The following is a 70,664-nucleotide window of genomic DNA, read 5'->3' on the forward strand; positions in this document are numbered from 1 at the left end:
AATTGCAAACAATTCCCAAAGCATGGCCATGGCTTCCATCGTGCAGCTCGCCATCCAGCACTTATGACCTTTGGTCCTTTTTTTGTGTGCTGGTGAGCAAACAGAAGGACACGAGAGGCAAAACAGGAAACAAGTCAGCTAGAAGCACTACCAGCCGCATGTTTGCATTGAGACATTAAATCACGACGGCATACAAGATGCGGCTCTGACAAGTAATAATAGAGATAATACACATCACATGCAGAGAGGAAGCAAGCTGAAGGCTTTCCTTTGAATTACTGGATTTTGGCGGTTCAGAGAAAACGCCTCCTGAATCTCAAATGCCTGTGAATCCAGCCCCTGCTGTACCAAAACTCCTACCCAAAGCAGGGAGAGTTAACGTGCAGAGCTGCAGCCCCACCAGTGACTTGGAGAAGCCTCTCCACACGTCCTCCTCCTGTTTCACTGACCATTTATATCCCTTCCCTAAATCTACCTAAACACTGCTAGCTTTACAGCTATAAAAAGAGGAAGATAAGCTCTTCATCTGGTAAATACGATTTAATATGATTTTAGGAAATTTCCTCTAGAGCGGAGCTGCAGCCACCTCTCTGGAAAAGCAAGGAACAGAGAAAGGAGGCAAGAGCCCAGACGAAGAGAGCGACCTAGAAATGAATCAGCAAAGACAAAGAGAAGCCAGGTTTTTATGTAGGATCTGAATTCTTCTTGAATCCAGAGCTTCCTAGGAATTTTATTCTGATAACACAGGCTCACCACGGGGAGGGCACACAGTCCCAGCCTGCATACCCTGCAAACGCCAACGGCAGCACCCCGCATTTCAGCCCACGCCAGCAGGAGCAGGGACGCAGCGCTCGTGTTCCTGGCGTTAAACCAGCCTCAGTTAGGGATCAGGCCGAGATCTCCACGGGGGGACAAGCCACCCTCTGCAGGCTCAGGTGCCAGGCACTGCTGGGGACAGGCGGTGCAGGAGGCAGGAGGCAGGACAGCTCTGCTTGTCCCCAGTGCTGCGGGTATCAGGTGCCCGTCCTCTCCTCGCCGGGCCTGGGGACACCCATGTCTGATTTCAGGGCGCTTTGTCCAAACTTTTCCAGCCTTGGACTCGTTAAATATTTTGTTTATCGTGCTGCTGAAGTTACTATTGTTCCTAAATTGTTTTTCTTATTAAATTGCAGAGGTTTCGAGTTGGAATAAAGCCTCCTTTCCAAGTGTGTCCGCGAGCGATTGGCTGGCTGCAGGGGAGAGAGCGAGGGCGAGGGGGAGGGAAAGCAGAAGAGAATTACAAGGTTTCGGATTCCTGTAAACAGAGAAACATTTTTTCCAGTCATCAGCCCCGAGCCTAGTGGAAATAGGGCTTCAGTTTCCTCCAGCTAACGCCGGGGATCCGGTGGCGATGCCGTCGCCGTGCTCCCCCCTTTTCCCTCTAGCAGTTGCTCAGCCTGCAGCTCGGGCAGCCCTGGTGCTGGCAGGCAGCGCTGTGGTTTCCTTCCCCTCTCCTCCAAGCTGCCCTACTTGCAGCCCGGCAGCAGGTGCCTGCGCCAGGGGAGGGCCCCTCAAACACGCCTGCTTCCCTCTGCTCCTGGCTCCCAACAGCACCGGGCCTTGGAGCAGCTCAGAAGCGGGTTTGAGGATCGCAGCTGAACTGACTTAAATTAAAGGGCAGCATAAACTCCCCCGAAGCCTCCCGTTCACCTCCTCCATGACCCCGGCGTCTCCTCACCCAGCACACAAGTGCTGCTTCTTGGCTTTGCTGTGCTGTGCACGAGGGTCTCGGTCAGGAAGCAGCCTCAGTTCTGTACCAGTACAGCAACCAGTGAACGTGTGCTCTTGCTCCATAGATGGTATATTTAGTAACCACCGCAGTGCAAACACGCTAAGTCCTAGCCGGGCCACCATCACCAAAGATTTACACGTCTTTTTCAATCAGTTAATGTCAATATTTTCCTGGCGTGGTCATGCAAACACTGCCCCTTTCAGAACATCCTCTAACCTGCCAGTGGCGATATCCGCAGTGGTTTCCCACCGAGCACTGAACCAACACCGCTCAGTTTTGCCTGCGAAAGTCGATCAACAGCCTGTGCACAGGCGAGAGTTTTCCAAATACATCACTGAACGCTGCACCAGGAGGAGCTGGGTAGGAAAGAAGGCCAGAAAAGACAAGGAGAGCAAAAGCAATGTGCAGACACTGGCTTGGACATGCAGTACTAAACCTGATTTATACCCTTTGCATAGTGCTAATGCCCGATGTTAGTGTCCACGCATGTACCATTCAGAAATACTGCACATGCACACAGGGCAAGGAGTTATAGCACCGCATTCGCTGACAGTGCCAGCTGACACATTTAGCAGCACCGGGGGAGGCCGGGCTTATACTTGGCTGGGCTACAGCCCTGCTGTGTCACCTTGGTGAGATCACCTCACCCGGCTCCCTCAGCCACGAAGCTGCTCTGAGGCTCGGTCCAGACCCCTAAAGTCACCCCACTGCCATCAGAGGACCTCTGGAAGTGGCCTTGGATCTGCGTACATTAAATACACGTTCAGGTGCAGTGCAAGGGGCTGGCTAGGAAGCAGTTGGTAGGTCTTCAGCCTTCAAGTCACCTCTTGGGAACTTGTGTGCGTTTGGGGAGCTTTGCGGACTGCGGGACAAGATGTCCCTGGTGCCACACGGCCCTAGATGCGCCCGGGGCAAGCAGCGCTCTCGCCGAAAGTATCCCTGATGCACCTGTCAAAGCTCACAATTAGCTTATGACTGTTTGATGGCTGATGCTAAATGAGTTTGGCTCCTGTCCAGTTTCCACTGGGCGAGCGTCTGCACCTCAGGAACACTCTGACATTTGGCAGTTACCGTCATCTGGGCTGGCACTCCGACCCACGGCCACGTACGGGCCGTGGCAGAAGAAAAGGCTCGCTTTTCCGTCCCAAACCTGCGTCGAGGTAGGACGGTGTGGAGGAGCCTTTTGTTGTTAATTGCATTTAGCTCCCCTCCTGGAGCCAGATGGAAGGGTTTGCTTAATGCAGCATCTCTCGCCAACGCCAAACTCCCTTCATGCTCCGTCTGACAATCCCCGAACCAGTCTCCTCCGAACACAAGGTGTTTGTTCCCAAAGCCTAAACAGCAAGCTCTCCCGAAACGCTTAGATTAGCACGATGCAATTCAGTAATTTCCTTTGTTGCAATCCCTCTCCCCCTGTCAGCACATTCGCTCGGCGTTGTTTTAAGCCTCGTCCTTGCGCGAGGTTACCGGCTCCGCGCCGAGCCGAACAAAACAAGCCTGACGCAGCCTTGTGCTGCTCCCGAGAGCCATGGCAACGCGGGTTTCAGATGGCCGCCTGCCTCCCAGCCTCCCCATCACGCTGCTGCTCCCTCGCTGACCTGCCTTGGGCCGATGGTGGTGCCCCGATGCCTGCAAGCCCCTGGGGATAGTGCTTGGGGGCTCAGCGCTGCCCACGGGGCGCAGGGTGCAGGCAGGGTGCCGTGTGCTTTGTGCTGTGCCAGCCGCAGGGAGAGGGAGAGAGAAAAAGCGAGCGTGGATGTGCGTGTGTATGGTGGTGGGGTTGCTTGGGAGGAGGAACAGGCAGGGAAATGCATCTCTTCGGGGAAGTGAGATGTGAGGTTCCTGGCAGCACGTCTGGCCTGGCTGAGGTGAAGCAGTGGGGAGGAAGCCCAGCTCACTGTGCACAGGAGGTTTGTGTCAGGGGTCTGCACGGCCAAGGTTTCACCCCAGAGCCTTTCCTCTCTGCAATGCTGCTGGTCTCAGCCCAGCAAGAAGGCTGCAGGTATCCTACGCCGCTCTGACAGCCCGCATCCCACTGGGCCTCAAGTATTTGCCAGAGAAGGAGGACACGAGTATCACTGCTTCATCTCTAGAAATACTCACACTAAGTGGATCAGGAGCAGCCCTGATCCAATTATTCCTCACATACCTTGAATGTTTCCACAGCCCACAGTGAAGGCAGGAGCCACAGGGCTTCTTTCCTCAGCTCCAGCTGATCCAGAACTGGGAAAAAACACTCAGATCTGATATCCCTGCAGGCCTGGGAGCTTAATCTTGTTTCCTATCATTTTATAAGACCAAAACCCTGCCGCAAGGCACCTCAGCGAGCCCCCAGGGCTGCAGCAGGGCTGTGGAGAATCCCCAGTCACCTGAAGGATGAGGATTTCACCTGTGACGCTTGGCAGAGCCCACGGGCACGCCCAGCACCCCCAGAGCAAAGCCCGGCTCTCCCCCCTCGGACCCTGCCTCCTGTGCAATTCCCGAATCCAAACCCTTCCACGGGAACGTGTCAGCACCCAGCCAGCGGGAGGGAAATGCCAAATTTTTAGCAGATTGGAGTTTATTTTTAAGCAGTGTCAAAATAAAAGAAAACAAAGCAAGCTTTCCAACACGCACACACACGGGGAGGAATGAAATCAGCTTGTGGAAACAATGAGCCCCACACAACAGCGAGACCCGGGCACCATCCCAGCCAGCCCGGCAACCTCCCCATCAAATTCCTCATGGAGGAGTCCAGAGGAGAGGCCAGGGAGAGGCCTCCAGCTGCTGAGTGCCCGCATTGGGAGCTTGGGAAAAGGGGAAGGGAGATGTGGGAAGCACGGTCCTTCGCTGGGCACGTAGAAAGGCGAGAAGAAGGGGAGCAAGCTCGCAGCCACAGGGGCTTGCAGCATGCCTCCCTCTTGCACCAAGCACGGCGGGATGGGCGTCTGGCCCTATTCCTGCCAGCGAGAGCAGGGGCATGGCAGGAGGGCACAGCAGCAATAGGAGCCGATCCCCAGCGTGTCTCTGGCCAGGCACCCTGGCAATGGTGCCAGGATTTCCCCCAGTGTCTTCCAGTTCCACCCTCCTTGTGTCTCTGTAGGTGTTTCCAACTCAACTTCCATCAGGATAAGCAAACTGGATTTTAAAGCAACATTCCCAATCTTTATAAAATATAAATCTCCCTTATCGTGAGTCCAAGCCATTATTCCCTGTATTTCCCTTTAAAGAGCAATCCATATGCACCCAGCTGTCAGAGATAAATAAATTATCCAGTCCGCTCCTTTATGTTTTCATCTCTTTGGTCACCCATTTTCCCTAGGAAACTCAAGACCTGTACAGGTGGAAAAGTGGTCACAAGCAGTGCTGCCAAAGAAGGCAAAGCTGTCCACAAATTCTGTGGTGCTTTTCCAAATGAGGAGGGTTTTTCCTCCAACAAACGACTCCGATATTTGCCAAGGGGAACTCTGTTTATGGACCTGCTACAGTTAGTGCTGACTGCAGTAACACAAAGCCAGGTGTGCTGAACACCTGGAGGGGTGGGAGATGAGGAGCTCCTAAAGCAGACTGCCCCTGCACACAGCCAGCGCTGCGGCGAGGCTTCTCCTGCAGCTCTCATTCGAGCTCTTTGCTGGGGCTGGCGAGGAGGAGCTAAGCACCAGCCAGGCCAAGCCCAGAGGCAAATGCCTGCAGCAGAGCAGGAGAAAGAAACGTGTTTGGAAGTGGCAGGGCAGGGGGTGCAGGCTGTGCCACACCTGGCTGCCTCCTCATCCTCCTACCCGTGGGGAAGCCCTCGGGGAGAGCTCAGAGCACACAGCACCGCTGGCAGGTTTCAGCCCCCAGCTCGGCCGTGAATCCACTGCACAGCTCAGCCCTTGTGTGAAACAGCACCCTGCACAGCACCCTGCACAGCACCCTTCCCCTCAGGTCACTCCGTGGGTAGCAGAGGGCTGAATGACAGGGGGACATCTCCGTGGGCCCGCGGATACCTGCGGCAGCAAAGCCAGCCGAGCGGCCAGGACATGAATTACCTCCTCATTAAGCTCCTGCCTTGTGCTGCGGAGGCACATAAAGAGGCACCAACGTCACATCCCAGCCGCGTACAAAGCTGCCTCCGTGCTGCATAAATCATGCATGGCCACATCATCTGTTTGGGATGCACAAAGCCGTAATCACTAATTACGCCGAGCAGTGTACCATTACCTGCGGGATGCGGCTGGGAGAGGCCGCAGTTAGCAACGCACACATGGAGAATGCTTCCAGATCTGGATATTACAGCCCTGCTTTTTGCCTCCTTGTAGTACGTGGTAGCTTATACATCTGGAAGAGGGTGCTGGGACTTTCCGTGAAATTAACACCAACTACTTCTGCTTTATCGCTCTGGAAAGAAACCACAGCACCAAAAGAGCCTCTGCAAGAGCCCAGATGAGTAAGTCCCAGCTGTCTTATTACACACAGGATTTCATAGCCTATTTCCAACTTGGAAAGTGACCTAGGAAGCTAAAATTGTACCCTATCTACTGATATTATTTGACATCTACTACCCAGGCACAGGATTGCTGCGAGATGACCAAAGCTTGCAGTTAATGGACTCCTAAGGCATTTTAAAATAAAGTTCAAGTAGAGGTCCATGTAAGCACACAGGACAGAAGCCACGTTCACCCTCCTGTGCAGCAGCACAAATACCAAGTAATGGGTGCAATGACAATACTAGCAATGTAAACAGCAGTAGCTGGGGTCCAGTTTGAAGCCTATAAACCTATTTAAAAGCTGTGATACGTGGTAGCAAGGTCCCCTGTGGACCTGTGTTCTCCCATATCTACTTGGAGGCACACACATGCTCTATCTTTAAATAGCACAGAAAAAAACATCTCCGGTTGGACTGCTTCCCCTTGCAGCACAAATTGCTTTAGTGCATGTCCCTGGCATCATTCACACTCTGCTGACACGGGTTTTCAGGCTGTGGGTAGTGCTTGTGCTGCACTATAGCAGCGTGATGCACCAGGAGCCCTCGGCTCCCTCCTGGACTCGCATTCACCTGGAAAGTTCATTCCAAAGGCGAGTGACGTCGCAGAGAGATCGCTGCCCGATTCGAACCCAAAAGCTCAGAACAATCGGGAAAAAGGAAAGTCAGCTTTATACAGATAACTCAGTCTGCTGTCCAGCTCCCCAAAGCACCTTAAGACATCTCGTCTGTGCCGTACCTAAAGTGTGGAGCCCAACCCTGGTGGGCACCCTGGCACCCACAGCACACCCCTTGGGCCTTACAGGTGGCCAGGGCTGAGGTCCCAGGCTGAAACATCTCCCAGGCACTGTGTTCACGTGGCAGTCAGCCCCAGGAACTGCACTGATAAATGCAAACCACTCAGTCACCAACTGCCCCCCACCACAAACCTAAGAAATGACCCAAACTCCCTGCTTCTCTCCAGAGCTCTGCTGATCCTTTTCGGATTGCTTAGCTCGGCTTCGCAGCTACCCACGGTTATTTTCTCCTCGCCCACCTATTCCAAGCGCAATGCAAGAATGCAAAGGTCATCCTCTCCCAAAGCCATGGGCAGAGCTATACATCTCTGATGTCCATTTGCTGCTCCATGCTCATTCTCATTGCAGTGGCACATAAATCTCGGGAGAGTTACGGGGGAAATCAGGTGCTCGCTGTCTTCAGACATTTCCCAGAGTGCCCACCAAAGGGCCAGCACGTCTCTGGTACCGATATATCGCCTGTGAACTTTGAAAGCAGCATAAAAAATGAGTCTAGAGCATATTACCAGGAATAGAAGGGCAGGATGCATTTTATATGGATGTAGCTGAACAGCCTTCAGAGCTAATGGCTTGAAGTGGTTAGGGAAGCTGACAGAGTACAATAGATGTGGCTTTTTTCTTCCTGCTCTGTGGAGACAACATTGATTGACTGGGCTTGGAGTTCGCACAGAGCTGGAACTGGCACAGCAAATTGCCTGTTGTGCGGGGAGCCTGAATGCCCAACGAGCTCTGTGGTACGGATGCAATTTTAGCATGCTTAAAAATAGAAAATGAGCTCGAGAGCTGTGTGATATGAGCAGTGACCCCTCGGAAATAAAGTGCAGGCTTCCCCATGGCCCCTGTGTGCCCAGAGGGGGAACTCGCAGAGGTGCAACCACAAAGCAGGGGCATTTCACCACCTCTGTGCTCTCAGAGCATCTCAGGGGCCCAGAAAAAAAAAAAAAAGAAAAAAAAAGAAAAAAAAAAAAGGAGTGGGCTTTGAGATGTGCAAGCCCACAGCAGTTCCCTGGGGTTAGCTGTGGTCAGCTGAGCACCAAAAAGAGGGCTGAGGCAAGCCCCCAGGTGTGACCCCAGCTCTGTGCAAGGCCAACACTTGCTCAGTGACTTGGGGCAGGTCAGCACAATCCTCCACCTCGGCCATCCTGTAAGTGAACTGGAGACACTGACAACATTTCACAGAAGTGCAAGAGATCAACGCAAAGCTTGTGTGAGTCACGGAGTCGTGGCACAGATCTTGCTAGCGTCCTGTCTGCTCCAAACTCCGCTCTGCCATCTTGTCTGTATTTTACATCCCATGAGCGTGAGCAAACGCAGCAAAATGCAAGGGAAGAAGAAGGTGTTTTTTTTTTCCCTCCTCCCACTCCCCAGATTTTAAAGAAATGCTGTTGAGAAAGAAGTGGCTGTTGTGGGAGACCAACAGAGCACTCAGAGCCTCCTTGCACCAGCCCTGGGCTGGGGCAGGTTCGCAGCCACATGCGTGCACAGGCCTGGCCTGACTCAACGTGTGTTGACCAGGAGTCCGAATCACAAACCCCGAGCTCAGCCCGTCCTTTGTACACGGTGCAGTCACTGCAACGCCACCACGCAGAGCTCCTGACTGTGCTACAACGCTCCCTGCAGTGGCCGGAGGCCGGAGCGCAGCCATCCTTGGGCGTGCTGATTTATTAACCTCGCCCTGCAGCTCCCTATGAGGTTGGGGGCGGCGGGACGGACTCGTTTGATGACCTGCCTTCAGGGCCGAGCAAATGAGATTCATTAGGATATGCAAAAAGCCGAGAGCAAAGGAAGCCTATCTTTCTGTCTGAGCATCTGAGCTCTGCTGATCTGATAAGAGCTCGTTGCTCCAACATGTCTGCAGAGGAAGATCTGAAGCTTCCTTCTTCCCATGCGTTCCCAGATAGGCACTGCCACTAGTAACAAATGGGCAGGAATAAATAACAGCCCCCTCATTTCCCCCAGCAAGCGAGCCTGGATGGCTTAAGTCAAGCATGAGTGAGAACCAAGGCTGCTGTGACAAGATGTCCTGATGCACTGTAAAGAATATGTAGCGTCTTTCCTCCAAACCTTTCACTAAAAGCTTGTCGTTACCCAGACAGAGGAGACATCATTTGCATAGAGACGCAGCTTGAATGAAGGGACCCAAAAGGGAGTCACCGAGTCACTGAATTGTCGTGTAAATTAATACAGACGCATATTTTGCTTAAGTTCAGTGCTCTCCTAGCAGCACAACAGGTGAGGTAAAAATACTACACCTGGACGGAGGATTGATCAGGCTGGAGGTAAGCCAGCCCATGCTCTCCTACGGTACTGAAATACAGCCCTGCAGCGGCACCGGGCGATGGAGAAGGAAGATTTGCGTCGGAGCGTGGGCTGATTTTCAGCCCCATGTGCCAGGCCACTTGATCTTGTGCTGAAAATGCCGGGCTCACCCCGTGGAAATAGGGTGGCAAGGGCTGGGGGAAGAGGGAGAGTAGGGCAGGCGGCAGGGAAACCTCCTGCCTTCTGCTTGCTGTGCTGAGCCCAGCCCCAGCGTGAGCAGAGGCGCTGAAATACGGATCGTGGCTGCTCGGCGTTTTGGGCGCTGCGTTTGGCTTTTTTACCGGAGGCGTTCAGAAGGGAACAAAAGCTGGTGCTGACCACACGTTTCAAAAAGCAGCACGCTCCCTCCAACCAGGGCGGGGGAGAGAACAGGAGCTGGAAAGTCTCAGTTTAGCAGCCAGGACTTGGGCTGCTCTTGTCGGGCACTGCGCCCCAGCCCAGAGAGCGGGCTCCCTGCCTCATTTGCTCCCACCTAGCAAAGGATTTTCGGTAGCAACCATCACCATGGCATCATAGTGCCGCTGCTCTTCAGCAATTTTGCCAGTCCCCGTGGGCTTGCTGAAATGCTCGTGACATTTTAGGTGTGGCGAAGGGGCAGGTGGGTGGGAGGGATGCTTCTTAAAGCACCAGTTGCTGGATCGAGGGAGGGCAAATGCAGCACTCCACCTTTTTCTTCAAACAAGTGCACAGCCCTCCTGGCTGCAGGGCAAAGCTTGAAGCTCGGGAAGCCCGGAGTGTCGTTGTCTGGGAGGAGGGAGGAGGTTCTCCCTCTGGTCTCCTGATTTGGGGGAAAGGAGAAGGGCTGAGACACGAGACTCAACCTGGCCTGGGCTGTAGTGAGGCGGTTTCATTTCCTGCCCCCACTGTTGCAATGTCAGCAAACAGCAAGAGAGAGAGCAGTTTTAATACAATTGCCATGTTGATTTTTTTTTGCTACAAAACAGCCCGAGGCTGGCTCCCTCAACACCCACTCCTCCCGGGCCTCTTCTGTTCTTTGCATCTTCCCTGCTGCCCTGCACCCAGCGATGACAAACCGCGAAGCGTTTCCCAAGGGTGAGAAATCCTCACGAGCATCATCTGTCGTTAGCCCTGTCTGACAAAACCGTGTCAGAGCTTTGGGGACTTTCTCGCTATTTTTAATTGAGTCGATCTTTCCCTGGCATTTCCCCCTCCTGGCTCCCGTATCCCTGCTCTGACAGCAGAGCTGGGAGGGGAAGCAGTACCCGCTGGATGCAGAGGAGCTGCGGTTCCCACCTGAGCTGCGAGGATTTGCCGGACAAAAGATGCACGCGGGGCATCGCTGCTGCTGGAGCACAGGGCTCCCGCGCTATCTTCATTCTTCCCATGCAATCAGCGTTTGTGATTTGGTCCCTTTCTTATCGTGGCCTTGCAGTATCACATCTTGGCTTGGTATTTAGTCTTCCAGAGGCTTGAAAGGGCGGCTTCTCCTTGAATTTATCAGCTCCAATGGGGGACACTGCTTGGTGCCGTGCCAGCGAGCTCCTGCAAGACGGCTTTTATGCCTCGACCAAGTCAGTGAGCATCTAATTAAAGAGGTGGTAACTCAAAAGGCTCCTCTTGGATGAAATCTGAGGGAGAAGAGGTGCCACCTGCCCGGCAGGGGAAGGGGGCTGGATTTGCTTTCCACCCGGAGCCCGGTGAGAGCCGGGGCTGTTGGGCAGAAGGGGAGGCAGCCGCGCTGCCAGCAGCAGCCTGGGAGCACAGAGCCACGGAGCACAAAATTAACACACTGGCTCATCAGGAAATGTTAATGCGGGCAAGACGGGGAATTGCTTCATATGGGCAAGCAATCTGTGCAGAATGGATAAGCGTGATCAAAACCTGGTGCAAAGCTGGGCGCTTTTCTCCAAAACCTGCCCTCTACCCTCGCTCAGTTTGAGGTTCAGAGCAGAGAACACAAAGCCCTGGGTAAGGTGTTAAATGCTTGTGGCAAAGAGGCAGCACAACATTTTGCTGAAATGCAACACAATGAAGGCACCAAACAGGGCTTTTCTAGCCACAGCTAAGCGACCACCGTGCGGATCTCTGACCCGGGAGGGGAACATCGCAGTCTGGAGAAAATGGTTTTAGTTTGAACCTCCACGTTGACAGACAGCTGAAGAACTGAACTGGGCACAGACGCTATCTCACTCCCCTTAATTTTTTGTTAAATCCCCCAGCAACACCTCCCAAAGCAGGAGCACTTGGGTGCCTGGGCTTTGCCTGACCCTCCCTGCTTTGTCTGATTGTACCAGGCCATTCCCTCCTCTGAAAAAAAGCTGAACTCCTTCAGCCGTGCCACTGTCCTGAAGACCCCAATGTGTTGGCAGAGGGACTCTGGGCTGCCTCTAACAGGGACGCTGCCACAGGGCCACCACGGCCAGGGCTGAAGCAGCAGCTCCTGCCCAAGGCAGGGCTGATGCCCTCTCTCCGTTGCAGGGGTGAAGACGACAGCTGCCTTTTTAGTGAAATGATGATCGTCAGGGCTGAGTAGTTTCCTAAAAACCCTGGGACATTCCTCATTTTCATGAGCTGCACATCCGCCCCAAAATATTAAACATTTTTAAACAATTCAGTGCTTAAAGCAATACAGACTCATTACACGACCTTCCTTCTCCTAGAACAGCCCTCCTAAACCCAAGCATCGACTGCTAATGAACTCATTTCCACTACAAACACCCGCTCCCCTTTCCTCTGCTGCCCTCTCCCAAAAATGTAACGAGGTGCTTGTTCTCCCTGACCTCTCTCCTCCTCCGTCACTCCCCGCCACCCCGTACAGTCCTCCCAGCAGAGAGCCGGGACCTGCTTCACGCGGGCACCACCTCAGCGCTGAGCAGGGGCCATTCCCCCTCTGCAGCGATACTCTCACCCCCTTTCAGTGGGACATCCCCCTGCTGACCAGGGACCCGCTGGGGGACCCTGGTGGGGTGGGAGGTGAAGCCTTGAGATGCAGCTGGCTGTGCGGAACGGGGGCTCGGGGGGGACATTGCTTCACTCTTCAGTTCAATATTGGTTCCAAAGCCAGCCCCAGCATGTTACAGGAGCCAGAAGAGTAAGCTCACAGTGGTAAATCATGGCAGTTGTACAGCAAAACAAGTGGCACCAGCAGACCTGGCCATCGCGACTTATCCTGGCCCTGCCAAAGTCTCCTAGAAATGCATCCAGGGGCTCCAGGCAGAGAGCTTAGCACTGATTTACAATTCACTTAATGATAGAAGATAGAGAGGGCAGCCAGGGAAGCCAACCCCACCTACAACACAAGCAGATGCTGGCTTTAGTCCCCTGGCACTCGCAGTCCCACCTGGGAGCAGCAGGAGCTGTAGCACTACCGGTGCCTTACAGCCAGAGAGACTCCGATCCTGACAGCCCAGCTGAGAAACTGCTTTAACCCTGCTCGAAGACCGCCTGGATAGGGCCACAGGCAACATAATGCATGCAGCACTCTTCAGGAAGGAGGCCAAAAGAACATTAAAAAGAAATTGAAAGGCCTGGGGGACGAGGGGAAGAAGAGGACAAGCTCAAAGAAACCAAGGAAAAAACCTGGGGCACAGCAGTGTGTGAGTGCACTTGTCCGAGAAGACATTAAAAAAAAAAAAATTGTTTGGAAGAAAATGAGGAAACTGTCTCTGAAAGGATTCTTTGAGATGGTGGCATTGGCAGGGGATGGTGGATGGCAGGCTACAGAGCGAGCACTGTTAAAAGGAGGGAGTTCAGCTGGAGGATATGTCTGCACATCTACCACAGTGCCACTTCCCAACTCCAGGCTACACAAACCACCACCAGAAGAGGTTGAACTGATACATTGCCAGTGCAAAAGGTGCCCTAAAAATATTAAGAGCACATCACAGTACTTATTTGTTATTAAACTAATGCTTCCTTTTCACCCAGAGAGGCTTCAGAATTACACAGCTGGTTAAAACATATCTATAGTGGAGGTAGTAATTTAGAAAGCTCTCTGGGGGAAAACAAGGTTTTAGGCTATTTTTTTGCTTTTTTTTTTTCTAATGGCAATGGTCTGGATTTTAAGGTGGAGTGAGCTTTTTTCTGTTGTGGCTGCTGCAGGGAGAGCTCCATCACCCACAGAAAGCCAGATGATGAGCTGTCCCCAAACCCATCAGGCTCAAGAAAAGGTCCAAAGCGCAACCAAGGCTTGCATTACAGCTCACGGGGCAGCCAAGGGAAACAAAAACCGAGCAGGTTGGGTATAACCATGGCAGCACAACTCCACGGGCTGCTGCCCTGCTCCAAACAGCTCTGCCAGGGGCAGGGCAGCCTCAGAGCATGGCAAGGAACCGCACGCACCCAGCGGCACGGCTGGGGTAGGGCTGGTTTTGTCAGCTTGCTGGTGTGTCGTTCAGGTGGATGGGTGGTTTCGTGGTGTGACAGAGCTGATAACCCTTTGCTGTGCATAGAGGGTATAACATTTTCTGGAGATGGTAAAGGGGGACGCCAGTTGGCCATATGGTCCCTGCCGGCCCCTGCACCGCGCCGGGGCTCGTGCTCTCATGTGCCACGCCATTAGCGAGCAGCAGCAGACAGCGATTTTACGGCCAGATCCTGCTCCGAGAAGCTACGATGACTAAACTGGCTAATCAAATCAGCATAAATTTGCAAACACCGTTTCAGCAGCTGTGACCGTAAATACCGGCAGCAGAACGTGAATAATCCCGAGCACCCGAAGGGGTGAGTAATGGGTTCCCAATGGGCGCTGGAGCCATCCGCCCGCTGCCTGGCAACTCGGAGGAGGGGGCGAGGGGGGGCTGATGGTGATGAGCCTGAAGCAGCAGATGCAGTTATCACGACAAAGCAGCCAGAACACGCGCACCAGGAAAAAAAAAGAAAAGAAAATCATTTACTGAGACAAATAATTGCGGTGGATGACCCGTTCCGGCCCTGCTGTCTCGCAAGCACAGGCACACGAGCGTGCCCCACGTGTGCCCGCCGAGGGATGCGTGAGGGCTTCAGCATTCCCAGAGTGGCTCATTTGGCATTTTCCAGGGACCCGCAATAGCCTCCCCGCACACACGTACCGTTTTGTCAACAAGCCATAAAAATAATCAGCCGAGGTGAAATTCACCGAGAACGCAGACACTGAGGCTAAATTTGGTTTTAATTTGTGCCAGCTTCTGCTAATGGGAGCCAGGGTGCAGGGCTCCCAGCGCTAACAAAGAGGGGTAAAAAAAGAAAGCTGCCGAAATGAACAGTTTGTGGCAGCCTCAACCTCCCCTCTGGTGAGGACTGGTCGTGCACGCGGTCCCAAAGCAGATGGAGCAGGCTGGAGTGGGCATGGCCAGAGCGCAAGGTCTACCCCCAACCCCTCTGCCAGGGGTCCCAGGGGAGAAGAAGGCTGGAAACGCAGCCAGCTTCTCCTCTATCAAAGCTCTTCAGGGAGGGAAGCAGCTTTTGTGGCTCAGAGAAATGGATATACCCCCCTGCACCAGCCAGTGTGAACCTGGCTTGGCCGTATATGCTTGAAAAAAGAAAATATGGGAAAAAGGACGGCTCTGATGTCTCAGCCCCAGAAGCTTTTGGAAAGCTGTTAAAAATGCTTGGGTATTATGGAAGATATCCTCCTGGTCTGGTGACAATATCCCACCGCACTTTAGGACAAGATCCTTTAATCAGAGCCTGGAGGACCAGAGAAACATTTTGTTGCACCTTGCACTGCATTGCATAAAGGTAACCCATTTTGGAGGGAGACATCACAATCCAATGAAGAAAAAGCCTGTGTGGGTATACCGATGTGGCAGTCACTGCAGCTTGTGCCGATATTACACCCTCACTAGTGTTTTAGACTGGTAGTTGATGAGCTGCAGTTCTGCAGAACCCCAAGTGAACAAGGCACGGGTAAATAACCTGCAGCCCTGATGGACAATGGAAGCTACAGCCTTACATTTGCTCTCCCCGACCTTGTGTAGCATGTTAAATAACCCCCTTTATCCTAAAGGGGAGTTTCTTCCAGAGCTGTTTATCCACTGAAGGTATCTGTTAGCCACCCACTGACCTGAAACGCTTTTACAAGACCATTACGTGCTGCTGGCATCGGACGTGAATGAGCAAACTGAGGGCAAAGAGCTGCACCTCCCCGTGCACAGAAGGGATGGAGAGAGTCAGAACTGGAGAAGAGCTGGACCCAAGCTGCAAAACCTGCATCAATATTTCTCCAGAGCATGGGCATCATGCGGTACAAAGAGGTGAGCTGAACACGTTACCCCAGAGGAGCCCAATCTGAAAATACCCAGCACGATCCAAACAAGACCCGTCTCTAGTACCCAGTTTCTCCTTAAAAAGCACACCCCCGCTGGAACTCCAGTTACTAAAGCCAGGAAGGAGAATTACTGGCAGAGCCGCTCCAGGCTCTGGCCCATGGCTAAAAGCCCTTTTCCAAGGCCCAGAGAATTCCAGCTCACTCCGTGCTGCATGCTTCACTGCAGCATCAGCCTGCACTGGGGCTGGGGCCAGGGCCGGGAGGTGCCAGTCACTGTGGCCGATTGTTCTTACGCTATTCCTGGTTCAATCTGGAACAAAACGCCCTGGAAATTTTGGAAGAGCATCTGTTCCCATCGAGCATCCAGCCCAAGCCTCCCAGGCCCACAAGCTCTGGGTAATTCAGTGAAGAAGCGAGGAAACGTCTCAATCTGTAAAGGCAGAACTTCGGGCAAGGTTTGCTGCTCTTTGCTACGCACACGCAAACCCTGTCCTCTGTGACCCTCTGCACACAACAAGCTCATTTCGGGGGCTTTCAGAGAAAGTATAAAAAAGATGCCTTTCCCATACACATTTTTTTCCTGAGAGACATCAAAATAAAGGACGTGTTCACCAATACTGAGAACACTTAAGCCAATTTTATTTTATTTCTTATCGTGGGGGTGGGGAGGGGTGCTTTTTACTTCTGCTGCAGCAGCGCACCCAGACCATCTTTCAGCCAGCAGCTGCCACAGGCCCACCTGACAGGATCCTACCCAGACCCCAGCCACGGGTTCAGGAGATAACAAAACCTCTCTTTGGCTCTCCGTGCCTTCAGGCAGGGCACGACTCGGAGCGAGGCCACCCCCAGCAAGCAGCAGGGCGGTGAGGACAAGCCCTGCGGCAGCGCCACGTGGTAGCTCCCCCTTTCCCTGAGGTTTCACCAGCAGGCACCCGGGAGCATCCCGGGCATCACCTGCCCCACTTCTCCCAGCGTTTCAGCAGCCCCAGACTGCACGGTTCTGGATCTCGCCACGTTGCTGCAGGGCCACCACGGAGCATAAAATAGTCATTTGTGGTGAGGGCTAAGAGCTGAAACAGGTACAACAAAGCACGCATGAGAACATCTATTGTTATTTTTACTATAGCGTGGAAGCACTGAAAAAAAAAAAAAAAGTAGACGGTATCTCAATTATAATTACACTCAGCATATTTGCCACTAGAAAGCCAATATACGTGCTGGTCTGATCGAGGCAGCCCAGTGAATGAGTAGGGGAAAGGTGGGGCTGTGCACCCTGCCGGCAGAGACACCCCCTGGGGCTGGGCTGAGGAGCAGTTTGCAGCCAGCATCCAACGACGAACCGAAATGAGGTTTATGGTTTACCATGAAATGCCGTAACGCCTCCCGGCTGCGAGGAGCAGGGCTGGGAGGAGACAGGCACGAAGGACTTCAGCCAGGTCACGGCGGGACCAAGGGCAGGGCTTTGGGGGTCGCAGCTCCTCGGCTCGCACGTTAACCTCCCATGAGGCCCAAGCGCAGCTGGCGAAGGACGGCTGCCTCTGCTCCCCCTGCCCATTGCTATTCCCGGAGAGCACATAACCAGGGGGTTATGTTCATTCGGGATAAATCCCATTGCCAGAAAGAGGATAGGAAGTGTTCTCGCACATCCCAATTAGAGAGAAGTGCATGTAGCGAAAAAGGATTTCCTGTAGCCCGCTAAATCATCAGTGTTTTCTTGCACCGCTGTTTCAAGCACAGCTTTATTATCCCTCGTGCTAACTTCTGGAGGTACTTTTATTTTTTTCAGAAGAGATGAAAAGAGTTTGAAGATCTGTGATTTTCTTCTGTCACCCACCCTGGATTTGTTTCATTTTATTCCTGATAGGGGAACCAGTGACATTTCAAAGCAGCACATTTGCTGTTTGCTCACTCAGAAGAAATTAAGGTCTCAGCTGTGCACTTTCTCTTAGACAACCATCCCCATGCTTGTGGCACTAAAAAAAAAGTAACTTTAACAGAAGCACAGAAATTATTTCACGGCAAGGCCATACAAGGTACAGCCTACCATTGAAAAGAAGAGGTCAGAATCAGCTCCCACCTCCGACTGTATTCATTCCCCAGCACAAGTTCCGTCCACCCAGGGCAAAGCCGCACGCATCTCAGCCCAGGAATGAGAACTATGCAGCCAGAGGTTTCCTCCAGTTATTGTCTGGGGTTTGGGCTGCAGCACATGGAGGGGAGGAACAAGAAGACACCGGAGGAGAGCGAGAGGGAAGCAGAAAGCCAGGTCCGGCCTTGGGAACCCCAGCCTGGCCTCGGGTTCAAGATGAAGAGCACGGGTCCACCAGCTCGTCCCATCCGGGTAACAGGGGCCCTGTCATCAGCCAGTGCGACCTGCCAGGCACCGATGGAACAATCCTGTGTGGCACCACGTGCGTGTGTGGTGTCCATTTGCACAGACACCTGTCCATTTTGCACACTCACTAGACAACAGAACAGGCATGGCAATATCGAAACAGGGACTGACTGCATCAAAAAGAGCAAACCCCAAAAGATTACTTTTTTTTTTTTCCTGGAAAGATGCCCCCAAGAAGACCCCAAATTTTCTGCACACCATTTTGTTTGTAAAGACGCTGCTGGAGCGCGCTGTGTGCTGTTACAAGCTGTTACAGCTTGCCTTTCCTCCCTGTCCAGATTCTAGGATTTATCAGCCCACTATATGGCCACTCACCCCCCCACGACTCCTCCCCAGCCCTTGTGGGACTGCTGGAGCTGTGGAGCAATCGGTGGAGATCGTGGACATCGTCCTCCTTAAGCTGTGCCAGAAACCAGAGGTATGGGATGGCACTACGCTGACCAATTCACTTCCCAATGTTGCCACTGAGCAAAGAGAGCGATACTTCCCCGGGGGGGAAGGTGCCCCCTGTGCTCCTCAGTCCAGCTGCTGGCTCTCTCTGGGCAGATGAAAGAGGCTGAGGGATGAGTGGTTTTGTAACAGAGATGATTCCAGTTCAAACTGCCAGGAAAAGGGGCATTTCCACTTCGCCCCCACTCCTGTCTTTACCTTCGTCCTTCTGTTGGCATGAGCATCAGCCAAGGCAAGGAACTAATGCATTGGAAAGCTACCTGTTTGCCTTTTTCCCCTTCTGCTGGGCTAGTTTTCAGAGAGATCAGCTTCCTAACCTGGCGGATCCCTGGAGAGCTGCTCTTGGCACAAGGGAGAGCACATGACCCAGCAGCACGGCCTCAGGTCAGCTTAATCCACGCATAAACCTGCACACAGAGAACACCCCCTGCTCACCCTGTGACCATTCGTGCAAAGATCCTCTCTCTGCAGAAGGAAAGAGGATTTTTTCCACGGTACTGTTCTGTTCTCAGAGGGAACAGGCATGTTTGTGGGTAGCCACCTCTCATCTCTCCCCGCTCTGCTCAGCCACGTCCGCTGGCACAGCTTTGCTGCCCCTTCTCAGCCCTGCGATAAGCCTGGGGCTCCCACTCCTTCCTCTCAGACCAGTATACCCCTCTTTAAACAGCACCATGCCACCCATCCAGGCACTTTCTGTCCTCGTGGACACCCGTATATCCACCAGCAGCCACAGACATGTGTAGAATATGCACCTGCATGCCCAGGGCAGGTGCACACGAGCAGACCCAAAATTTCACCGAAATATTCTGGCTCCCCCAGGCTGAAGAGATGGGCTACATCGCTCCGAGCCACCACTCCTAAGCACACAGTGTTTCTATGGCTACACCTTCCCCAGCTTTCTCACTCGTGCGTTCAGCAACACGCCTGCTTTGTCTTGTCCTGTCTGTCTGTCTGCATCTCCCGCACGTGTGCGCGCACACGACCGAGACACCTCCACCCCAAACAACGCCCCCTCTCCTCCTCCCGCTCACAGCCTAAAAACCCAGACCCAGCAGAAGAGGGGCCCGCCAGAACTGATTTCACAGCTCAGGGACCCCACAGGCAGCCTCCCGAGCCTCCAACCCTATTTACAGCAAAGGTGGACGTGGTGGTTTACTGCAGGTCTTTAGCGGTATTTATGGCGGCACGTAAGCAAACGGCAGGCAGACCCCTTCGTCCCCCTGGCTCCTCCAAGGGGCTGGAGATCAGGCGTGCTGAGTGATAATAAGGAAGAAAATATCTCCCCGGGATGCTCTAAGATGAAGCCTTGTGCACAGGGGCCGGCAGCACCTTGGCCTCGAGGTGACTTGTTCAGCGGTGCCAAATGGAGGGAGCAGGCGGGGGAAACGCAAACGGCCGGGAGCAGCTCGTGTCAGGCTGAATAAATCCCCCGCTCCCCGTTCTGCAACACAATGGCACACGAATGACTAAGCAATTCTGATAACAATTCAATAGACAAATGTCAGCTTGCTTTGATTAAACATTACTTCCGGAGCTGGTTCGGGGCAGCTGAAACACAGCAGCTTGTCTCTCTTACCGCCGTCCTCCCGGCAACCCAGCCAGGGCAGAGAGACGTTTATTTCACAACAACTGCTTTTTTTAATTTTTTTTCAAGGCAATTGGAACTCCTGTGATGTCTGAACTACGTCTCGATTTATGCAAGCACAGCTGGGGAAAAAGAAAAAAAGCAAAATAGGCCCTCTCTATTTTAAGAGCTCGGTTCCACTGTCACTTCTCCCTCATGACTTCAGAGACATCCCTTTGCACAGCAGTAACAGTCTAGTTTAGAGGGAGAGGTGGAACCAAGCCATGCCATTGCCACTTTTCCACCTATATTCTCATACATTTGCAGCACTGAAGTAACACTCCCCTAGCGCGGGGGTAGCCCAGACAAACAGCTCAATTTAGGAATGCAAAAAGCATCCAGCCACTCTTTTATACGGTGCAGGGCGAACCCGTTCCTTAATTGTGCCCAAATCCCTGCTGCAGGCTGGTCCTTTGCAGATGGTAACAGGTGTTTTTACCTCTGCAGAGAACATTTAAGCGAGCAGCTTACCTTGCCAACCCCCAAAGCAGTTTTGGATGCTGCGAGGAATACCCTTGCACACACACGTGCTTATGCCCTTCCCTCAGCCAGTTGTGAAATAAGCTGCTCAGCGCTGCATCCGTAATGGGGACTGCAGTGCAGATGGCAAAAGCACAGGCACAACTCGTGCTGTGTCTCCGCCAGTAGAGGTGTATAATGCAGGCAGAGCAGCTCAAAGAAGCGTAACACACCGGCAGCAAGGAGGGAAAGAGAGGCTGCTACTCCTGAAAAATTTTCACCTGTCCTTTCTGCCTCTAGAGAAGGCTGTCTGAGGGAGCAAATTCGTGGAACGATGTCCGGAAGATCCTGAGTGAGCTGCTGTCTGCACTGCAGTCGGTGAGAATGAGGATTTCACCCCAGGATCGCTTTGAGGCTGTGTTCCAGTGATTCTCATTGCTTTGTAGTCGAGAGAATGCAGAGGGAAAAGCAAGCAAGAATCCTACACCTCCACCCTGCTAATCTGTTGGTCGCCAGGACGGAAAAAATCATCCCTTGCAAATGTGCACAGGCACCACCAGTCCCAGGGGCCTCACTGCTGCATTCAAGCATGGCCTAGAACGGCGAGTGATGCATTATTTCTCTAATTCCACTCTCAAGAAAGCCCCTTGACTGCTTTCCCCTCTCTCCTGGGCAGGTCGAGGGAGCGTCACTGGTGAAAATGGGCACATGGAAAGAGCGTGCCGCTGTGTGCACACAGCCCACCCGTACAGCCCAGGTCCCTGCTACCTGGGTTATCGTGAGCTGAGGCTGTTCTTTAGATGCGGCGACTGGCAGATGCTGTGTCCTACAGGCAGAGGTCTCCGAGGAGACATCTACACTGAATACACACCAAAAATTCTTGGGGACGATGAAGCACGTTTGTGTTTACGTGTATATATGTACACAAACATGCACGGCGTGTAACTGCAAGACAGAGCGGTCCTGCTTGCCCCTAGCTGCAAGCTGGAATTCTCAGCTGCTCCCATCTGATCGCACAAAGCCGCTTTGCAAAATCACCAGGTCAGCCCTTATAGCTTTGTTGTTTTCAATATTCTTTGAGAGTTTCCTCTGATGCCTGATTTGCTTTATTAGAGAAACCCACTCAAAGGGATTTGTGTGCATGCTCAGCTTGATTTGTGAACTCCAACAGGAGGGGCAGCCAGTAAAATTAATGAGGTTCTGGGCAAATGATTGCACATGCAGACCCACAGACATAAAGCATTAGCTGACTGCCTAATTAACAAAGGCCACGTGCCCGATTAAGCATGCAAACGCTGCTGCTTATACACGCACATTGACAGACATTAGTGTCTCGGTGAAGATACATTTGCAAGTGTGGAACTATGATGAAGCACGCAGCCTGCTTCTACAAACAATTTGCAGTATGCAGAAAATCTATACGGGAAATAATCTCCTGCTCGTTTCTGTAACGAGCAACAATTCTTTGTGGAAGGAAAGCAGCACAGCACTTCTCCCAGCTCGTGCAAGCGCTGCTTTAAATCCGCCACCTAGAATGGTGCCAGCGAAGGACAAAGAGGCCTCGGAAGTAAAGTTTTAGCTTGCTTTCAGTCTTCTCGTCATTGCAAGTGAAGTGCTGCTTTCATGTCACCACACTGTTGTGCGAGGTGGTAAGAGGTCAGGGGCATGTGGCCCTGTTCCTAACTCGGCTCTGTTCTCGTCACAGAGCACTCACCCTCTGGGTCTCCAGCTCTGTCCTAGTTTGAGGATGCCGCCTGCTCATTAAAGCTCAAGATGTGTTTTCTTTCTTTTTTTTTTTTTAATTTACTGCCATAAAATTTAAAAAGGAAAAAAGAAAGAAAGAAAGAAGAAGAAAAAAATATACATATATATAACACCCAACAAACAAGAGCTAGAAACAGCAGTGTTTCTCTCTGCCGAGGTGGTTGCAGCACAGGATACCTGCTCTCTATCAGCTCAGTTAACCCAATTAGCCGTGCTGCCAGACCACGTCATTTTGGGACGTAGCTATGATTGCTCAGCTGGGGCGGCCAGGAAGGCAAAATCCTGGAAAGCTGGTAGCAATCCCAGGCTGCCAGAGAAGAAATTTGGGGCATCAGCTGCAGACCCACGCCCGCGGGCAGCCCCATGCCCACAGCTCAGACGGCTCAGCACCGCGCGGGCTGGCAGCTGGCTGCAGCCAGGACTCCCGGGGTGCTGCAATGGTCTGGGGGTACAGAAGAGCAATGAAGGACCCTTGGTCCGTATGAAACAGCGAGGCAGTTTGGGCTTCTCATCACCTCTGAACCCTGAATGCCCAGATCCTGCCCTCTGCTACTCCCTGTGCACCCATCCACAGCTGGACTTGCACAGAAGACACCGGAGCCCTCGCTGTGCCTTCGCAAGTGGCTGCTGGGGGCAGAGAGCTGAAGCTCAGGGCTTCCCCCTGCAGCCCCCACCTCGCTCCTACCACCCCCAAACGCTCACAGTCCATGTCTCCGAGCAGCCAGGGAGGCCAAGGGGGTTGTTAGAAAAACTAGTTATGCCTGCGGCGTGCTGCTTTGCCGCTGGAAGGTCTCCAAAGACATCTCAGGTGCTGGCAAGACCTCCCAGCACATCCATTTCAAGGCTGCACTTTCCCTTCCTTCCTGCATTATTTACCATAAAATACCGAGCTGCTTAAAGGCCGGCCACGAGCTATTTTCTGAACCAGCCTTCCCTCTCGGTGCTCTGTTTCATGTAACAATCTCTATTTTGGGAGTGGTGTTTTGCAGCAGCCGGCTCTTTTGTTTGTTTTCTCCAGCTGCTCTGTTGCAGGCACAGAAAGGTGGTTTGTTAACGTGAAAGTCGCTGACGAGGATGAGGTGAGGGATACTGCGTCCTCCCTGCCCCGCTGCCCTCTCTGGGGCCCGGACGCAGCGGCTCAGAGCGACAAGTGCAAGGCTGGGCACGTTCATTTGTCGCTGCAGAGCTGCTCCTGATTATCGGAGCTGCAGGCACGGGTTTGTTTTCCGAGTTGCTCGGGAATGGCAGCCCGTATTGATTTCTCAGAGCACGGACCCCAATAAAGGTTTGGGTTCCCAAATTATTCTTATACTATGCAGAGCATCTTGGCAGTCTGACTAATAAAGGAAAAAGGGCACGGGCTCTGTAAGCAGTTGTGTTAGAGAATGGAACAAAAAATAAAAATAAAGCACGGGGTATATTTTGAGCTGACCAAATTCGAAAATGCTATTTTTAGAAACACCCAGAAATCCTGAATCTTCATACCCCAGGCCTTACCCTGGAACCAAAGAAACATTTTACATCAGAGAGACTACACTTAGTCTGCTGCCTGAACTCCAGGTTTCTAACCACCCAACACTCGTATTAGCTTCTCGTTTCCAATGTAGCTGCCCTGCTCTTACCCTGAGAGCATCTGACGGGGAAGCGGCTGCACTTCCACACCGTGCGTTCAAAGCTGGCTGCTCGCTGGCTGCAGCGGTTTTTGGCAAGGCTCAGCGCAGTTCCCAGCTTTGAAGGATAATTGCCTGACTGCAGCAGTGGCTCCGGTCTCCAAAGGCCAAAAGGAGAAAGAGAAAGGAGGGCGGTGGGAGGACAGCTGAGGATAGCACATCTCAGATGTGGGATGCAATTATTTCTTTTTTGGAGGCCTATTTCTGGTTACTACCGGAGAACTGGAAGGCTAAAACAAATATGAAATGAAAGAAGACATTAGAAAGCACACACACCCAGGCACCATGGCAGGCAGGAGCTGGGGGACCTGTGTAATCAAAGCTGTAATGATTCCACAATTTCACATCGAAACATAATTAGTCAGGCTAAGTTCTTTGACAGCCAGAGATTTGCAAAATTAGGGTCAAGCAGGTTCATTTTTTTAATTGCTGTCATATCCCCCCTCTGAGTTGCTTCTTGTTGCTTTATAGCCTCCTCCCTGGGCAAAACTCATCCCTGGGGTAGCCCCTTCTGAAAACAAACAAACAAAAACTAAACAATAACACACAAATTCGATCCCTTGTACCTTGGAAGCTAGGAAACATGGCAGCGAACAGGGCCTGCATGACCGGCCCGTGACGTGCAGCTGAAGGACTCTGAGCTCAGTTGTGCAGGCCTCCTGGTGCACCCTGTGCTGCAAATACAACGGGAAACGAGGGTAGGCATAAACGGCGCGCACAAGTATGAATCTTCTGTGCATTCACCGTGATACACGCCCCGCACTAACTTCATAAACGGGAGACAGGCGAAAGCAGCGAGCGATAGAAACGTCACTTAAACACATCCAAACGCAGCACACATTTCTGTTGGCATCACACTGACAAATTTTATGAGTTTGGGGAGTTTTTTGGTTAAGGAAAAACAGAAGGCAGGAGGTGTGATTTTTCCCCATAGATGCTTTATGCCTTTTTTTGCACTCAAAATCCTCGTACTGATTGATTGGGACGTCTGAGGCCACAGTAACGCCTCAGGTAGGTTGTGATGAAGTGCACCTGTGTGATGGAGGCAGCAGAGATTATATTTGGGCAGCACACAGTACTTTGGTATAAATTATATGGATATTTACATAATCTATAAATATGCTAATTTTATACATGAATCTTGTGTCCTCCAAACCAGCAGAGTCCTTCGGAGCACACAAGAAACGCAGCTATGTGAGGGGAGAGGGTACAGCAAGCCAGACAACATGGCAAAGTGAAATTCGTGGCAAGGTCACCGGGACAAGTTTTACTCTTCAAAAATGATGTAAATCTGCAATGTCAACGTTGATCGGCATTGTATATCACCCTTCACAAAACACCCTTTATTTGAAGAAGAGCTACATGAAAGGAGGATCAGCGGCAATGAACTCACAGAAATGTCAACGCCGCTGTTAGATGCCTTGAGTTTAAAGCTCACCCACAAAGTACACGGACCCCCCATGACGGATTGCTTTTAGGGGGACTGAGGAAAAGGCAGTAAGCTACGTGCAAACCATGCAAACTGCCCCTTCTCCAACCTGCGACCTCTCAGCATCGCCTGGGAGTGCCAGCACCAAACGTCCCCTGTGCCTGGGGCAGCAAACCCAGCGGCTCCGGGGCACGGCCACACTTGTGTGCACACAAAACCCACAGCAGTCGGGCAAAGCTTTGCCTTTCCACTGCCAAGAGGACATTTCTTCAAGCTGTTGCATTAGACAGAGCAGCACCCCGAGGCCGTAAGGACTGGGGATGCCCCAAACGTGTTGCTGTTAACCAAAGCTTCAATTCAGCCAAAACCTCATGGTGCAGCCAATTTCATCCAGAGTCACTCCACCCTGTACTGCACACCACAGCCACTCCACGTGCTTTGGGCGTCCAGTACAGCTTTTTAAGACCGATACAGGGCGTAATGGTATGGATTTGAATCAAAATATGTGTGTTTCCTCAATCCAAACCAACAGGACCAGCTTTTAGATGTTGAGTCCCATCTGCCACCCTAGGAACCCGCAGCCACCACTGTCGGGACAATTTGTAGGCTGGGAGGGAGCTCAGGATCTGTTCCATTAACAAAAGTGAGAAGACATCCGCTGACATCTCATTTTAGAGGGCAACAAGACAAACTCCATTCAAATACAATCTAGGATGCCAGGGAAGAAGCTGAAAAGCCGTTATGTAGCCTGGCAGCAAAGGAAACAGAGTTTAAAAAAATAAAATAAATTTTTAAAAAAGCCATGTTAAAGCATATGCAGCCACGGTGAGGACACCTGAAGTTTGCCCATATGGCTGCTCCACCGGGATGAGCCTGCCTGCTGTGGGCGTGCAAATCAAAGTGCTTGCATCTCATTACCGAGCCTGGGAGACGTCCGTCAGGGCTGGGACGAGGGGCTGAGATTCCCCCAGCGCTGTAACGGGGTGACAGTTTGGCAGCCTCAGCAGTCAGGCTGGCCTTTATCCTTCACAGATGTTGCCGTGCTAAGGACGAGAAGGTTTATTTTGCAGGATGACGGTGCCTTGGCCTATGGCACACGGCCAAACATCCCAAGGTCAGCTCTTCGTATATTGTATGGTTTCTTTGGCATTCTTCCCAAGCAGCTATAGCATTCTTGGGTGCAGCACTAGCGAGGTGGGGAGCATCCCTGTGAGGGGAATCCCCCAGGTCAGTGGTACCCAGGTTCTGTAGAGCTCAGATGTCTGCTGTGCATCAGGTGCTTTAGATGCAATGAAAGCGATAATGTCATGTTAATATCCTCACTGCTCCTCTTCTTGTGCTACCACCATTCATCTCCAGTGATCCCAGTACAGGTGCCACTAGGCTGGGGTGTGTACACTGAAGTCCACCTGAGGAAACCTTGGAAATGAATATTTGCAAATCACTAAAGAAATTCTTCTCTCCGTACGTGCTACAAAGCCATAACAGCATTTCCTTAATAAGGGCCAAATCTTGTCTGACTTGTAGCTGTGTCAATAAGGAGTAGTTGCCATGAAGTTGAGCTGCTAACAGTACTGATTTTCAGGACAACTGTCAGCTCGCTATTTGAAAACTTTCTATGTATTTAGTATTAACAGCTCTCATAATTTCCAGTGGTCCAAATGAAATCAGAATCTGGCTTGATTTTATTGCAGAGAACAGAAGATCAAAAAGAGCCTGGCACATCTCTGCCTTCATGGAAAAGCTCTGACTATGAGGCTTCCTATTTCTATTTCTAGGGTAATTTTGAGAGAATACTGCTCCAAGTGACAGCTTTCCATTTACCTTGCACTTTTGATCAAGCACACCCGGAGAAGCCAGCGTTCCCTGCCCAGTACACCTGGAGTGCTGAATGCTGCAATACACAGCCCTCTGCTTGCTCATGCCGAACACTGCGTGAAGCAGCGCTCCCCTGTATTTGTTACTTCCCATTTTGCACTAACCCTCGATAAAATCAGCTCCTGGTCTCGTGCATGCTCTCAGACCCCAATTTCTATCTCAGTCTGCGATGACCTGATACACTGACCACTAAGAAGGCACACACAGGAATCCTAACCTCCTAAGACATGCTGAATTCATTGGGTATTAGCAAAAGAAACTGTAAATACCGCAGAGAGTAGTAAAGCAAACAGCACCTTGTTGCTCCAGAGGGACAAGCATTAGCGAAAAATAGTTTAAAATGTAATGCAATGTACCTTTGAACCGGAACATCCTCACTTTCAAATCCCCCCCACTGTCAAGCTTTACTGGGGATTGATAGTTGAGCGTGCCAAGACAGATCGAGCGCTGTTCTGCATCCCACCTTACAGCCACGCTGCTTTGCACCACAAAGCAAGCAGAGGAGCAAAATAAGAGACAACCAGGATGCAGAGCTGCAGCGCGAGGAAAACCCCCGTAGGAAAGAGTGATCACAAGAGGCAGAGGCAAGGAAGAAAGGAAAGGCTGGAAGAGCTGAGGCTGGAACAGAGCTGGAGAGAAACAGGAAGGGAAGGTTTCACGCGATGGATTGGGCTGTAGGAGCCAAAAGCATTCACGGCAGAGGCTTGGGGCAGGGGGAGGGCACTCAAGGACACTCCAGCAGAACTTGCAGGCACTCGGAGCTCGCGCTGAACTTTCTGTTCCCGGCTGCCTGTTTTGGAGCGTGCTCAGGGGATGCCTCCCCTTGGGAGCTCGCCTGCTGGAAGGAGGACACGCCGCCGCAGCTCCGCGGGGCTGATGGCGTGGTGACGGCGGCGCATAGGCATGCTGTGATGCATCAGCTTTATACAGCGCCGGAACGTCATGCTGGGGTACAGGGATGGCATCTGCAGGTTTTACAGCTCCGGGGACCCTTCGTGGCCCACAACGGTAGCCGCTCGGCGCGTGTGGAATTCAGCTGGTTCCCTTCAGGGAGGACTGGAGCAGCTTCCTCAGGTCTGTTCCATGCGTTGCTCAATCCTACCCCCCTCTTCAAGCCCCCTTCAGCTGGGATTTGAGTCTGCTCTGCACACAACAGATCTCAGCCAGAAAGGAAGCCTCGCATGGTTTGCCCAAAACTGTTAAGGGAGCCCAGAGGTCATTACAAAACTTAGCAAATATTAACAAACCGTCTTGTTAAGACAGCTCGTAGAAGCTTGTCAGGCCCGGAAAGTTTTGTATTCTCCAAGACACAAGACGAAGTGCCGTATTTGGTAAGCCAACCCTGGGATGGGGCAGGGGCTCCTGGCAAACTGTAGCTGCATCGTGCACCGATCACCGCAGCCTGAAGGGAGCAGGGGGTGATGAGGGGCTCGCCGGCTGCTTGCAGCACTCGGTTCCTGCGTCACCCCATGTGCCAGAGGCAGTGTCTCGAGCACAGGGTGACAAAGCAGGGGAGAGGGGCTTGTGCTGAGCTGCAAGGGGCAGCACCAGCTGTGCCAAGTGCATGCGTGGTGCAGGAACACCAGCAGGTCCATCCTGTGCAGCATGTGGTCACGATGCTTTCTCATGGAGTGGGATATCGGTGTGTATACCACTGTCTGAATATTCGGTCCATAGATATAAGATTTGTTTTTGCTCTGTGGATGGGATGGATTGGGCTGAAGGAGAGAGGAGGTGGCGCAGGTGGAAGCAGAACAAGCCCAGGTTACCCTGTACTCCTGTAAACCTCCCAGAGCCACTGAATCAGGGCAGCAATTTGGGACAGCCTCAGAAATTCACACCAGAGGCCTGTAAGATCCAGCCACGCACTATCAGAAATGCAAGCGGCTTGCCTCCCATCAAACCCAGCTCATCGGATCTGGTACCATTTTAACCCCAGCAGCCCCTAGCACCCAGCGGCTGGCCAGGCAGCCAGGTGCTTGCCCCCTCTGCCACAGCAGCACAGGGCAAGCTCTCATTTTGCCACCCCACTGTAGCCCCCCAAGGCTTCTGCCTTTTGCCTCGTGCTTCCAAACGCCGCGTGAAGCCCTGGGGTAAATCCAGCCTCAGCACTTCGTTGCAACTCCTTTCCTGTGTGCCAAAGGCCAGCCCTCCCCGCAGGAGTTCCTTGCTGTAGCACTCGCTGTTCTCACGTCCCAGGAAGGAGCTAAAAGCTGGCAGGTCATTGCCTGGGAAAGGGCACGGGGCACCTGCTCCAGCACACAGGAGGAGCCAGCAGCGAGGATGGGGAGGAGGAAGCTGACACTTCTGCACTGCTCGCCACCCTGTTCGAGGCAAACTGGCAGCACCTTCACCCACGTGGAGGACAGACACGGACGTTAGGTCTCAAAGCACAGGGGCTGTTTGCAGTGTAAATGGCAGTGTGTGAGCTGCTCCATCCTGCAGGATACACAAAGTCGCTGCTCCCACACAGTTACAAACCATAAATGCTACAGGAAGGGCTCTGCCTCTTCTGCCCCGTGCCACGTACAATCCCACAGCAAATCTTGCTCCTTCATCTCATAAAACTTTGCTAAAATGATCAATCTGCCTTTAGTAAATGCCATTGGGAAGTTGCAGCCTGAGGAGGATTTTGAGAGCACCACACTCAGATAAGCAACCTGCACTGAACCCAAACTAGAGCACCTCACGGGCACACTCACAGCAATTATTATATAAGAAGTCGTTAAATATGAGATGAAGTTCCTGTATCTTTTGTGATCCACTGACAAAATACAAGGCAAGGCAAGGAAACAGAGGAGCTTTCTAATTGTCTGTATTCCCCGTTCCCAATCCCTCCGTTAACTCCTCTATGCAAGGAATGCGGGGTTGGACACCAGCACCCGGGGACAAGCCAGCACTCCTTCCCCTGCTCCCTGCTCGCTGGAACCCCTTGGAAGGCTCCTACTGAAATCTGTTCCTGCAGTGAGGCAAATACTGTGGCTCAGGAAGGCAAAGCTGCACAGACTGCTTTGTTTTTGTAGGGTTGCTAGGAAGCACTGGTTAGCATTACTGATTTTTTTTTTTAAGGTCTCTAAACTACATATCAAAACAAGTTATTCCACATGCACCAGAAGCAATGAAGCCTGGCTTCCTCCAGCTTTGGTCCTGTGTCCGTAAACATATTTTTATTTTTTTTCCCCAGAGCAATGTCCTCTCCATCTCCCAAAAGCCAGGATCTCCTCTGCCTGGCAGCACAAGAGGGAGCAGAAGCTATAGCTGGGGCACAACTATAAACTGGTTTATTTGCTGGCCGGGAGCTACAAACAGTGGCTGGTTGCTAAATTCTGCCTGTCTTGCTCTCGCTGGGGGACTAATTTTGGACTTTCTCTGCTATCCAGTCATCAGTTTTCATAAAATTTGTAGAAACTTCATTCTCTTTGTGATTTGATGAGCCTAGCTGAAAGCCGGCCATGAGATTTTTCGGAGGGGAAAAGGGAGCGGTGGATGGGCAGACAGGCAGGCTGCACAGTCTGGAAATCAGGCTGAAAGTGCACTCAGTAAGGAACTACCTCAATTTTGCAATAAATAAAGAAAAAGAAAAAGAAAAAAAACACACTTCTTGTTAAGTCCCAGATACTCGGTCACCTTTGTAGCTGTGTGTGATGATGGTTCTTCTGACACATTTAACGAACACACCTAGGAGCTGGCAAGCATGACTGGCAGAACACTGCTGCAACGAACATTCACATCAGGGTGTTGCAATTTAAATGACACAGACACCATTCAAATGCCAAGGTCCAGAGTGCAAAAGCAAACAGAGCAGCTCTGAGAAACCCAAGCCGTGCAGCCGGCCACCCGCTAGTGGCAGCGTTGCACCTCCTCCACAGGGCAGGAGAGCGAGTGCCTTGCCTTTCTCGAGTTTTCCCTTTAAAAGGACCTTTTGGGGAGATTTTCTCCTGGTTGCTAACGGGCGTTCAGCAGCGCTAGCAACACAGGGAGCGTGGGCGTGGAGCACCTGGAGAGGCGCTGGGAGGTACGCGAGCGCTCGCAGCACGTGCGTGCCAACAAGTGATTCTGGGCAAGGGGCGGCACACGTGGATGCGCCGTGCGTGGCAGCGCCATGGGCACAGGCATCGAGCCTGGTGCACCTATCTTCTCCCCCAGTCACCTTTAAGAGCATGTGGCTGAAGGTGGAACCAAGCGTCCTGAAGGAAGCAGGCCCATATGAACACACATCTCGGCCACAGCACGGCTGAGGCTGGAGGGAACCCCTGGAGGCCACCTGGTGCAGTCCCGTGGCTCAAGCAGGAGTATCTAGAGCCAGCTGCCCAGGACAATATCCAAATTGCTCTTGAACATCTCCAAGGATGGAGACTCCAAAACCTCTCTGGACAACCTGTGCCAGTGCTCCATCACCCTCATGGTGAAAAAGCATTTTCTTATGTTCAGACCTCCCGCATTTTGCTTGTGCCCATCGGCTCCTGCCCTGTCACTGGGCACCGCCGAGAAGAGCCGGGCTCCATCCTCCCTGCAGCCTCACGTCAGGTATTTGTACACATGGATGAGATTCCCCCGAGCCTTCTCTCCAGGCTGAACAGTCCCAACTCTCAGCCTGTCCTCACCTGAGAGATGCTCCAGCCCCTTAAGTACGTTAGTGGCCCTGCACTGGACTCTGCAGCGTCTCCACCTCCCTCTCTTGCCCTGGGGAGCCCAGAAGTGGACGCAGCACTGCAGACCTGCCCGCAGGCATAAATCCAGATTATCTAAGGCACTGTCAAGGGTATTTGGTTATGTGGATACTTTCTTCCTAAACAGGGAGACTTCCTTCTCATCGCCTTCCTGCTCTGATGGGACTCCAGGATGAACAACGTCTGAGAATGAAGCATTTGGAGATGGGAAAAAGGTACCAGGACTATGTACCAGCAGGATCAGACCATGCACGGGCCTACAGAGCGTGACTACGCACCATCCCTGGGCTCTCAAGACAGGGCTGAGGCAAGCAAGGACACAGCAGCAGCTATAGATCAATACCTCAAAGATGTCCTTAAACACTATTTATCGCCAACAAACAGAAGGGTTTCATCTCGTGTGAACTGCTCACTCCCCAAAGTCCCACCACATTCAGCAAGACTATTTGTATTGAAAAAGGCTTTTTATTGAGACTTTTCTCTCAAATAATTGATAAGTTCTTGCTGCCTCCCCTCTTTGATCGGCCTCAGCCCCAGTTGTGCCCAAGGTCTGGTCTCGTTCCAGCCCATCTCATTATCTGAAGCACCAGAAGCAGGTGGTGTTTACAGGACTTGCTAGAAGAAACTGGATTTCTGTGCAAAGAATACAAATCTGAAGGCCACGGTGGGAAGCAAAATTTATCCAGAACAAACACTGCTCAGCCCTATTTGTTTATGGATCTCTTTGCTATCTTAGTCCTACTCCACAGCTTTTTCCTTCTTCTTTCCCATCCCTTCTCTCCTTCCTCCTTATCTTTTCCTCCCTAAAGGACAGTGTCAGCATCCATCAAAGTCAGAGGAGACTCCCACAGACTTCAGTGGTCTCTGAAACATTTCAGACCCTCTGACCTCTCTCCCCCCAGAGAGAGGGGACACAAATAATCTCAGTTTGGTGTGTCCAAGTATGGGGAGAGCAGTAAACGGGTGAACAAAATGAAGGCCAGGAGAGAGATGTTATCTAGGCCCGTCTCTCTGATGCATTTCAGACTTTTTTTCCCAGGCAGGGCTAAAAAGATGAGGACTGTGCATGATGGATTCAGGGAGGTTTCAGAAGACCATAGAAGAGACACATCTGAAGCCTGAGCTTGTTCTTTTTAATCCATTTGATGGAGAGGAGAGAGTACTCTGGCTGTAATTTCTGTTGTAACATCAACTTCAAAAAAGAGAAGACAGACAAAGGGACAGTTTGGGACACTTCACCAGCATCACTTGGAATCCTAAGCCCCACCACGACACCTCTAGTCCTTTGTCACACTGCCCAGAAGATGCAATTCCCAGCCTAGACCAGTCCCCCAGAAGCTTTGTCACTTTACCAGCTTTAGCTAATTTCTACAAACACTAGGAATGTGAAGTTCAGCCTTAACAGCTGCTTTGCATGCTTTCTCCTTCTCTGCCTTATTTTCTTTTAACCCCTTTTGCTCATTTACTCCACCAGAGTATAACTTCTGCTGTGCACTCCCCTCCACATCCCCTTCCACTCCTGATGGGGGAGCTAAGGCTGGGACATATTCCTGGGAAAAGGCTGCGTCCCACCAAACTACACGGATCCCGGAGAACCTGTAAATGCCTGAGGACAGCAGAGCTCACAGGACACATCCAGGTATGCGTGTTGCGGTACCACATCTCCGCAACAGCACTCGCCTCGCTTGCTGTGAGCCTTCTGGGCCAGCACAGGGGCTTTGGTCCTCAGCAGCCCCTTTAGAGGAAGGTCCCAGCTTCAGCAGCTCCCCCAGCTCCTAAATGCTCGCTGGAGGAGACCAGCACACCCCCAGCCTCACCAAGCACAGCAAAGAATCAGAAGAAGGGCCCTGAAAGAACAAAGACGTGCCCTGAACCCAGTCGTGCTCTGCAGTCGCTGCTAGGGTTTGCCAATCCTTCAGCTCCGCCACGCTCAGCTCGGAATGAGGCTCCATGCTAGGCGCTGTGGGACGCTGCAATGGAACAAAATGGACCACAAGGTTGTTGGACTTATTTTTCTCCCCTTACATTAACTAATTAGCTTTCTTCCTCATTAAAGTCCCTTCAAGCATATCAATTACCCGGCTCTGATGGCAGGGCTGGTACAATAGCCCTCGGTGCAACCAGATGAGTTGGAATTCGGCACAGCCGACCAACAGGGCGGGGATTGGGTTACCCGAGTGTCAGCTAAAGGGCATTTTTCTCCTGACCTCCCTTTTCCAACTGGAGCTGAATGGTGGTTAGGAGAGGGGAGAGGAAATGCCAGGGAAATAGCACGAGCATCTTCCTAGGAGCTGCAAGGGGAAACCAACACTGCGACAAAAGGCGAGAGAAATATTTAAATGTCAATCTAAAATTAGGACAGCACAAAACTTGGTCTCGCTTTTCTTTTGTTCCTATCTAATGGGAGTGGCATTGCAATTTCTGCATTGGTTAGAAGAGCTCTCGCTTCCCTCTAGGACAGAGGAGGGGATGATGAAGATGGGGATCCAGCCCAGCAGACCCCTCTGTTTCGGAAGCAGGCGTTCAGCTTGCCCTCGTGGCCCAGCGCTCAGCCCAGAAGCTTGCCGTAGGTGAATAGGGGCCAGCCCCATTTTTTCCAAGCTGCTTTGCCCATCGTTCGTTACACTAATATCATATCTGGGGATTGTTTCTATGGCCTCTACTAACCCGGCTGCCTGCGTTGTCTCGTACCTGAGCTGCACATTGCCCATCTGCCAGGGACTGCTACAACGACGCTCACCTCCGGTGCAAATTATTTCTTGAGCACTAACAAAAAAAAGGTAACAGCACTGACATTGTATCTGTTAATCTTAAACCACTGCATTCAGTCGGTTACATGGATGAAGATGCATTGCTCGGTGCAGCTGAATACTTAAAAGCACTGAGACAATAAGGATGCATTAAACTTTTATCTCCAGCGCTACAGCTACAATAAGCAATCAAAGAAATTGCCGCTCTCCCAGGGCTCTGGATTGCCTAAGGGAAACTAACTTTTGTCTCTGTGTGTGTGTGTGGAGAAGGATGGATAAAAGGATCTCAAATACCAGCTGCAGTGCATTTGGCTACTCCGTGTTAGACAAATGATGGGCACTGAGCACTGCACAAAGCTCAGAAGAAGGCAATTTTAAGGCAGTTATACATAGGGAGGAAGATACGAGATATTTTTCTCTCCAAGGGTTTCGTGATCTTGCCCAGCTTTTTTCTCCTTCCAAATTTAAAATCTGTAGAAGATAATTACCAACCTGATTTTCCTTTCGTGGCCATGTTATGAAAATAAGCCTTTACAAAAGTTTTTCTTTCCCTTGGTACACCATTCGGGGCCATACACCACTGCAGGACAGGTGTAACTCACCTTTCCTTGAGTGGCAGCTACAGCAGAACTATCAAACCATGCTGTAATTTCTAAAACTAAAACAAGTTTAGAAGTTCTCAAGAACCTTACACATGTTCCTTTTCAATGTATTCTCTGGCCATTTAATGATGTAGAGATTTCATTTCTCACGAAATATCCACAAACTGGCCATTTTCCTCATGAAATATATATGGTTTATGAAATTCCTTATGCTATTGAGAAAATAAACCACTTTAATCTGAAATGTTCAGATTAGAAAGAAAGCTTTATTTTCCTTTTTTTTTTGACTCAGAACCAGGGTGGTTTCTGCAAAGGAGGTGCCTGGCATGTCCCAGCCTTTTAATGTGAAGGGAAACAGTGTTGAGAAAAAATAAAATAAAATAAAAAAGCTGATAGAGATAATTCCAAAACAAACCTTTGCTTTTCAAATGTTGGCTTCTTGTTGATTTTCCCACATTCCCTCAATAGGCAAAATTATGTGGTAAGAAATCAAAGTATTTAAATAACTTTCTGTTTTCATTCCACTTTGTTTCTTGGGTTCACGTTTCCCAGTGTATGTTTTCTCCGTACTGCAGATAAAACTGTGTGAGTTTCGGCGAGGTACTTGCTACAAAGACTACGGCACCATTTTCTCAATTTGATTAATATAGCTCTACGAAAAAAAACCTCCCCATCACACCATGTGCACAATTGTCTCACTTACAATAGCGCCTTTCATCAAAGAGTCTGAAAGAGCTTTACTGAGTAGTGTTATGTGTACTTTACAGTGAATTAAAAATAACCTTCTTAAGTAACCTTCTTTTAGAGGTCCTTGATGTGAAACAACTTCGTTTTTTAAAAAATAGCCAGCGTGAAGCTGTTTTATTAATTATTTTTTATTTTTACTTTTTATTTCAGACTTCAAAAGCACGAAGTTACTGCAAGCACTGACACGGAGCTTGGGGGCTTTGGAAAATATTAAAATTAGCCCCAAAGCATGTCACCTGGGCAGCCAGCTACTGGTGTGCCTCAAAAGCAAACGTGCTGGAAAGCACGTCACCTGGCCATGCTCTCCAGACACCGTGTTCAGGGCAGCGTAACCAACCAGCCTGCACGTCAGCAGAGTTCCTCATACAAGGAATGAGTGTTTGGGCAGCCAGAAGGTCCACGGAGCAGAAGGATTTTAGCTCAGAGTGTTAAACATCCCTAATTCTGCTGGTATCTCCCTCACTTTGGGATTTCTGTAGCAACCTGGGCTTTTCTGCACACCTTTTTTATTTTATTTTGTATTTTTTTGCATTCTTTCACTGTTTCCCAGTTCCAGGAGGATATCAAACTAATGTCCTCTCACCTCATCCCCAAAACGTCAAGGGGATGTTTTAAAATCAGAGGCAGAAAGACATTTCCCTTTGCAAATGAACCAGCCGTGTGAAAAAGGAGTGCCTCTCCTTCTCATAACGCGGAGGGATGAGGAGGACAGGACACACAGGCCTACAGCGAAAGCCTCAGGAAGGAGATTTCATGAATAAATGTGTTTTTGTTCCTTGAGAATAAGCAGCATCTTCCTGAGACCCATCATTTTGATTCACTGTTTCACGTGTAAATAATTTACTAGGCTAAAAGGTCAAGAGCTGCAGGTCCTTGGAGAAGGAAAGAAAACTGCAAGCTGTAAATAAGGGACAAGGAACTTACTTGGAGCATAAAACATGTGTTAGTAGTCCGCGCAAAGATATACACGTGCACGTAGAAATAGGCTAAAGCAAAGCACAGAGGTAAAGATAACCTCTACTCCATGTTTGCTCCCCCTTGAACTTGACTTGAGAGCAAAAAGTACAGCAAATACAATCATTTGGGATAGAAATTACACTTTTAAATTAGATTCACAGTGCCCAGATGTACTGCTGATGGATGCATGAAACAGAGGGGCAAAAGAAATTAATTTTCAGCCTACTTGTTTGCATCCTTTCATCCTCTAACGTCAGGGTAATTGCTGCTAGACTCCTGGATGTGACAGCCCAGTCTTTACCTCCCTCCAGAAGGTAAGGGAACAGCTGGTTCCCTTTCTGACACCAGCACATTTCCAATCAGCTGTCAGACAGCATTAGGTCCCTAAATGCTACAGCATGTCACACTTTCCCCCCACTGAGCAGCTCTAAATATGGGGTTTCATTCCCCAGGCTGAGGTAGGGTAGGGCAAGGAGAAGAAAAGGGTCAAAGCCTGTGCAGGTTCAAAGCTGCAGAGTTGCAGGGAAGAATTTCTAGAAAGGTGATGCAGTAAAAATAAGCAATGGACCACTGACTATCCTGGCACGTTATCCTGACAAAGCTATTAGAAGGGAAAGATCGGAAATAAGCAGCAGTCTGTGCCATGCACACCATTTCTCACGGTGTTTTTTATAGCAGTACTGCCCTCACTAGTAAAATTGGTGGTATGGAAAGTGAGACACTGCTCAGGCGAGCGTATGGACTCCGGGAAAGGTGAACATTGCACTTTGAGAAACGCGATTGTGTCCAGCAGCGTGCACAGAGAGCCAAGGTCTCTCAGATTTATTCCCATCTCTGGTGCTGCATTCCAGAGCAATCACAAGCAATTTGTTTTTACCACCAAAAAGCCTCTGTTTCCCTGCATAGCGGGGCAGTTACTGAATTCATCAACTTAATCTCTGTTTTTTTTATAAACACTCACAAAACATGTGAAAACCTCAAATGAAAGCCGATTACTCCACTGTATTCTGTTGCACAGATGCGCTCCGAGGTTTCAGTTGACAATCTAGTGTGGAAAATTACCCACTTCTGCATATATGGCAATAATATTTATATTATTTTTCCCACATGCTTTTAGTCTTTCATAATAATGGAAACAATGATTTAAGAATGAACAACAGCGACTTTTCTGTTTGAGGACACAGCATGCACAACTCTGAAAAGTTCTGCAGCAGCTCGGCCTTACAAATGTGTTTTCCTTAGGTACTAAAAGGTACAGTGCTCTGGAGTTCCTGATGGTTTCGGTCACGGTGGGAGAAAGGGAGAAAAGAAGGAGAAAAGAAGGAGAAAGGACCACCATTCTGGATGGAAATGGACATATTATACACAAACTCTGGCTAAAGTCTCTATGTACCTGCCGTTATAACACCCCGATACTCCTGCAGGTACATTATGCATGCATACAAGCAGACATATACGTATTTACATATAAAAATAAACCCATATATGAATTGCAATGTCATGCATCACACCAGCAATATTTATAAGGCAACAGAGCCCAACCTTGCAAGCAATACCTTAACACTGAACCTCAGGAGTAAACCTACTGTATCTGGAATCACTGCCACGAGCAAAGCTGGCTGTGAGCTTAGGCCGTACCCGTATTTGTGGGGCTGGGGGCTTAGTCTGAGTCGCGGCTGATGCAGAAAGTGTGTCACACGCAGAGCATATGTTCTGGGGATAATATGTTGCCCAACATGAGTGGCAAATGTGCAGGGAATACACATTTTCTTCCGGGGCTTTGGCTGGCAAGCTGAGCGCGTGGTGTGCATTCTTCAGGAGAGAATTATGGGCTGGTGAACATTCCTTTGACTTCTCAACTCTTTCAATAATTTGCCACCTGTGCAGCCAAGCTGTTCGTTCTGTAAATCCGCAGGATCTAAAAACTCTGGCGCTTCCTGCGGCTGCCAAAGCAAGCTCGCTGCAGCACTGACCCCAGCCCATCCACCACGCGGCGAGTGCTGCGTTAACTGCTTCAAGGTCTGAGGCAAAGACCAAACAGCCAACCCGGAGCTTTGGACACTAAAAGGACCGCGCTGCCACACGTGCATTTTCTCTATCTCAGGCAAACCAGGCGGGCATTGCTTGCATTCTGCTAACAGGGAAGAGTAAATTTCGTCTCATTGACACTGCTGCCAGATTCACCTTTGTTCCTAGCCAGCTTGTGCTAAAACGTACTTTAAAGTTCTCGTGCACAGCCATATCAGGGCAATATCTAGGTTGCAAACACACCAGGGAAAACGCTCACCTGCTCAGAACAGCAAAGCAGATTTGGGTCTGTACTGCTGGAGGTCCCAGTGCAGGGAGGGAGGGAGGCAGCTTCCACAGCTCCTGCTCGGGAGCAGCTGGTTTTTGCATTGCACAGGGTAAGGCTGTCTCAGTACCAGCTCTGCCTCCAGCAGCACATCACAGGGACACATGGTCTTCTCCTCCTCCTGCGACCCCATGTCCAACCCAGAAAGCCCTTCCTACAGAGGAACTGAAGGTGGTGGTGGTGATGAAACCTGGCACTGATGCTGCTTTCCATGGCAGAAAATACACATCCGTCAGGTGCCCATTTTGCGAGCTAGGCTGGGACAACAAAAGTCAATGAGCAACTTCAGCCTGAAACGCTTTTTGATAGCATGGCAAGATTCCTAGGGGGCTTTTCCTACATGGAAATTAGAAAGGAAATATTTATTTATTTATAAAGTGGTTGGATTTACAGGGGAAGAATTCCATGCAGAGAAGGGACTGCCTGCATACCTGCTGAGCTCTGTCTGATCTCCCTTTGGGGTTAACACAGACTTTCTTTTGCTATCTCCTTATGCTATTCCCAAACCCAAAACACACAGGCAATGGGAAAATCATGCTCCCAGTTCAATGCTCCAGTTTTTCAAGAGAACCAGAACTGATGCTAAAACACTACAAGTTTTCAGTCGAAGCAGAGTTCAGTAATTTTGTCACTAGCAGCCCAGACATGTGTGAGGGAGCCCATGCGTGCGTACGAAGCTTCGCCCCCCGCCCCTGCAGTGGGGCTCTGCAGCTCCACATTTTTCTGATCATTGGTATGGCCAAAGCTGTTAGAAGCTAGACTCAGTAACTGGCTTTTAGTTTTGTGGCTGGAGGTTGTCAGAAGGAAGAGAAAAGTGCCAACTGTGTCTCCTCCATCCAGTCTGCATCACTTAACACTGACACAGGAGCTAGAAGACCTCAGAGAGGAAAGGGAGCCTTCCCCTTTGCCAGCCACACTGATTGCCCCCACCCCAAACCCTCATGGGCAGGGGCTTGTGCTTCAAATCATGCCGTAGGAAAAAGCTACACGCATCATCTAAGGAAGAAATGTTAGCAATCATGCAAAACCAGCAGTGCAGTATAAAACAGGGTTTACAACGTTCACCATGAACGTTCATGTCCATGACTTTTTGTAGGCAGCTGGAGCCGAGGGGAACTTTTTCCCCATGATATCAGAATTTCCAAGAAAACAGGAGCTGGTTTGCTGCTCCTGCGATAGCAGCAGGGGGTGGGTGGAGAGTGGGGGCTGTGAACAGAGGAAACCTGGAGGGAGGCAGTGGTGGCAACCACCGACAAAAAGAGCTGAGCTTCTGTGACAGAACGCGCGACTCTGGAAGGGTGGTACTTTACCAATTTAAACCACGATTAAGAATTTTTATCTCCCCTGGTCAAGCAAAGGAATGGGTTTCAGGGGGCTTGTAACACAGGAAAATACACTAAATATCATTGATTTGATTTTGATCAAATAGCTTTCTAAATATTTTTTTTTATAGGTATTTCTCCTGAAATAAACTTTCCTCCTCAGGCTTACAGCTTTGCTGTAAACACCCTACACACGTATTACATCACAAGAACTGGGTCTTCAAAACCAGCAGAAAACAGGTAAGATTTCGCCCTTCCCGAGCCTCCTACTAACCTAACTGTGCAAACCGCCTGGATCTTTCCTTGAGGGCAGGGATACAGAAGGGGAAGAGTTCACAGACAGCACAAATTTTGCACTAGGTTTGACGCACGGACAGGTCCAGAATTCTCCCCCTTGGGGGCCGGCCTGCTTTATGTCACACACTGGGGTTTAACAGGCTATGATGACGAGCAAAAATATCCCAACAGATGAGGTGAAATGCTGGGCTTTTCTTGTGCTACAGATCCCCAACCCCTTTCTAAAACACTGCTTGAGCTGGGTCACGCAGCCAGCCAACCTGTAAAAAACACGACGAATCCTCACTCGCCCTGCTACCTACCAGGTTTCCCCTTTCCGCACACCCCAAAAACCACCTGCCCGTGCCGTGCCGAGGAGTCATTTGTTAATTGGGAGGGATGTCGGCTTGCGGGAGCCCCCAGGGAATGAAGCCCGGGCTGGATTTCTCCCGGCCCGGCCCGGCCCTCCCCGCGGTGGGTGCGGGCAGGGAGAGGCGGCCTCGGGCTGCTGCCGCCCGCTCCCTGCTGGAGCCCGGCCCCGGCTGGGTGCGGAGGGGACGGCAGGGGACAGAGGAGGGGACGGGATGGGGCTGAGGAAAGGACGGGATGGGACAGAGGAGAGGACGGGCCTGGGCTGAGGAGGGGACGGGGTGCCCTCTGCCGGGGCAGCCGCCTCCAGCCGCGCCCGAGAAGCAACGCGTGGGACCGAGGAGCGGGCTGACAGCAGATCCTCGTCTCAAAAATCAATTAATTTAAAAAAAAAAAAAAAAAGCGATTTGCTGGTGGAAGAAGCCACAAGGCGACCCCCGAGCCTTCCCTTTGCTCCTTGCCTGTGCAGAGCGAAACTAAAGAGAAATGCAGGGGCCTCTTGTTGCACCACTGCGGGGCTTGAACGCGACAACCCACCTGTGGGGACCCCCCGGGCCGGGCACTACGGCCATGCAGCTAAAACCATCCCAGCCGGCCTTGCCTCCACGTGAAAGCCAGCACACCCGCGAGCTGCTCACAAGCGGCGGGGAGAAATGGCAGCGGGCAGCTGGCCAGCGGGACTGCTGGGTGGGCCGAGGGGGCTTATACCCATCTTGGAGAGAGTTGACCAGGGACAGGGACGGGGCACCCGGGCGGAGGGACTGCTCTTCTGCTCTCGCAGAACAGTGCCCGTGCATCTTCACGAAATGCAGCATTTGCACGAGATGCTTTTGTCAGAGTAAAGCTCGGGCTCTGTAAACACTACCAGGTTTTTTCCCCTCTTCTCTCCTCAGAGGTGCCAGATGGAAAGGGACAGCTTATGCTGCTTGTCAGGGCTGCTGAATTTTAATCAGGCAGAGAAGGACAGCGCATGCAGAACGCTGCCATCTTGGTACGCAGTCAGCAGCGTACAGAGAGGCGAGGACGCACCTACAGGGTGTGTCTTTGCATTACTGCTCTCATGCAGGGTCTTCCTGCAGCTGGCACATCCTGCTGTGTTAAATCCTTCCCTACACCGTGACTGGGAAATTAAACTAATGTATGTAATTTGTACCCCAGAGCTCGCAGTCAGAGCAGTGTCTAAGAGTGTGTCTAAGGCCACACAACAGGAAAAGCACCTGTAACGCGGGTTGATTGGCTCTAAGAGGACTGGTTTGAGGACCACCCTTCCTTTTGTTAATGATGTAATGAACGAAATCCCAGGAAAATCGATTTGTTCTCAGATCACACCAGTGCCGTCCTCACCATCCCACTGAAAACCACTCCCAAGTCACAAAGCGGGGAACACCCCCGGGGGTCCCAGGGCATGACCAGGACGGGACGGCTACTCCCCACGTCTGCGTTCCGGGGGGGCACAGCACCGCCCGCCCCGTACCGCCCCGGGGCTGCGGCAGCCCCCCGAGGGCCTGGCAAGGCCCACCTCAGCCCCCCCCAGCGAACTACAACTCCCAAGCTGCACCGCGAAAGCCCCCTCCCCTCCCCTCCGCCGTCCCGCCGCGATGCACCCTGGGAGTCGTAGTTCTGCCGATCTTCACAGCTCCTCGCCGGCTATAAGGGCGCCTCAAGCGGAGGACTCGCTCCCCCGAGATGCAACGCGCCGGGGCTACGCGACGCGCGGCGCGCCGCCGGCGACGGCTTGGGGCGAGCGGGTGGCGGCCGCCGGCCATGTCGGAGAGCGGCAGCGGCGGCGGGGCCGCCCCGGGCGGGGCGGGCGGAGGGGCGGCGGGCGGCGGCGGGGCGGCCGGGGGCTCGGCCTCCGCATCGGGGCCCGGGGCCGCCGACCCGGCCTCGCTGCCGCCCGGGGACGCGCAGCTCATCGCCATCATCGTGGAGCAGCTCAAGAGCCGCGGCCTCTTCGACGGCTTCCGCAGGGACTGCCTGGCCGACGTGGACACCAAGGTGCGACCTGCCCGGCCCGGCCCGGCCCGGCCCCGGCCCTCTCCTCGGGCCGCTCTGGGCGCTGCGGGGCTCCCCGGGCCTTTTTCTCAGTCACAAGTTCCTAAGGCATCGGCTGCCCTGTCAGGGCGGCGTTTCGCCTGCCTAAACTTGTAAGGTTTCAGCACGAGGCCTGTGCTGGAAGCCGCAGTGGGAGCCTACGGCTGTTCCTGAAGCTGTCGGGGGTGCCAGGAGGGCTGCCCAGGGCAGCCACAGCACCACGGCCAGGGCAGAGGTACCCGGCCTTTGGTCTTGCTGTCCTGATGGGCACTGCACCTCTGTTACCGACACTTTAATTCATCACCCCGTATTCATACCAAATGTGAAGTTTAAGTGCTGCCATGCTCCTGGGTGGTGCCACTCCTTTTATGGTACCATAATCTCAGTGGCCGTATGTACTGTATAGTTTTTTTTTATTTCCAGTAAACGGGAATTAATCTAAATTTCCACCTACAAAACCCTTCAAATTTCTAGCTTTAATGTTAGTGTCACAGAAGCAAATAACTTTCTCTGGTGACAGAAGCACTCGCTAATTACTGAGTTTCCTAGGAATTCTCTGATAGACGGTTTCCAGACGAGAACAGCTCTGTATGAACAACTCCTGTCTGCACAGGCAGTTTGTATTTCACTAAGTAAAATTATGAACAGACAACAAGTTTTAAGCAAATCTCTCCTGCTATTTCAGTTATTGTAACAGTATGCTGACAGGCTGCTCTTTGCAATTACCAGTTGTGTTGTTAAGTAAAACAAGCTTGCCTTTGTTTAGAAAGTGAAGGGATGGGGAATACAGACAACAAAACAGTAGTGTACACAACAAAAGAAGTACTATGCAGGATTCTGGCAGGGTGTTGGGGATCTTTTAGCAGTTTAACTGGATTTTTTTTGTTGCTGTTGTTTAGCCAGCCTATCAAAATTTGAGGCAGAAGGTGGACAACTTTGTATCGACCCACCTGGACAAACAGGAATGGAATCCAACAATGAACAAAAACCAGTTACGAAATGGGCTCAGACAGAGTGTGATTCAGTAAGTAAGCACCGGTCTGCAAACCAATGGTAATGCTATTTGATAAGTAATGTATAACCATCTCACTACCTAAGTCAAATAAGAATTCGCAGCATTAAGTTTCTCACAGCGCCTTCTGTTGCGGTCTCTTGAGTTTCATTATAAGAGCGTATGCAGTCATACTCTCATGGAAAGGCTTATGTTACTGCTTTACCTGAAATTTGTAGTTTTCATGAATTGGGTAGCATGGTGAGGTACTCACATTTGCTAGCTAGCCAGGTTATTGCTGCAAATGCCCAATACTGCCCACTCAGTAAAACTGTACCTGAAATGCTGAGCTGAATAACCTTGGTCTTCCTTTTCTGAAAGGAGGAGAGCCGGTGTCACTTAAAGAAAAACTCTTTAAGATTCCAAAGCTTGTTTAAGTAGACTCCAGCCACTAGCAGGCAGTAATGAAACGGGGCTAGCCTGATTTCATGCAGCAGAGGATAGCTTCTTAACAGCTATTTAAGATGTACTTCCAGCACAGCAGGAAAGCCAGATTGAACTTCACTGCTTAGAGATCTAGGTTTAGCACCTCCTGCTGCTAACTCATCACAGCCCGAAGTATGAGCCCTAGCTTGTTTGACTGAAAGTCATTGATATAAACAGTGTTGCGGGGAGAGGGCAGTAGTGAACTTGAGAATGGCATTTATGCTTACAAGAAGAGTTATTAGAATGTCTTGCACGCAGAAGCAGCTGTATTTCGCTTGATGGAAACTGCAGATCATTAGTACCTAACACTAGTTTCAGTTTTTAATCTGTAATTACAGAAGAGGGTATCCACTGTAAGTACAGAATTTCCTACCTGTACTTGAAGTCCTTGAGACATGCCTATCACTTCACACATCCTCGTATTTCATGTTAGTCAGCCACAAGAGTGAAATGGCAACAGAAAAATGTTACATCAAAGAGCCCGTAGTTAGCAGAACATGCAGTGCTCACTTTAGGTAGGTTACTAGTCTAAAAAAAAATAAACAACATCAGGGAGTTTGAAGAGTCCCTGTCACTTCTGTGGGTGCAAGACTGAGCCCAGAAGGCTGTCAGGGCGTGTCTGTGGGTAGCTGTCCTTTGCTGGATGCAGGTATACACGTGCCGTTACTTGGAGGTGACGTGATGTGTGGTGACCCCGCACCCAGTCACTCACCAGCATCCGCAGCCTTGTTAGTCTTGTGGCTGCTTTTCTGAGCAGCAGGCACTGTCTGCATTTCCTGTCCCTCACAGACATGACTTAAGCCCGCTAGACTGCCTGTGCCCCACAATCCAAGAGTCTGACACAGCCCTCGAAGCAATAAGTCACTTCAGTTACTGGTGCTTGGTTCCAGAAACTTTGCCGTGTGCTACGTGTTCTTGTTTGCTTAATTAATACACAGCTGTCTAGACTAACAGTTATACGAAGTGAGTGACAGTAATGTTATTAGGGGGAAGGCCTCTTCTCCCTCGAGTCAGCCAAAAAAAAGACTGCTCTCACCTGCCTTCCTCAGAATAGCTTGTTTCCCTTGTTTGTGCCAAAATGTGTTTGTTTGCTTTCATGTTGACCTCATTTCCACATGAGCCCTATTAAAGTGGCTCCTGTCCAAGCTGTCACTTAAGTACCTGAGAGACCAGATGTCAGTTGTTAATTCTGTGGGGAGAAGTGAGAAGGGGTGAGGGGGGAAATAGGTGGTTGAAACAACTCCCTGTTAAGGATCTACTGAGTGGGCCGCAGTTCTCACCATGTTAATGCTAATTGCAGTTGACAGGAGGGCTCTGGAGAATTACTGGAGGAGAGTGGGGAGAAGTTTTTCAGAGGAACTGAATGACTCCTTTGTCTTTGTTCAAGGTCAGGAATGCTGGAAGCTGGAGTGGACAGAATTATTTCTCAGGTGGTGGATCCAAAACTAAACCACATCTTCAGGCCCCAGATAGAGAGGGCGATTCATGAATTTTTGGCTGCACAAAAGAAAGAGGAAAGTGTGCCAGCTCCTCCTCCGGAGCCCGAGAATAAGGATCCTCCTGCTCCATCTCAGGATGCCTCCTAAAGGTCTTGTATTTCTGCACTTACTACTTTTTCACGTACCTCATCTCTGTAGCTTGTATAACCTAAGATAGAGAAGGCACTGTATTCTTCCTGGCTGAACAGGGAGGACACTTTGATCATGAGCATGTTGTCTGTGTCAGACAGTCATCTGAGCTGCTTCCACTTAAGCGTCTGCTAAAAATATATTAGGACTGAAGACATAGGTATGATGTAAAACAGCTATCAAGGAACACTGTGGACTCTGCCAGTGCTGGTTTTGGATCAGGCCAAAAGGTCTTTTATTTCTGTAAAAGCATATCGAGCAGTGATCGACATGGAATTGGCTGGACAGCTTTCAGAACACTTCCAAATGGATTAAAAATATATCTTTTACTGAAATACATCTGAAAGTGGAGTGGTGACAAGTTATTCTGCCTTAGCACTGAAATTTTTAGATAGCTCTTCTTTAGAACTTACACTGGAGTGTTGATTTGCCAGTGACTGAAATATTCAGCGAGGTTGCCGGATCTGGGAGTGAATAACTTCATTTCCAATTGAGTTGTGTAAATAGAGCAACCTGTATCTTTCCAGCTGAAAGGACTGAGGGTGCCTTTGTTGCAGACAAGTTCGTTCTGGCTTTTGTGATTAAAATAACTAAAGGGGCCTCAGGGGGCTATAATTGCTGCTCTGTCTTAACACAGATGACTGTGCATCTCTGGTAAGGCCCTGTATCATAGCGTCGGTTTGAATATCGAGGCCTGCGTGCGCATTACCGAGGAACCACTATCTTGATGGGAAATTTCAATCTGCAGCTTTGCTGGTGAACCAACTTCTTTCGTGTAGTATGGTTTTTAGTTGTGAATTGTTCTAATTACCAGTGCTTTCTGGAAGAAAATAAATCAACCGCAGATTGGGGAAAAAGTTAAGACAGCAGTAAGTAACCTACAGTGGCTGCTGTTCTGCTTGGAATGATTACAGCAACTGGCATGGATTTTTAACTTTATGATAGAAATTAAAGTGCCTGTAGTATCATCCTGAGTTATTTAGTTACCTGCGACTTGCAGCCATAGTGCTTTGAAACATCTCTGTAGTCGTCTGGTTCAAGTAGTTAAAAGTCCATTATGACCTGCAGCTCAGTGCTACTGTTAACTGATTTTATACATTCTCTATTCAAATGCATTTACTCTTGAAGGTACCATCCTCTAAACTCTTTTTCTTTCTTGCAGTGAGTTCCTGATATTAAGCAGCTGCAGTTTCAAAACATACATCCTGTTAGATTGGCAATGGATTGCTTGTTCCATTTGTTACAGGATCTGCCAAAGACGATCCACATTTATCAGACCTGTCAGAAGGCACTGAAATTCAGATGGACCCGGAGTTCTGCGTGTGGAGGGACAGCCGAATTGCGAAGATATTTTTGCTGTTAACAGCAATACAGAGAGCAGCATGTATTCTTATTAATCATGCCTTCAGGCAGGGGGGAGGGATGAAAAGTGAAATTGGATCTTCTTTGGAAGGAATAGGGAAGTGGTTTGAGATACTAGACTTGGGAACAGAGAAAAATGATGTTTGGGGTAGTGGGGTAGCCTCTTGGAGGCCACATAAGAGTTGTAAGATTTTCTTTGATACAGGCCCAATGTGAAAAAGCATAACACACCTCTGCTGTGTAATGCAGTAGCAAGCAGTAGGTGCTAGGTCAGGGGTAACTCATTGCACTGTTTGCTGTAGGAAGACACATTTCCTGTTTAGAACTGGAAAGAACACTTCAGGATCAATTATCCCAATGATTTCTGTTTCATTGCAGGAGAATGTTTACAGTTAGCTATGACTATAGCTGATTTAATTCTTATCTCCCAGGTAACTCTGGGAAACAGGGCACCAGAGTAGGTGGTCAGTTTGAAACTTGTCTCTTTCAACTTGAAAGACTTTTCTTTCCCATGAAATTTCTCAGGTGCCTAGTGGAAACTGCCCTATGCTTTCAGCTTGAATGCATGCAGTGTCCTCTGGATGACAGTCAAATAGAGAATGTGATCAAGTATACTGCCAGCAAATGTCTATACCTTTTGCAATAAAAAACTTCAAAAAGAATCCCAGCTTTTGAGATTTTTTTCTTAAGGAAAAAGTGGATAAAAAAAATCCACAAGTCCTGATTGCTGGAACCCTAAGGAAGCGCAGCCCTACACGGTTCATAGATTAATCGAGCTCTGACAATACCGTGTTGATAGTAGATGTCATCATGAAGTAAAATGGATATTAGCATTATTCTCCTTATGAAATGTCAAGTATCCAGTAACTGAACTGACCTTACGTGGAGGCCCCATTAGTTACAAGGTGTGAGTCCTGAGTAAGTTCGGTCTGATAGTAGCGATGGTGAAGGCATGTTCAGCCTTGTGAAAACAAGGCACTTCCGGCAAGAGTCTAGACCTGTTCCATTTTTTTCCTTTCAGCCAGTAGTCCTCTAAGAAGCTAGCGACTGCCTATGTCACTGAGTAACACTTAATAATGTATGAATCTCTATGTTATGTAGGAAGGTGGTTGAGGTACATAGCTTAGTAAGTCCTAGAACAGGGAGGGAACTGGATGCTGTACTTCAGGCTCAATATACAAAAAAAAAAACATAACGAAAGGTATGTACACACTTCGGTAAGCTGTGATAAACTGTAGAAGTTTTAAGGGCTGTGTTAGAGCTGACGTGCCACGGAATCACCTTGAAATCCCCATCTGGCAGGCCAGACTAAGGGTTTTAATTATGCCATTTAGCATCTAATTATGACTCCAGAATTAGAAGCAGACAGAACGTACTATGAATCAGTGAACCCAGGTATGAAAGCCCTATAAAGGGAGGAAAAAAACCTGTCTAGAAGGACTGCATGACTGTACAGTTATCACCCCTGTGCTTATCAATGGCAGCCAAGTAGCATATAAGGCAGTATCTGAAATTCTAGTTGCTTGGCTGTTAAAGGATTTACCATACATCCCATACAACTTAAATACAGTAAAAAAAAAAAAATCATGATCTTAAAATGGGTGGGAGCAGTAGAAGAAGGAAAAGCATGCTTTAGTCAAGACAAAACATAACTACAGTTCAGCACTTGTAATTAAGTGATGAATAATGCATTTGTAGCACATTCTTGAAGTAAAACTGATTCTTGCTCTAAGTGATTAATAGATATGTTATGATTTTTTGCAACCTCTCACGCAAGTGTTCTAGAAAGTAATGGGCGCTCCATAAGATGCTCACCATGTAGCTGTCCTGTGACAACTACTACATGAGTAAGAGTGAACTAAAAAGCAGCAATTACAAATACCTTCTTTCTACATACCCAAAATATTCCTGTACACACTCATCTTTCCACAGTGTTTAGGAAAGGTGTCTGTAACATATGAGGAATGTTTAAACACACTTTTTGTAACCCTTTGTTTTAAGCTAGGTAAGACATCAAGCAGCCTTTCAAAATGTAAGCCTTCTGGACGCACCAGACTGTGTTCCTTCCTGCCAGGAAGAGCAGCAGTTTGGCTGATGGTGCCTGAGATGCGCACCAACTGCCAAAGTGCAGACCTTGCCCAGGGACTTGCTCTCATTGCAGCAGTAGAAGGGTGAGCAGTGAAAGGGCATTTGCTTTTTAATTGTAGGAGGGAAAAAAAGGGGGAAGCGATCAACCTTTGGCTTTTCCACAGGAGAACGGCTCAGGTTTTTAATGTTTCAGAAGACTACAATGGCATCAGACCACGCTGTACAACAGTACAGCTGCTAGGAGGAGGTCTCAGTAGTGACAGATGACCATGGCAGCCTGTAGAGCAGGCGAGCCTCACTCCAGGCATGCTGCAGTGGGGAGGAGTGGGAAGGCTAAGGGTTAATTTGGCCCTGTGCCTCTTCTCTCCTAAAAGAAAGGAGGATTATAAATTGCTAACTTGTCATTTACAGTAATCGGGGGTGGGGGCTGTCTGAATCCCAGCTGGTCACATCCTGACATCTAAGCAGTTGCCTTCAGGCAGCAGCAGAGACAATGCCGTGTCAATGAGCAGAGCAGTGCAGTCTCAAATGCCAGGAATGGGGGGGATGATCACGGGTTCAAGGGGAAACTTTCCTTTGGACATTCGTCTTCCTTCACAAAACAGAAGCCATAAACATCATATTTGTTAATGAACACTTAATCAAACAGCTCTGTTGCAATAAAAGGTGCATAATCTAAGCTATCTTCACATCAGTCCAATTGTTCCCTAGAGCACAGGCAGTCTCCGTGCAACTTTTTCCTACAGCCCTCACCACCGTTGCTCTCAGGCACTGTGCAGACATGCCTCTGCTCAAACCAGACCTCGCTACTGACAGCAATGGGCAGCGCTGCAGCTCCTTAGGGTGTGCATTTCAATAGCTGATTTCAACAGCTGATCCAAATAATAGTTTGAGAACTGATTTTAAAGCACCAGCACCAAGCCTCATAGAAGCTTATTTGAATTTGACCTGAAGCAATTACCAACAGAGCAAGCTAGTCACTGCAGCTCCTGACCACAGGAGTCATCAGGACCACAGTGTCACCTGAGCCCAATTTTTTTTGGGCACATGCACTTTTAGTCCTTTAGCAAGTGCAAAGTGGGCTCTTGAGCATCTGAAGCATTGCTACAAGATGTGAGGGGCCTGCACAGTATCAGTCACACATCTGAATGGACAAGCAGCAACTTCAGAAATCTTGATAACATGGCTGCTCCTGATTTCCTGCCCTCAGCCTTCAATTAAAGCAGGCTCATTTGGTTAAGGCTCTGTACTACAACATTAATTTAACATGAGCAGTTAAAGACATCCCACCGTCAGTTAGGGATGCTGGTAATTATGTGATGTTCCTTGCCAAAGTACTCTGAATCCACACTGATCTCAATAGAGTTCAGGAGTCTCAAACCCAAACTACACCTGGCTCCACTTCTCTGCTTTTAGGGCAAGCATCTCTGTTTTTAACAAGACACAGCCAGCATCCCTGGAAGAGAGATTTTCAATATATCATTTTGATCTCAGCTGCAAGAAGGGGTGCCAGGAGGGCAAGAAATCACATTGGGAACATTTAACAGAGTATTTTATTCTCTTTTCACCATGTCAGTAGGGAAGGCGAGAGCAGCACGCTGTCACCACGCTGCTCATGTGCCACCACGTGCCATGACTGCAGGGCTCACTGCGTCCCAGCCCAGTTCTCTAACAGCACATGGGGCACAGGCACAGCCAAACAGGATCCCATTCCCCAGCTTTTTGCTAAACTGGAGATCAGTTTCCCTGATTGCAAGTTCAAACCCACAAGAAACCGGAGCATTTTAACTGTTTAACAGTATCTTCGTTTTTTATATTGTATTGAAAAACGTACTTTATGAGCTTCCTTAGAGAGAGATCATCTTAATTCCTTGTGAACCCCACACCTGCAACCACCAAAGCTTACGGGTGCCAGAGACCCTGCTCCCTTTACCCTTACCAAAAAGCTGTGTGCAGTGCAGCCATTCTGATTCTGGCCATAAGAGGGAGATAAACCATTGCTTCATTTTTCAGCCTCACTGTCTCCTTGCAAACCCAGAGCAGATGCAGGACTCAGAAGCCCTTGCTGACTCGTGAGTGAATCAATTCAACAAGGTGCGGAGGAAGTTCTCACAAAGCTGTTCCACGAGCTCTGACTATACTTGCCTAATGCAAATCACACAGCAAATATTTCAGTTTCTCAAGAGGTGTAATAGAGGGAACCACACATCAATCAGGATTATGGAGAGCGCAGGGAGGAAAGCGAACAGCCCGAATTCTCAGGGACAAAAACGCAGATTGAGGTTGTGAAACCCTAAATTCTGACCTTCCCCAGTCACCGATCTGGTCTGGCATGAACGTGGCAGGGTTAAAACAGCCGTGCTAGTGCCCGCGGCCCCAGATGTTGGTGCCGTGAGATTATATCGGAATCAAAGCTTCAGTTCTTGCATTTTTGTAATTCTAGTGCCTAGCCCACGTCGGTGCCAAGTCAGCCTCCGAAACATGACTGGGCAGTACCCGCCCCAGCGCTATCTGCCCTCGTCTAGACGCTGTCAGGAGGCGAGGAGAAGCACGCTGCTGCCTCAGCCACCGGGCTGGGAGCCGGCCCCACAGAAAGCTGCCTCCAGCACCAGGCAGAGCCCAGGGCACGGCACCGGGCAGCAGGCAGCACGGCCGGCCCACCTGTGCTGGCGAACAGGTGGGAGAACCTCCATCACCCCCTGCACCTGGCTGACTCTCGCACGGGGAAATCAGCACCTTTTGTTTCTGATTGCGTGGAAAAGGAGTAAAATAAAAGAAATCCCCAAACCAGTTCAGGTCCTGGTCCTATAATGAATTCACATAAGGGCACAGGGCTGCAGTTTGCTTTGCAGAGTTGGGGCCTTAGGGAATTCTGAACAACTTCATACGCTAAATGCATCAACTTCGGAAGGGATTTGTAACAGAAATAGAAAGCCATGACATCCACAAGTTTCATATTTCATTGCAACTCTGCAGAAGAGAGATAAAATAATCCTGCTTCAGAGAACACTCTGAACATCTCACATTTTCTACAAGGGGGCAGCACTTCTATAGCAAAAAATAAAATAAAATAAAAAGAAAACCACCTTTAAAACTTCTCCACAGCACTCCCTGTGGGGAGCACTTCAGTCACCCCTTCCAGATCCTCATGTATGAGCATTCACCTCCACCAGCTCCTCCTGTTGTGACTTAGTCCTCCAGCTAAGTTATCTCCAACTTCTACCACCAAAACGCAGCAAACCAAAGCTTGCCCCGACCGAGACGGCCTTCCCCAGAAACCATCCTTTCTCCTCCAGCACCAGCCTGAGCTCCCTGCCTTCCATTTTTTGGCCTCCCCGACCAGCAGAAACAACACCACAAACAGAAGACCTTGCATGGAAACCCAGAAAAAGTCTTGTTCAACCTTACCTTGCTCCAGAGGGACATCCTCTCGGCTCACCCCAAGCTCTGGCACACACACACACTCTGCTCCCCACCCAGCTGCAGGGGTTCAGCCGCGCAAAGTGAGCTCACCTGCACCCAGCGCACACCTGAGCTGCTGCCCACCTTCCCCCCCAGGGTCGAGCTTTGCAGTTTCACCTCCTGAAGGTGAGAGCTGCTTCAACGGCTGCTGCTTCTCCTAGGGGAGACTGAACCGGCCATGATCCGATGTAAAAATCCACTCTTTCCAAAACAGCACGGAGAATGGGGATTTGGTGGCTGCTGACCCCGGGAGCAATACCTGAGGGTTCCTGGCTCCCCAAAAGATCCCACCACCTTCCTCCAGGGATGCCATGAAGGTGCAAAGGGGGGTCTGGCTGCAGCTTTTATAGGGACACGTTTCTTTCCCCTTTTTAAACAGCACTACAACATCATTTCTTTGGGGGGGTATCAGGAGGGTACCGGGACATCCACAATGCCGCTCTATCTCGAACAGATTTACATCAGCCTCCCCAAAACCTAAACCGTGGCAGGGGCTCCCCGCTCCCTACTCCCAATCAGGCTCAGAGAGCCCCAGGGGTCCGGCAGCCCCCGCGCTCCGGCTGGCGGGGAGGGGGTTGCTGAGGTAACAGCACGCCTTACTTAGCCGTGATTTAACCCAGCTCACCCTCCCCCCCGGCCGCCACTGCCGACGTGCGCCTGCGAGGGTACAGCTTTTTTGGGGGGGGGGCTGCAGCCGCCGGGGGTCCTGGTCCCTGCACGTCCTCGGCAGCAGCGATGAGACGGCGATGGCAAAGCCCAGCTCCCCTCTGCAAAGGGAACAGCAAGCACATCAAGCAAATTTTATAAAAAGGGTGACCCCAAGGCATCATTCGTGACATGAGATTTTCCTTTTCTTATTTTTTTTGTTGTAAAAACACTTTTTCAGACCGACAGTGACCTCCGTCCCCAAGGTTATTTTGCCGTTTGGCACCGCTCTCACCGCGGGTCTGCTGAGGACATCACGGGGCTCTCCAGCAAAGGGCTGAAATGGGGTCAGTCGTGCCAGAGCACAGCTCTCCCGAGAGCCAGTGGTCGTTTGGGGCAGAAAATTCACCATTTCCTTGGTCAGGGGTCTCACTCACTCTCAAATCACGTTCATGCACAATCAGCTGTTTTGGGAAGCCGGGCTCCTCAGCAGAAAACAGAAGGAAAAGTGGAGGTTTGGTGAGTAAACCTCAGGTTTTCAATCGCCCAGGGTTTTGCATCACCCAAGTTTTTGCTGTCAGGGTCTCACGGGTGGCCCTGGTGCTGGCACAGAGCAGGACAGTCCCACCAGCCGACCAAAGCCTCGCTGGCCTGCAGAGCTGCCTGAAGTGAGAGCGGGAATTTGTGTGTCAGCTCAAAAGAGGAACACGGCTGAAGTTCTGCCCTGAGCGGAAGAACTGCTTTCGGACACGTATCCTCAGGTACAAAGGCCAGCAAGCCTGCACCGCAGCACAGAGCACGTGGAAGCCTACAGGAAGCCCCTGAAAGCCCCTACAGAAAGGAGAGCTCCTGGCCGGTGCTGCAGACACAAGAAACTCAGGGAGGTGTGAACCAGGTGTCCTCTGAAGGTCCCTCTGCAGTTTGTCAAACCCCATTTGAGAGAAATGTTCATTATCCCACAGCCAGGGAAATCTTCCAAGCTTAGGATAAAGAAACATGGCCCCGTTGCACTTCCTGGAGAGCATGATTCCAAGTCTAAAGATAAGCTTGGGTTTTCCTTTGGTTATTTATCATCTCACCACTAGATGCATTTGAAAGACGAAAAAAAGATGAAAAAGGCAGTTCTGCCTTGAACTTTGGTCCTACCAGGGCAGATACAAGCCCCCTGGTCTATGCCTTTCTAGCTCAGCACCTTCTGTCATGCCCAAATGAAAAACTTCTCACATCCAGAACAGCAGGCTTCACATTTTGGAGGAGAGCAGCTCTGAGAGGCAGCAGGAGGAGGGAGGATAGAATCTGCCTGTCTCTTTACTAGTCTGAATCTTTTTGTTACGAATAATTTGTAATATTTTCAGATATACAGATGTCATCCTTTACCTCTGCGATTGTGCTCTACTTGATTGCAGAAAGAGAAATGAAGGGGATGCTAACACAACCGGACTGAAGCAAGGGCAGAGCTCAGCCCCAGCCCGCAGGACACCGAGTCACTGGAAGTTACTGGAAGGGGATCAATGGGGAGCACTCCCAGCCACGCCAGCAGTTCAGACTTCTGCAAGCATTAACCCAGAGCAGTTGCAATGTGAGATCCCATCCAAGAGAAATAAAGGCATGGAAATAATGTTCTTGGGGATTGGGAAAGGCTTCCAAAAGAAACAAGTTTACAAGATACTGGCGCATAATAGTAATTAAATCACTCTCACTGAAAAGCAGCTTGGTGACACATAGACAAGAATTGGTCAAAGCCCCAAGACTTCAAGCAGGAATAACTGTAGAGCTTTTCAGCAGTTTCACTGGAGGGAAAAGAACCGAATGGACACAGATACCCCTAACCAGGGAGCTTCAGAAAGAAATCTGAGGAGTAGGAGAAGGAGACTGAAACGGAGAACACGGAAACTGCCCGTGCCACAGCGGCACGTCGCTGGGAGCCATCCGTTCACGTCCAGCACTTTCCACTACCACTCACCTCTGCAAAATAACACACATTAATACAGCTGACACTTACCATATCACCCTGAAGATCTGAATTTTATTTGTTAAAAAAAAAAAAAAAGAAAAAGTAAAAATCAGAGGCAATACCAAGTGGCAATAAAGTTTCAGAAGGTCTTAAGAGTTCTAGGAATTCTGAGCATTTTATTAGGTGAACTAGCGATTCTGCAGTAAAAATAGCTTTGGGTTTCACTGCTCTATCTTACTTTTCCACATTGCTTCGAGCTTTCAAGATGTTAAAGATTTCAGCCTGCAACGTGCTTTGGGCTGCAGGCCGGGAATAAGTTTGTAAAACGTTGTGTGCCACTTCTGCAGAACCCGGGAGTCCTTGCCATCAGCCACACTCCTGCGCTGCTGGCAGAGGATGGCAACAACCGCAACAAAAGAACAAAACCTCACTGCTGGGACTTGAAACATTCAGAAAGCAAATTACGACAGCTCAGTGCTTGGCAACAACTTCACCTTTCCCAGATGTTAGAGGGGAAGACATTTTTACTTTAAAAAACTAGGGCTTACTTTGATATCTGCAGCCAAAGTTAATTTAAAGTGATTTGAGCTTTGAAAATGGAGACAATTCACCGGGTTTTTTTCTGGAAGAGGGGACAGGCCACTTCACATTCTTGGTGCAGGATCATTCTCTGCACTGAAACTCCCATCAGCCACATCTGAATATGTACAATAGTTAATTTTTCCCTCCCTGGACCTAGACATTTAATAGGCTTTAATTTTAACTTTAGACTGGCATTGGGCAAGAGGAAAGTGCCACTTTCTCTTTTGGGGAACCTCAAGGCTCCCAGTTTTTCAAGCTGTTTTTCAAGCTCCATGGAGGGCAGAGGAAACTATCCCCCAAACCACAGCAGTATTTCCCTGCTCCCCTCCTATCCCAGCTGAGCCACGGTTCTGCCTGAAGCCTCGGCCCTCCCTGAGCATCTGCTGAGCGCGCCACCTCCGCGAGCGCAGCGGCACGTTAGCTCCATGTGGCAGGAGCACTTGATCCATTGTAATATTGAGTTTCATCACGTGGCCTTCAGCTATGTGACCCGGAATATTTGACCTGATGTCAGAGGGGGCCTAGGCCTACTGAGATATTTCCCGGGGCAGCCTGCCCTTTTTCTACTGAAGGAATCTGATCCAGCGACAGGAAAGAGTGAGAATTTTCAGCTGTCCTTATCCCCTGTGAAACTATCTGTGCTCCATGTGCTGAATGTAAGGTGTCCGTTATCCACTTGCCTTCTCCTCTTCTCCTCTATAGGTATGAATTCTGCACTAATTCCCACTAAAAGTCACATCAGATACTGTGGTCATTAACCTCTTGCAAGTATTAAGTATTTTGTTTTATTATTTTCATAGCATCTTTTATATCCAACACCCCACACAGGCTCCAGACCTGCAAAGTGCTAAGCAGCTGACAACCCCATTCTCCACCAAAATCAAGGTTAGCCAGTATTTTGCCAGTATTATGCAGCATTTTGCAGTGTTTTGCAGAATCAGACTGCTTTTGTGGAATTTGCTTCGTCCTTCATGAAAATCCAGACACCTCCAGGAGCAGAGAAAGGCAGGCATTTAACAGAAATAGACCACAAAATTTTAGGAGAGTGTAAACAAAAACAACAGCAGCAGAAATTACCATATATATGTATATATGTTAAATATAAGTAATAACCCCAAACATGCCAAGTATGCCATGGCATCTTCATTGTGCTAGCAGCCTGGTACCTCAGTCGTACATCCCTTGAGAAACACAGTTAACAGTGGCCAGTGTCAGCTCACAGCACCACTAACAAGCTCCAGGACCTTCCAACTTCACCATCTGACTGCCGATGTCCTCTCCAAGCCTCTCGGCCGCCACGAGAGCCACCACTCAATTACACGTATCGCTTCCTACGGCAGCGGGTTTACCGCAGGAGACTCCTGCGTGAGCATTGCTATGTCTGCGCCCTCTTAACGTCCACTTGGGTGTCCCACAAAGACCTACGTGTGAAATGGGGAGATTGTTACCGGTACCAAAACTCATGGCAGATGGGAGTTGGTCTCCCCGCGCCCGTATCCGTTATCTTTGTGTTTCCTAACTATCGACTACAAGGCACAAAGGCCAGAACTCAGCCCGAATGCTGAGGATGGAGCCGGGATCTCCTCTCTTCTGATTCTGGTTCCAGCTGGGATGCCACGCTTGACTTGGGGTAAAACCTTTCGCCTCTCCTTCCATTCCCCCAACTTATAAAAGGCGAAAGCGGCAACAACCTTCACCCCAGCCCGGCTTTGCGAGGATTAAGGTTTGAAGAGTGTTCTGAAGATTAAAACCAGCTCCAACACACAACCAAAAAAGTCACAGTTGCTTAAAACTGAATGGAATAACGGAGATAAGTACAGGCACAGAGTCATTTGGAAAGTCCAGATAATAAGCCCATCAATCAAGGCTGCTTCCTAAGGCAGACATCTAAATAAATGCTAATGAAGTCATTTACAACCCCCACCCCCCCAACCAACGGAGGTGCAGTACTTAAAAGTAATAACAGCAGCTAGAACAGACTGTCCGTTAAAAAACAAACCAGAGCACTGAAAAGCCAAAAAAGAAAGCAACAGTTTGTGCATTTCAGAGCTCTGAGAACCACTGTACCTTTGAGCCAGGCTTTTGTTCAGATGAAGGCTTTTCTCTTTCAGCCCCCCCCTTACTTTCCCTGCCTGCTTTATCATTCACGCCTTTCCCTTGCCACGTACCCAGATGCCGCAAGAAAGGGCAGGCTGCGGGCCCAACTGACGTCTGCCGACATCAAAAGGCTCCCGTTGACTTCAACGGCCACCAGAGCTAACCCTCCATAAATCACTGGGGGTCAGCGATTAAACAGCAACCCCCCCCCCCCGCAACAGAGAGGCCAAAATAACGCTCCCAAGCCGGGTTCCTATCTGAGCTCCAGCCCCACGCGCTCTGCGGCAGCTCCGTGTCTGCTTCATCTCACCACCGCCGTGCTGAGAGCGTTTCAGAGAGAAATGGTCTCTCCCCAAGCCTGGGGAGCACTTTGGTAACTGTGGTAGTATTTGGGGAGTTACATCGGCTGCGCTGCATTTTCCTTTCGCCGGCCGAGAGCCCTGCGGGGGGGAGCAGGGGCCCATTTCCGCAGCAGAGCCAAGGGTGGCACCTTGACCCAGCCCCTGGTGCGGACCTCGCGCTGCACCAAGGTGCCTGGAAGCTGGAGGATGACTTCACGGAACCCGTGGCTGGGGTTCACTGGAGGTCCGTAACGCACCCTCTGACTCCTGAACCTCCCTCGTTAACACAAGGAACTAATTGTCCAGCTGGCTCGTGGCAGTCATTCCAGCTCACAGAGCCCAGCGCGCTGCTCGCCCGCCTGCCCCTGCGAGTGGAACGGATCATTTCTGCGGCTAACACGCAGCACTGAGGCACACCTCAGCTCTCTGGGGCTGAGATGTGACCAAAGCTGTATCTCGTGCACACACTGCGGGCACGTTTGACCGTGCCACCCGCCCAAGAAGTCCCTGCCCTCCTGCAGCCCCCCTGAGCAGGCAGGGACAGCCACCTCTCACCCGTCTGTTAACAGCTCCCAGCCAGGCACTTCTTCTTCTTCCTTCTGCCCTGGGCTGACAGCTTTGATGATCTACAGATGATGCTCAGCCTTGACTCGTAAGCCAGATAGCTTCAGGAAATGTTATACCACAGGAAGGGCAAAATGCTCAGCTTGCTAACGGGACACAGAACTACTCCCAACCCCAGGCCATTCTGGAGTTACCTACTTTGTGTGCTTGCAGATAAAGCATTTTTTTAAATAAAGTTCTGTAGGCACTGAGAAATGTATAATACCTCAAAGATCTTTTGGGAAGGAAAAAATCCCCTAACTGATGAAAAAAGTAAGGCAAAAGATCTACTGACTCATGCTAGAGTGGCTCCAAGACCCTCTCGTGAACGGAAAGCTCAGGCCTGTTTGTCCCTGCTCCATCCTGCTGCACCCTTTCTTATTGTAAGAAAGGCTTTTGCAAGCTCTGCAGCACAGAGCACCAGAAGACTCCAGTCTGGTTGGACTTGTCAGCATTAATTTGGTCCTTAAAATGGATGACAATTTTGCTCTCCTCTTCCCGGTTACATCTGGTTTGCAAAAAGCAAAGGGGGAAATTCAGTTTTAGCACCAGGGCCAGGCAGAGATGAATCAGTGAAGTCCCTGTCAGGGAAGGAGAGTCAAAGCCTGCCTGAGACTAGGTGAGGGCTAGGGCTCACCATCCAGGGCAAGTTTTTATGCTCTCAAAAGCATTTCTGCCAGCTATTAAATTTTGCAAATGCCCCACGTACAGTTTTCTGCCTTTCTCCAGGACCCGAAATTTTGCCCTTAGCTCAAGGTGCCCTTTTAAATATATTATTAGCACAGCCAGAGCCTCCTGTGAGGTCTAACAGACACTTGGCACTTGCCTAAGCAAAAGACACATCTGCAAAGCAGCACCAGCTCTGCCCAGTAACCACCTCCACACCTTGCTCAGGCCAGGTCTTGTCCTCATAACTCTCAAGAGCCTCAGCCAGCAAAATCTGGCACAGTTTTGGTCTTTGCTGTGCTGATGCTTCTGCTGCTTTTCACCACCAGCAGCGGTTGCTCCCGTGCTGCCAGCGGGTGCCCTGCTCAGCCAAGTCCCCTGACGCTCCCGAGGTCCCTCCAAGTCCCGTGATGCTCCCGAGGTCCCTCCTGCCCTGCACAATGGAGGAACAGCCCCAAACGCTGCCCCCTTCCCCAGCATGGCCATACCCCTAGGTGTCTGCCCAGCACGGCAGCGAGAGCCAGCCCAGACACTGTGACGGGAATGCAGGAGATTAGGCCTGTATTAGATTTCGGTCTTCCAGACATCCATATGAAGCGGCTTCTTCCGCTTTAGCTAATTTCCTTTCAACTTTTTCAGCCAAGGGCTGTGTCCAGACTGTGACCAATACACTACTGCACGTATTTAATGCACCGGCTTAGAGAGAAGCCACATTCACAGCTGATGTTCACGGGCAGAGCAGCACAGCCACATCTTCTGTGTCCTCCAGAAGCGTAGCCCACAGCTAGATTTTTGTACAGGACTCCGTGCCCATGCCTTCAGCCAAAAGGCTGCAGAGCACCTTCACACTGTCCCTGCTGGTCCTCTCCATGCTAAGTAGTCCTCACTACCAGAGCCATGAGTTTTGAAGTTTGGATCATGCTTTCTCTATTTTTATTTTTAATCCATTTCCTGCTCACGCAGTTTGATCTCACTAAGTCTTATTCTGCACCTTGTCTCCTCAACACCCTTCACGTTTCCCCCAGCCCAGTACTGCTGCAAGTGTAATTATTGCAGTGCGTGCCCATCTCTGCTGCGTCACTAAGAATGATAGCAAACAAAATTAGGTCTCACGTTTTAGAGTCAAAGCAAGGAGAAATCTCACCTCCTGACTCAAATCGCTTGATTTACCTTGTATTCTGAAGCTCTTAAAACCAAAAACCCACAGAACAACTTTGTTATTCTCCATGAAAAGTTCCAGAACATAGAGTTTTCCTGCTGTATTCGTATTTTCCATCAGAGTTGAAGAACTTCTATAAAAAGGAACAACATTTGGGGTGAGGGATTGATGAAAAACTATTTTTAAAACGCTTTTTTTTAATCAAAAAGGTATTTTCCTTTTAAAAAAAGGACATAAGCAGATTCATGTCTGAAGCGAGGGCAGACAAAGAGAGGTCTACCTCACCTACCCAGTCCAACCCTTACAAACCTAATATCCCCATGTGCAGCCCCTGTTCCCAGCCCAGCACGTCCCAGTGCTGCTGCAACCCCAGTGCAGCCCACCAGCAACAGCAGAGCTCGGTGGGCTTTCACCGAGGAAGAGGGGCAACAAAACCAAGACCTCTGCAAGCACCCTGCTGGTGGAGCATCCCTTCGCCCCTTTGAACTGCTGGGCTGCAGGGTGTCCCCCTCCGAGAACAGCAAGGCCCAGCAGCACCAGGAGCTGCAGAGCTTCCAATTCCACCAGCCTGAAAATCTTGCAGGTCAGTCCTCCCATCTTTCCTTCTCTCAGCTAGGGAGAGACAGTTGGAGACCACACAGCATGCCAGCAGGGCAGAGGACGAGCTACAGCCATCGATTTAATACTCCTTTTTTCTGGCATCCTTCCTGTGCTGTAGAAAGAAAGCCACCACACCAGAAAAGATTTTTATCACAAGGACAAGTTCCTCCCTCAGCTGTACACAAGCAGCTTAATCACCTAAGGATTCAGGCGACAAAAATAGAAGGGAGAATTTGTTTCAGGTGTGACAGCCTCTGAATCTTTTCCCTCCCTTGTCCAACCAATACTATTTGTTCTGCTACCAGGGCAAACTATATGCAAGCGTGCAGCAGTGAGCCCTCTCCAGAGAGCATCTGTAAAAGCTCAGCTATCTTTCACATCCCTGTGTCTGGGATTTGGGAACAGCAAATCTCCGGACCGCCGTCTGCACCAGCTCCTGTGCTCCGTGCAGACCCGGCTGCTGCTCCCGTCCGGTGTTTGGTGACTCCCGGTGAGTGCTGCAGAGCACAGCTGCCTTCACTGCCTTCCTTCCAAGCCTGTAGCTCTGTAGCGGTCAGGAAACACCAAGCAGGGACTTCTCCTGCAACGTTTCCTGGTATTTTTCACAGTAGGTGAAAAACACCCAGCTTCTCTCAAGCCCATGGGAGCCCAACTCCGGATAACGCAGTTGAGACCCACAAAAGCACAGCAGGTCCCTCAGCTCAGGAGCACTGCAGAGCATCACATGAAGAACACATGCTGTTCTTTCCCAGCGCCAAGGGAAAACAGTTACATCCTGGTTATCTGATGATTAAGATGAAAAAATGCTTGGAAAAGCCCTGGGAAGAGCCTCTCCGTTTGAGCAGAAGCCTCCCAGTCCTGCCACGCCACCAGCTGCTTCGACCAAACGCGGCTCAAGCGCGGGGCAGCACAAGGTGCCGTGCGATCGGCCCCGATGTTTCTGTACCTTTGGCAACTTTTAAATTGGGAGCAGCTGCTAGCAAGCTAGCCGGGATGTTTTATAGCTTGCTGACAATGCCAGATTCTGCAGATATTACAGTCCGTACTCAGTGGCATCTCTGGAGTATTCTGTTTTTACAAGCGTTTCCCAACACACCCCAAGGAACGCACCAGCCCTGCTCCCATTTCCACCGCCGGGGAGCGGGGATGGATCGTCCCCTTCCCCTGTCCCCTTCCCCTGTCCCCCCGGAGCGCTCCCCGAGCTGCAGCCAGTCCTCGGGGTCCACACCAGGGGGTTAGGAGGCGACGCGGTGGTAGCTGGTGGTACGGGGTGCCATCAGAGCTGGTTTTCCCACACTTGAGCATTTCTTTGTCTCACCAAAGGACAGTTTGCTCCTTTGGAGTTCATAACATCTATCTCCCAGGAGAGACGGGAGGCCGCATCAATCGTTACTTAAGCAACTGAAGGCTTTTACTTGGATAAGGCCAAATAAGTGTAAAATTATAGCGGGGATTAAGACAGATTAAGGGGTGCCTGTTAGTCAGAAGTGACTCCTGGTAGGCTGGGAATTTTTCCAAGAGGCTAAACATAACCTGCCTTGCAACACCACGGAGTAAGTGCCTCGTGCTACCACATCACACCCTGCAATCTGCCGCCCGGCTTTGCACCCGATGACAGCTTTAGCGACCGCGCTCCGCTGTCTCTGGAAGTGAGACCTCAGCGGTCCTTGCACCTGGCTGAAGGGCTTCCCGCGGAGCGAGCGGGGACGCGCCTCCAGCCCTGCTCGCTGCCACGTCCCACCCAGCTGCGAACCAGCACTCGCGGCAGCTGCGCTGCGCACACGTCCTTATCGCAGATCCACCACCTCTGGGAAAGCAGTTCATTTTTTTTCTAACCCAAGTTATCATCGTTCTGGGAAAAAAAATGGGTATCGCATCCCTTTCCTGCGTGCCGTTGCAATAGCGTTGCCTCATCCCTTACAGGGGTGGTATGCAAGTGCATAATCACACTTAATCAATCAACCTTTCCTTTCTTTATCACTCAAACTCATCTTAGTAGGTTTGGACAAGTCTCTCGGGACTGTTTTTTCCCTTAGGAATAAAATAACATCACCTTTTGCCTGTCACAAAGCCCCGATACCGTATTTCTTGGAACCCACATGCCTGAAGGATGGCAGCAAAGCAGAAAGTGTAAAGTGCCAGGGAATAACATTATTTTTTAAACCTCAGCATTTCTTTTTGCCTCATTTTGCTCAAAAATTGCCTGACAGCTATTTAAGACCAGAGAACATATATGTTGCAGTTTCAAAGTGCAAGACAGCTCTGAATTACCTCTGGATTGGTCGTTAAAAGGGAGACCTTGCTTACTTTTTGAAACAATAGGGAGAAACATTATGCTCTAGAATATTTTGGAGGTCCTGGGACTACTGGTTGTATAACAACCAAGCCTTCTCTTCAGTCATTACACTCCGCTTGTTCTCATTTGCTTTCACACATATGACATATTAGCTTCCTACACCAGCAGGTGGGGAGATCCTATCTGCTTTATAATCCTCTGTAATGCTGCTGTTCCTTGCCCAAATATTTTCTCCCCTCTGTCGCTTGACGCTGCGCAGTCACTGTCCTTGGCAGGGCGTATCATAGGCCGGCCTTCAAGACATGATTAGTTGTGCCTTTTTGAGCCTCAACACCTAAAATGTAATCTTTAAGTCTCCCTAATGCAACAGCCACGTTTCTGTCTAGTGTTAGGGAACCAGACCAGGAGCGATGGGATGGGCATGAGGACGGGTCAGCTAATTATCCTCTTCACCGTGCTTTCTCCTGGTCTCAGGAGAGCTCTTCTCCCCAGGCCATGTCTCAGAACGACACCGGCCTGAAAGGTCTGGGAGCTGGGCGCTGCCCTGCGGTTCTCCTTCCTGAGCCCTACGGCACTGCACACCTACTGAGGGCAAAGCCGAACGCCTCCTTTGGAGGCACGAGCCCAGCTTGCAGGTGGGCGCTCAGCAGCCCCGGGAGCCCCTTTTGTGTCCTGACAGCCTGCCCAGTGCCGGTGCAGGTTGTGATGGTGGTTTGTCTGGGACAACCGAGAACCTGTGCCAACAGAAATCAGAAAGGAGGGGTCCCGGTGGTGCTCCGTGATGTGCCCTCTCGCTCTCAGTACTGCAGCCCTGGCCATCCCCACCCAGAAAAGGTTCCTGCTTTCCAGACCATGGAACAGCACCAGCCCCTTGTTCTCTTGCAACTCCTCAGCTCCATTTCAGCTCCCTCAGGACCATCCTGCATTCACCAGAAGAGAACACGAGGTTAAGTCACAGCTCATAGCCCAAACCTGCATTTTTGTACACAGAGGAACAGGTCCTATAAGAATTGTTGTACAGGTCAATACCCATTAAGAAACTGGATAGCAAGGTCATGTTCCTCATTAAATTACCCACAGTACGAGCACCAATATATTTTATTAGCTTGGTGGTGCTAGAAGATGCTCCCCACCCCTTTTCTTACCCTGGAAATAGCCTGTGATTGCAAATTGAAGGAGAGGGGTTAGAAGTGGTGATCTTGACACAGAGGCTGATAAACGGGTACGAAAATTGATGGGAAAATAAAAGAAGACCTTAAAACTAGCACTGTAGCTCTCCCACGATTGGAAGTTTGCATACCTGCAAGATTAAGCATTTGAGGTCAGAAGCAGCCATCTGATGACTCTCACTTGATCCTTTTTCTGACCTGTTTGGATGGTTTCCCAGAATGTATCTGTCTCATATACACTTCTTGTTTCCTCTGATAATCCTCTCAGGCTTGTCCAGATGTGTCTGTTTAGCTGTCCCTGGAAATCAGCAGGAATTGACTGACCCTCACCCCGTACGCACCCGGGGCTCACACACAAACACACATTGACAGCATTAACCCTTTTCGCCAAGCACAGCGCTCCTGCCAGGATACACGAGTGCCTTTGCAGATGTTTGCCGTGTCACTGGCTGCGTTAAAACGTGCATCGTCTGAGCTTCCCAGGCTAGCGGGACTATTCCACCCGCAGCCCTGACCCCCCGGCTGCCAATCCTTCTGCACCTTCTGGACTCACCACATCCCGTCAGCAGGGCTTGTGCTGGTGGCCCGAACCTTTGGCTCCCCTGCCACTGTTTGAGTACACTCGTGTTCCCTCCCCTGTTCTCCTTACCCCCGGATGGAAAAGGAAAGAGAAGAAAGGAAAGTGCAAGCCTCCTGCCTAAGCTCCGAGCAGTCTGCTGTGCAAAATCTGCGGAGCAAGACCCCAGCGGCCTCAGAGGTCTCATCCTGACACTGAGAGCACTGAAATGGCAGCAGGGGGATGGCTGGAGCACCGCGGTCGGGTGCTGCTTCCTCTGCCTTGGCGAGCCTGGCCAGCATGTCCTGCTGCCTGCTGGCCCCAGGGACACCTCCCCCCTGCACGCAGCACATCCCAACCCCGTTCCCAAGCTGCCTCACCCACTCCGTGCCTGCTTTGGAAGCTGCCAGTGAAACAGAGGAAAGCTGTGCGAAGAAACTAATTTGTGCCACCCAGTAAGAGCTAATTAACAACTTCCCCAAGGAGGCAGCTCACAGGGTACCCGGGATTGTACAGATAATAGGGAGGAACAAATGGAAAACCCTAGTTCAGTCCGTAACGTTCGTGCCAAGACGGACCGAGCATTTACACCGGCACCCATCAACCCCCTTTGGGACTTGGCACTAAACAAGCAGTAGCCCCGGGCCCTTTTGAATTTTGGGCTAGGTCACCACGTACTGAGGGAGCTGTGCCACCCACTGCCCATTAATCCCGCTGAAAGGGCCCTACAAGGAAGGACCCCCTCTAAGGAATGGGAAATTTATACTAAGCAGGAGGCTCTTTTCCAAAGGGGCAGTTATGCCCTGATGGGAAGCAGGAAAGCACACATGGGACTGCTGCGGGCTTCGTGCTGCCTGCTCGGTACTTGGAGTCCCATGTTCATGTTTTTGTAATTATCAGACAATGCATAACGCCATGCAAGCGAGCAGACATCAGCTCTGTGCAGAGCCAAACAGGGGGAGGCAGGCACCACATGCTCTCTTTTGTTTTTTTCACAGCTATCGTAAGAATGTATTGCTGGACCGACCAGCCAGGCACCTGCCCGTCTTCCCTGCCCCACTTTCCTCCCCGCTCTCAACTGCGGTGTCCTTTGGGGGCTCCGACCTCCCTCTCCTGAGGGCCTCTCCCCGCTCACCCCTCTGGACCCCTGCTCCTCCCTCCAGGATCTTCTGGCCTCCAGACCCCAGAAGGTCTCAGGGTCTCCACGGTGTGCTGAGGGACAATGGGGGAATCAGGCTTGGATGGAGGCCAGGAACACCACCCAACCCACCCCGCTCTTAGAGAAGACACTGGTTGTCAGTCATTCCTCCCCACGGCACCTGGACATCACTTTAAAAGTCCCAACAAAATTCCCGGAAAAGAGGAGGAAGCTTTTCCTATCCTTATGGGACCTTGCTCAAGCTGTTCACAGAGTGAGGGCAGGATCCCAGCCCAGCCCCACCACAACCAGAGCTCCGACGGGAGGCTCGCTCCGGGCTCACCGCAGGGGACAGCGGCTCCGTCCCCACGCACCGTCTGTGCTCTGCTCCCCCCGTTCGGCGAGGCACCCCGCACGCTCCAGCTCTGGCTCCAGCATCCTAACCCTGGCACGGTCACATCACCAGGTCCCTTCACGCAGCGGTCACAGCTACATTGTTCCGTGTTAAAAGGGCACAGATCCACGTTCCAACCTCATACTTGCTCCCAACAAGTCAACCTTTGGTCTGCTATCAGAACTAGCTGCCTGAAAGTCACTCTGTGAAAGCGAAGCCTGCAGCAGTACGTGATCAAGTTTAGCCATGACTGGCAAAAGGCAGTAACACTGAGAGCTCTTTGCGGCAGAACCTCTTGAGAAGGACAGAAGTTGCCCAGAAGAGAGAGCTTTTTGCACAACTGCATGGAAATACCTTTGGTTTTTAGAATTCAAAAACGTGGGGTTTGTGTTTTTTGTTGTTTTTTTTTGTTTGGTTTGTTTGTTTGTTTGCTTGCTTGTTTTAGTGCTGTGGGACAAGGATGAACAGGAGGACGAAATAAAGCAATTTTTTTTCTCTGCTACAGGAAAGTGTTATACAAGTAACCAGCTGCACGGGCGGGGGGGCTCTTCCAGAAGCACCGCCATGCTCTGCTGTTACCAGACTAAATAGTTGGTTGGGCTTCTCCATCCTTAAAAAAAAAAAAAAATGAGGCAGTACAAAGTAAATATATTCCTCCTAAAGCCAAAACCCTTCTAAGTGCCAGCTTTCAGCTCGGAGCAGATGTCCACGCTCGGGCTGCAAAGCCCAGGGGCTTTCCTCTGACCAGGTGTCCCCGTCTGTGCCGCGCACCCTGCGGCAGCGCGGGCTGCAGGCAGCTGCTGGTGTCAGACAGCAGCACGCCGCCCGACTGGGGAGCACCGGGGGAAATTCCTCGCTGGGGAGACGGGAATACAGCCACCGCACCGTCAGGGGCGTTTCAGGCACTTAGCGTGAAGCCAGCGAGTTGCTGCGTAACCTTGGGTAAGCGGCTCGTGGTTTTGAGGCAGGATGGAGCAGGGCAAAGCTTGAGGCCGAGTTAGGATCTCCTCCTCCCTCGCCACGTGGGAACCGATGGAGGCTGGTGTAGGAAATTTGTTTCTCCCTGTTCCTGAGCTCCTCCGATGCAGCGATCACCGCCGCTCGCCAAGCACTCTGTGCTACCCAGGGCTGCAGCACAAATGCCAAAGCAGCGGTCTCTGACTTCGGGGAACCCAAGTTTTCACATGATCCTGAGCGGGGAGCGAACTGTAAGGAAACCCATCCTGATGCACATAGAACAAGAGGCCAGTTCACTCGCAGGACATGCACAAAGTGAGAAAGCCAGCAGTCTGCACACCGATCTCCTTTCCGCTGCTTTTCAAAAACTTGCAGCGTCAGGCAAAATCGGGGCATTAACCCACCAGCAATGAAATTGCCTTTCACAAAGAGCTCTGCCTGCATCTGAACTCTGCCTGCATCTGGCGACTGAGAACATTGCCAAGGCTTTAACCCTCTGATATTAACAGAAAGAGATATTGATGAGTGTCCCTCCGGCGAAGGAAACCAAATGGTGTTTTTAACTTCAGCAGATTCTTTACAGATTTCCAATTCTTTAGCGAGGCTGTTGCTCCAGACTGGGGTGTAATTGAGATGCATTAGCCACTCACTCAAAAACTTTCCCAGGAACACATGTGCACACACACAGACTATGCATTCAGATATAAATACATACCGTACCTGCACATGCATTAAGCTGCTGTTCATGGGCTGTCTGGACATTTCCGCTGCCAGCTTGGCTGCTCAGTCAATTGCGGCACTCAGCGCTGCCAGCTCGACATAACAAATAAAGTAAACACAGCAAAACAGCTCATCGTTGCTGGGTATCTGACCACAAAGAGCAAAAGAGGGTCTTTTAAGGACCGGTCCTCGTGAGAGACAAGGACACTGGGTGCTTTCACCCCAAGAGCGATGGTGAACCTCTTAAAAGCAGGCCACGCTCTCGTACCAGCGAGCGCAGCGCCTTGCCGATGAGCCGCCCCACCTCTTCTCCCCGTCCCGTCTCCTCACGGGAACAAGCCCCCATCTGTGCCCAGCACAGTGGAAAATCTCCCTCCGGAATCTTCCAGCCTCCTTTATTATATAAATCTTGACAAAAGGCCAAATTCCCTAAGTGTAGAGTGGTCCTATTCATAGCGTAGCGTCTGCGGGGGTGAAGGAAGCGTGGCCTTGGAGGGGTTGGGTTGCAGAAGACCTGAAGCCGTCCCGTTGATCTGAGCACACCTGAGCTCTGAAAGGCTGGCGCCTCTCCAGGAGCAGCTTTTCCACCTCTGAGTAATTGTGGGTTTCAAGGCAGGGACCTCACTCTAAAAATGGCTGCTCCGTGCAAGCAGGGGTTTCTTACAGGCTGGAGGACACGACGGTCAGCTCTCCTGGAGACTTTTTAACGTAGCATTCAAGGCCAACTCCAGCCTTTCTTTTAGGCTAGGCAGTGTAAGTGGATTGCACTACAGGTCTATAGTGAGAGGCACAGGGGACTGTAAACTGATCTCTTAAGAGTCCTCTGTCAGGGTAAGACAAAGTATATCCTCCTCTGATGAAAGAAAGAATATAACCCAAGGTGTGCCAAGGATTACGTCTGTCTTGGAAAGAAGCATCCATCAGTGAATCCTAACGCACCTGATGAGAGCTGAGCACCTACACCACTCAGTATCCACCTCTGTCCAGCTACAGGGGAGAACTGATTCACAGGAATGGAAACTGAGGCACAAAAGCTTACGATTAGTGTCTGAAAATAAACTGGTGTAGCAGCCTAATCACTTGGGTGCAAGGAAGGTCTCTTCAGCAGAAGAAATGGCTCCCTTTCCTGGAGAAAAAGGCAAAGGCTCCTTCTTAAGGGAATCAGAAACTTTTGGGCATGCAGATAAACAATTTACAACTTAGCATTGACAAAAACAAATCTAAACAGAGAAGCTGGTGAAAAGATTGTGGAAACAGTAAAAATGATAAAATAGGGAATTTTATCAGCTTTGTACAACAGTCAGTGGGCAAAATGTTAATCCAGGCTTTTAAACGTTTATTTGAAACATCCTTAGAGGTCCTCAGAATTCTTCTGCCTATCAGTTTGAGGACCATCATTTTATTTTGTCTACATTACACACATACACACGTCCTTTTTAGTGAGTTGACAGTATTGCTTTTTACTTTGGCACAAGAAAATGA

At 50.4% G+C, this 70,664-nt stretch overlaps 1 protein-coding gene and 1 long non-coding RNA gene across 6 annotated transcripts; both read left to right on the forward strand.

Annotated features, from left to right (window-relative positions):
• Positions 1-27,864: 27,864 nt before the first annotated feature.
• On the forward strand, positions 27,865-38,988 carry LOC125184928 (uncharacterized). Of its 4 annotated transcripts, XR_010834962.1 has the most exons (4): positions 27,865-28,282; positions 32,006-33,875; positions 34,335-34,448; positions 36,128-38,988. It is a non-coding gene; the product is annotated as an uncharacterized lncRNA (long non-coding RNA). The 4 variants fall into 4 exon arrangements; XR_007169575.2 differs by having other exon boundaries at positions 32,006-34,658; XR_007169576.2 differs by having other exon boundaries at positions 32,006-34,448.
• A 4,004-nt stretch (positions 38,989-42,992) lies between these two features.
• On the forward strand, positions 42,993-48,417 carry BOD1 (biorientation of chromosomes in cell division 1). Of its 2 annotated transcripts, none has more exons than XM_048080451.2 (4): positions 42,993-43,252; positions 44,188-44,312; positions 46,153-46,353; positions 47,556-48,417. In XM_048080451.2, exons 1-3 carry the CDS (start codon positions 43,019-43,021, stop codon positions 46,349-46,351), a joined length of 558 nt encoding a protein of 185 aa, XP_047936408.2. In that variant the 5' UTR covers positions 42,993-43,018; the 3' UTR covers positions 46,352-46,353; positions 47,556-48,417. The 2 variants fall into 2 exon arrangements, with proteins under 2 accessions (XP_047936408.2, XP_066861678.1); XM_067005577.1 differs by having other exon boundaries at positions 42,995-43,252; positions 47,640-48,417.
• Positions 48,418-70,664: the final 22,247 nt, after the last annotated feature.

The sequence above is a fragment of the Anser cygnoides genome, chromosome 14 (assembly GCF_040182565.1).
Source record: "Anser cygnoides isolate HZ-2024a breed goose chromosome 14, Taihu_goose_T2T_genome, whole genome shotgun sequence".
Classification (NCBI taxonomy): domain Eukaryota; kingdom Metazoa; phylum Chordata; class Aves; order Anseriformes; family Anatidae; genus Anser; species Anser cygnoides.

Bases quoted from the DNA above. Each gene is read 5' to 3' on its own strand.
- BOD1 (XM_048080451.2), top strand. From the start codon at position 43,019: ATGTCGGAGAGCGGCAGCGGCGGCGGGGCCGCCCCGGGCGGGGCGGGC. The intron at 43,253-44,187 runs GTGCGACCTGCC...GCTGTTGTTTAG, and splicing joins TGGCCGACGTGGACACCAAG to CCAGCCTATCAAAATTTGAG. The intron at 44,313-46,152 runs GTAAGTAAGCAC...TCTTTGTTCAAG, and splicing joins CTCAGACAGAGTGTGATTCA to GTCAGGAATGCTGGAAGCTG.